The sequence below is a fragment of the Nicotiana sylvestris genome, chromosome 10, assembly GCF_000393655.2.
Source record: "Nicotiana sylvestris chromosome 10, ASM39365v2, whole genome shotgun sequence".
Classification (NCBI taxonomy): Eukaryota; Viridiplantae; Streptophyta; class Magnoliopsida; order Solanales; family Solanaceae; genus Nicotiana; species Nicotiana sylvestris.
In genome coordinates this window covers 110,274,522-110,346,610 of record NC_091066.1, presented here as the reverse complement: position 1 = coordinate 110,346,610, position 72,089 = coordinate 110,274,522, and the positions used below count along the sequence as shown (strand labels likewise).

General features: G+C 37.6%; 2 protein-coding genes across 6 annotated transcripts; both read left to right on the top strand.

The window, feature by feature from the left end:
• Positions 1–30,942: 30,942 nt before the first annotated feature.
• LOC138879800 (uncharacterized) lies at positions 30,943–31,692 on the top strand. Its single transcript, XM_070159434.1, has 3 exons — positions 30,943–31,089; positions 31,194–31,415; positions 31,513–31,692. Exons 1-3 carry the CDS (start codon positions 30,943–30,945, stop codon positions 31,690–31,692), a joined length of 549 nt encoding a protein of 182 aa, XP_070015535.1.
• An 11,335-nt stretch (positions 31,693–43,027) lies between these two features.
• On the top strand, positions 43,028–54,176 carry LOC104248500 (calmodulin-binding transcription activator 4-like). 5 transcript variants are annotated; one of them, XM_070160125.1, is made up of 14 exons: positions 43,028–43,220; positions 45,771–45,896; positions 46,067–46,182; positions 46,433–46,521; positions 46,766–46,811; positions 47,184–47,604; positions 48,484–48,614; positions 48,910–49,000; positions 49,101–49,321; positions 50,016–50,148; positions 50,254–50,701; positions 51,834–52,419; positions 52,660–52,950; positions 53,805–54,176. In XM_070160125.1, exons 1-14 carry the CDS (start codon positions 43,037–43,039, stop codon positions 53,871–53,873), a joined length of 2,952 nt encoding a protein of 983 aa, XP_070016226.1. In that variant the 5' UTR covers positions 43,028–43,036; the 3' UTR covers positions 53,874–54,176. The 5 variants fall into 5 exon arrangements, with proteins under 5 accessions (XP_070016226.1, XP_009803068.1, XP_070016225.1 ...); XM_009804766.2 differs by having other exon boundaries at positions 47,193–47,604; positions 50,016–50,701; XM_070160124.1 differs by having other exon boundaries at positions 50,016–50,701.
• Positions 54,177–72,089: the final 17,913 nt, after the last annotated feature.

Below are 72,089 nucleotides of genomic sequence, written 5' to 3'. Positions count from 1 at the left end.
GTGTACTGACTTTAGAAGAGGTCGTCAGTTATTTAGGAAAGACGAGTTTTGACAAAAGATTCTGCGGATATTAGACAATGACATTACTGATTTTAAACTTATAAGTGAACGAAAAAACGTTTCATACTGGGTTGTTAATTCCTATAGGCATGCTTTCTAGTTTTTGCTAATTTTAAACACTTTTACAGACATGGCAAGATTGCAGGAATCCTACAGGCCTAGTATCTAAATGATGCACTTCGTTTAAGCTCATAAACATGATATCTAAATGCAGTTAATTATTTAAGACCTATAAACACGTTTGCCTAGTGATAGATGCATATGCAAAATTCAGAAAGATCTATAGGCATATTATCTATATGATGTGCAGAATTTCAGAAGTGACCTATAGGCAAGTTATCTATATGATATACAGAATTTTAGAAGCAACCTATAGGCAAGTTATCTACATATGAAAGTGCAGAATTCCTATAGGCAGGATATCGATGTGGTATGCAGAAATCAGAAATTCCCTATGAGCAGGATATCTACCCTTTGCATGCGTGATTCCCTCCCTCTTTTCACTATCCATCCCAAATAGTTTATTACAAAGTTATTACAGCCCGGAACGAAATATAAAAATACATTAGGAATTGAAAAATTACAACGAAGGAGAGCCAGATTCAGACTTCCTGTCTGAAGTATGAAGTAAACCAACTCCAAAAAGATCATGATTCAAAGCCTTTCTCTCATTTGGATGTGTCAGAGTTCCCTAAGAGCCTCAAATGGACTCCGGGCAGTGCTCACACCCAAATGCATTGCAGGATTAAGTCATAGTGCAGTGTGGAAGGGCCAGCCCTTAGGTGTCCAAGTTCAGAGGGAACTCAAGGTCCCAAGGCAAGGCTCACAAGAGGGGGCAGAACATAGAAGCTAAGAGTGAGTGTAAGTGCAGAAGGGGAATTCTAAAATGGGAAAGGAGAAGGAAGTAACTTAAAACCCGTGCATATAGGATAATAGGGGAGTAGGGAATTTGCAGGAAGAGCAGGGAAAGGGGCATACCAGTAATGAGACATACTGGCACACCCTCCAACCTACTTAGAGGTTCAGACCTCAAGGGTTCAAAACTCAGTTCATGGACAACAATTCTTGTTGCCATGCCCTAAGTCTCGACTTACAAACACATAGGGGTAATGGGACATGGAGCAAGTGATCACAAAAAGAAGCAAGCAATAGCACATAGGCATATTAAGTTAGATGCTAAATTTTACAGAAAACAATAAAGTAGACATGGATACAAAGACTGTAAGTAAACACATTAGGGTGATGGTAAAAATTAAGTTAGGACATACCAGTTTCAAAAGGACAAGTAAAGAAGAAAGCAGTAGTTTTGTAAAAGCCAAAGTGCAGACAAGAATCAAGAACACTCTAAGTATGAATTCAGAAGAGGTTGTGTGTTTGTGAAGTCTGAAGTGTGAAAGTGTGTTTATGAAAAAGGGTTCGTGCCTTTTAAGTGTAGAAAGCAAACAGAAATAAGGTAAGAAAATAGTTACTGACTGTCAATCAATTACACAAGGTTTCCATTTAATTAAGGGATTCAGTTTCAAACGGGTAAAAATAATTAAGGAAAGAGATTAATCAAACATTTTTCAGAGTGGTATAATAGGGGTAAATACATAAAGGTCTATTTAAGGACAAAGTCTTGACAGTACACGGTTTGTGCAAATAAGGCAAGGAAATCAGTTAACAGCCAAGAAATCAGAAGTCCAAAGATTTTGTATGAATGAACCCAGTCAAAAAAGGTGAAGAAAGGTTTCACTTAAGGAAAATCAGTAACAATCAATCAGACCTATTAAAAAGGGATTCTGAATCAATCATAAGTTGGAAAACCATTTTGAAGAAAGATTCACCACACATATAAAAGCATACAGATACACTTAAACATGAAAGAGAGATTGTCATGCCAATCAGTAGAAGAATCTAGTGTAGAAGAATTTAAAAAAGCTTAGAATTGTGTGCAAACAAAGAAATTCAAACTTAGTTCATAGACTCAGAGATTAGTCTGAGAGAGTTAAGGGTTCTAAAATAGAACCCTAGTTTAATCACATGATCAAACCTAGGTAGAACCCCCAATTCTAGGGTTTCCACCTCGAGTCGAGTATAGAGGTGAGGAAGCAAGTAGTCAAAACAGGCACAGAGATTTCTTTCAGAAACTCATGAGAAAACAAGCAAATACCGTAGAAAGTTCCAAGCAAAAAGAGTGAAGAACTAATTTGAAGCATAATGAGAGTACAAGAAACAGTAGAGGAGAACATGCTAAAACAGATCTTTTAGAAGGAACTTAGAACAACAAACACTTAAGAACATGGTAGAAGGGTACAGTAGGCGAAGCATATCATAAAAATAGCAGAACATGGCGAGAAAGCATGTGAGAACATGGCATAGAAACATAGTAGAAGAAAGAACGGAACAGAGTAGAAGAACATGCATGATAAAGGGAAAACATAAGAACACAGTAGAAGAATATGCGTGGTAGAAAGGAAAACATAAGAACATAGTATAGACAAATACACATAAAGAAAAGGAAAAGAAAAGTCAGAGAAATATTTCGAACATTTTCAGAAAACCCTAAATCGGAAAGAAGTAACTTTAAAAGTCATTTTTTGAAAGAAAAGTTGGGGGAATCGTTCAAGAACTCAAATAGAGCGTAGATATATAACAGATCTAAGAAAATCGGAGAAAACCTCGAATAGTTAGGGTTTTAGAGGAACCCTAAAACGAGAAAGTCTTTGAAGAGGTCCGATCTGAGTCGGAGAAGTCAGAGACAGGCTCATAAGACCAGGATACGCCGGAGCAAAGCTGGAGATGGTTGTAGGACCTCCAGCCGGCAAAGATTTGAACGAAAACCTTCGAGGTTAGACCTCTACCCTCTAAGTGTTGAGTGTATAAGAGCAAGGAGGGGTGGGTATAGGGCTTCCAAGGCCTGAGAAGCTATGGATTCCGGCGATTTTGAGGTTGAAGACGGTAGGAGGCGATTAGGGTTTGAGAACATTCGAGAGAGTTTGGGAGAGGAGAGGGATTTCAGAGGCGGCAGTTGGTGAGAAATGGGATAGGGTTGGTGGGGGTTGTTGAATTAAAAAAAAAGGAAAGGGGGAATTATGGCCGTTGATCAAAGTGATCAACGGCCCGGATCAAAAGGGGAAGTCGGGCGAGTAAAATAAACGGGTTAGGTGCAGGTAATTGGGCTGGTCCGTTTGAATTGGAATTGGGGTTTAATTGGGGGGTTGATTTGGGCTATAATTGAAATGAAATAAGGCTAGGTTTTAAATAGCCAGTTTTTGCCTTTTTTATTTTTATAAAAAAAGTAACATGATTTCTGAAAATAAATTAAAGGTACTAACTTAATTAATAATATATAAATATTACATTAAAAATACTGGAACTAATTTCATAAGTATAAAATGCAATTGAATCTTAAAATAGGCTAAAATTGCAATTATATGCAATTTAGCCTTAAAAATACTAAATGAATTTGTAAAAATGTGCAAATATTACCTTAGCTATATTTTGATATAAATGTGAGAATAAAATAAGTTATTCACCAAAATGATGATTTTGGGAATAACTATTAGTTTTAGTACTGCTAGAATGGGCAATAAATTGATTTAAAAATCTTTTAAAAATTAGAAAAAATACTAAAACACTTGGGCATACTTATATATGCATATATATGCTATTTTGAAAGTATTTTGCATATATAAAATCCATAGAAAAAAATTGGGTATCAACAATAAGTTAATTGATCTAAGCTCAGAAATGATATCCTTTTTGAAAGTACATAAAGTAAGTTAATAATATTACCTTAGAGATTACAAATCTCTAATATCATGAATAAAAAGTACCAAGAGGGTTGGAAATCTTAGAAGCTAAACGAAAAATAAGTTTCGTCAAAAGTCGACAAGTTGGGAATGTTATGACATGTACTTTGGGGGTGACACTAGGGTTCTTAACATGACAAGGAGGGTATGTTATGAGTTATTTTAGTCATATGATAGTCTTGTGTTACATTTTGAAGTCAAGCGAGTTGTGGAATAAAAATTGGCAAAGGTCATCAAAAGTTACCTTCATAAATATGTCGAAAATTAGGTCAAATGTAGCAGAATGTTTCTCCAAATATACTTGGAATTACGAGATGCTCCATATATCAAATTGAATATCTAAGAGTCTAGTTTCTAACGCATTAAACAGTTTGTCGATACGTCATCAAAGTAGAGAGATATTTGTAGTTTTGCAAGACTGCATAGGTGACAAGTATGTGTGTCACTAAAGATTTTTGAGAAAAACATTTCGTGTGCTATATGAGGTCTTTTTGGGACATATTATATACCAACTTAAAGGTATTGAAATGTAGTTTCTATCTCTCTTAACCGTTCATTCATACGATATCCGGATAAAATGATATAAGCGTCGGAAGAAGGGTCAATGCTAGGGTGCCAAGCTAGCACCTCTTTGATTTTTCAAAAGTTGATATATATAGGTTTTATATCATCTTTCTCTTTATTTTTCATAAAAATGACCAGATGATCCCTATAAACTTACCCTTAACCTCTCTACAAGGATTTCAAAGAAGATTAACATCCTGGATACAAAATCAAGAAGCGATAACATTAGAACGATCCCTACGATATAAGTATCGCCTATACCACCTCTCTTTTCCTTTGTAGTTTGAGTTTTGGAAGGTACTTCATAGTTACGAAAATTCCTACTTTCCATATTTAAGCTTTTTACTATCAAGGAATGTGGATAAATACGATTCCTAATAGTTAGAACTCATAGGACGGTGATCGAAAGCCGTGAGTTTGATTTATTTCACTTTTAGTGGACTGTTTTGTAGTACACTCGTGTTGGCCTATAGTGCTGCTTATTTATAAAGTTTTGAAGGATAAAGGCCATGTATAAACGGCACATGTGGTAGGGTGGTGGGCTGGTCACTCGTCGTTGCAATTTCAGGCTAATTGATAACTTGCTGATTGGGTGTGTTATGGTATATTTGGGGTTTTTGTTGTATTAAAGGTCCCAAATTGTAGTTAGGTTGTTTTTGAATTTCTAATTGTATTGCTCTGGTTGTTTTTGTTGGTATATGGTATTGGAGGAGGCCCTTGTTACAGGAGAGATGTTGTCCAAATTTACATAAACGAACTACTAGTTTAAGTTGCAGACTTAGCCTTTACTCAGCACTGATTTTGAATCTCCTTATGTTATGCCATGGCATATTGAGTTGAGTTGTTTGAAAAATTTCTTAGAAGGTATTACAGATTCAACGGCATTAAGGTATGTTAAGGTTATCCCTTCTTTCCTTTTGGCATGATCCATATGATACAACGAAATGAGCAAGCACGCAACTTTCACAAATGATTCTATTCTTATAAGTACTAGGGTTGCCTATGTTCTTGATTCTCCATATGTCCAACTATCATATCGTATGTTTATGGGTCTCCGGACATTCTGGAGAGATCTTATTGACTTGTTTCATTATGACTTGCATTCATTTATACATGTATATTGACCCATGACAAAATGGCATTATATACGCGTATAGTATATGTATATAGGGTAGGGGAAAGTTTATGGAGTTATATATGCACCACCACCTGATCAGTTGGTACACGTTGATGATTTCGCCCACAGAGGCCGAGATGATATGATTGGATGCCCACAAAGGCTTGATGATGTTATGTACCCATATACCTATGCATGATATGACGCTTATATGCATATGCATGACATTATAAATGTTTCATGATTCACAGAACTATTCAGACTTACATGTTGAGTTCTTTACTCCATGTTTCTTTCTTATCTTTTATATACTTCTTTCATGCCTTACATACTCGGTAATTTATTTGTACTGACGTCTCTTTTGCCTGGAGATACTGTGTTTCATGCCCGCAGGTCCTGATAGATAGGTTGATAGTCCTACTAGTAGACTATCAGTATAATAGGAGGTATTGGTGCACTTCACTTGCTTCGGAGTTGCCTATTTGGTCAGTATGATTTGGACATGTATTGATTGGTATGGCGGGGCCCTGTCCCAACCTTTATGACATTTATGTACTCTTATATGCTTGTAGACAGATGTCATGTATATGGATACTTGTATATTCTTGTCGTCCTATGTTTTGAGTGTGCAAATGATCATGTCGGCCTTCTAGGCCTGTATGTCACATGTATAAGTTTCTATATCATGTTGGGTCATCCTACATCTAGTATTCCCTTATGTTTTATTTCGGTTATCTCATGACGGTCCTTCTGGCCCATTTACCTATGATTGTGTGATAAGAAATATACATTATGTTGGTACTCGATTAAGTAAGGCACCTAGTGCCTGTCGCGGCCCTCCGATTTGGGTCATAAAAAGTGGTATCACAGCAGTTCTATCCTAGAGAGTCTACAATTCATGTCTAGTAGAGTCTTGTTTATGGGTGTGTTTTGCACCACACTTATAAGCAGTAGGGTGGTAGAGCTCAGTTGTAAGAATTCAAACTCCTAAATTCTATTTTATTCGTGATACAAGGATACCCATATCAAAAAATATAGTTGGTAAGAGATTGAATGTGGCTATGGAAGAGTTGAGCCAGAGGAACTCGATTTTGCATCATGTTTATGATGAGTAAATGTGAGGTCTTTGGCAGATCATATGTGTACTAAGACATGTAAGCTTATTAATAAGGAGCCCTAAGGCATGAATATCTATACACCCATATGGTAAAAAGCAATAAGAGAATCAGAAGGTAGATTCAAGTTTCAACAAGTAAAAGAAGCAAGGTAAAGAAGGGTACGAGGTAACCAGTTAGTGAATATTATCAGTATTTATAATTCAGGCAGAGAAATATAAGCATTCTAAGTTATTTTCAATAGTAATAGAGATATATACAATTGGCAACACTCGTCTCAGTTATTCCATATGGGAGCTAATAGATATAGTTTAAGAGAAGGATGGGATATCAGGATCCAGTTAGGGTTAGAGTAACCCAAAATTGTGGATAGATTGCAATCATTAGCTCACACTTTCGAAGGATATTGCAAACGTGGTAATAGTTCTCCTTGTGAGACACCCAGATGGTGCACGCTAGAATAGTACAGTCAAATATGAATACTAGAATGTTTAGAAATTTCAGAAGATAGGCAGTGGAATCCTAGAAGGGATAAATATTTACCTTAGTATGACTCCCCTCCCTAGAAAAAAAGGAGAGAGAATGTTAGGAGTCTCGATGAGCTAGTGAGATAAAGCAAGGGGAGCTAAAAGTGAAAGAATATTTTGTTGAAGTTTTCAGAATAAAGTGATAGACATAAATATTAGCTGGAGAATAAAAAGAGAGTAAATGAAGTATTATGAGTAAGATGTGATAAATGGGTGATAACAGTATATCAAAATATGAAAGAATGACAGAGTCTATAGTCAAGTGAAGGAAAGGACAAGAGTAGATAGGCCTTGAGACAATACAAGAGTATAAACCCTAAAGTCATATCCTCATTTCGAGAAATGAGTTGGTGAATCCAACATGATTACCAGAAGGAAAAGTTAGACCCCCAGAGTAATGAAATCTGTATGGGCTAAACAAGATAAACTGAACATGAATTAGGGATCGGAAGTATTTGATACTAGTCGACATCGTGAAAATTTTAGAGATCGCGTTCCAGCAATAATAGAATGGACAAAAAAAAGAATAACCTTTAAAGGTCATTTAGGAAGACTCTTCCCCAAAGCAAGCACTATGAGCAGAGTTAAGCTTAAGGGACTAAGTATTCCAGTTACACTAGGTGTCACCTTCATGCATAAGGAATTTTGTTATCCTTGGTACAAAAGGGTTATCGCAAGGTGAGTAAGATATCAATGAAGATGTGAAAAAAAATGCCAAAGATGAAGAGGTAACTATGGAATAGTAAAGGCGCGACTCTAGAACGTTATCCAAGCACGATGCCGAGGAGAGACGATAAGAGTTCCATGCCAGGATGTTATCGATAAAGAAGTATGAATAAACACTTGACACATAAGAAGCCAGTGCGAGGGGTAAGTTAAGACAAAGGACATAACCCAAGAGAGATAACACATAATATAGATATGATAATGGACCAACGAGTAGTTAGTAGTTAATTCAGGAAGAGTACAGTTATGGATAGACAAGAGGATATAGAAAAATCAATAGATTGTGCAAGATAAATGTAGTAAACCCCAACATAGTGAATTCAATCTTGCAGATATGACGTCATAATCCTTGAGAAATATTCAGATAGGAGTTGGGGTAATTAAAGGTACGTATAAGTGTTACGAAAATAAAAGAGAGTGCTACTACAAAGACAGTCAAAATTTCCGTTAAGAAGAAACCTTACGAGCACAAGAGCGCGGAGGTAAATAATTAGGGATAATTATAGGCGAGCAAGAACATCAAAAATTTCCTTCGGGTGTACGATGTAATAAGCTTGTAGCTTTACATGAGTCAAAGGGTCTCCCCTAAGTACTACAACGAAAGACTAGCTGAGAAAATAAGGAAGAAGGCTTCAACCTAAGCATAGTGACCTAAAGAGGAAATGATTTTGTAACAATAGTCTCACTACAACATTGTATGCACTCCATAAAAAATTGGCACCTATCATAACTAATGAACGGGAAGTAAAAATAAAAAGTGATATTTGAGATCATATGAGTTACAGGAAATTCTAGAATTCCTGGGCACTAAGATAAGCCAAGCATTCATGCAGCAAGTGACAGAACGACCAGGAAAAGCAATTGCTTATGTTTAAGGTAACTGAGAAGGCACGAAAGGACTAGCAAGTTAAAGGAAGGTTACGAGAAGTACAAATAGATATGTATAGGTCGCAAGCTAAAGTATCGTAGACCTACAAGGTTTTAGGTAGATAGGAGTAAGTATAAGAAAAGATGAGTGAGAAGGTGACAAAAATAGGTAAGGCCTCGGGATTAAGCCCACCAAAACAAGAGAGCTGATAGTTTCCGTAAGTTATAGAAAGCTCAGTATAGCTTGAATTAACTAATAGGAGTCTAAGACTAGGTGTATTTAGAAGAGAAGGAATGTTTCTCTGGTAGTAGAATAAGGGTGTAATTGTGATAGATAAGGGGATGATGCTTAGTTCTTTGATTGAGTCATGATTTAAAGAAAATGTATTTCATGAATTGCACGAGATTAGAATACCCCTATAAGATGAATCAAATTGGGATGCTATGAAATACGGTTATTGAAGAATAGTATTGTCCCTACGTGGATCAGGCAAATAACTTCAGATGGTCCACCATGAGGCGTGAGCCCTAGTGACAATGTATTATGTAAGAGGTTTCAAGTTATCACTGGTAGATTATTGATCAATATTAAGGTAAATTAACAATAGATGGATAAAATTTACAAAGTATGAGATGAGACTAGGCCATCATTATTAAGATGAATAGTAATGAGGTAGTATTAAAGGAGTTAGATTTATACATATAGGATAAGCAACAAGAGAGTAACCTGGAGTTGGGTAACAAACCTCGGTAATAATAAACTGAAGTAAGAGTTATGGTATAGTATGACCAACTTAGTTGTAGTAAAGCCATAAGAATAGATATCTAAGGCTATAAAACAAGATATAGCAATAGTCGTAAGTTCAACAAAGTACCGAGCGAAGAACTTCAGTACGCCTATAGATGCACAAAGGGATAGCTTGTCAAGGTTCTGTATATGTTCCCAAAGTGAGGCCTAGAGATTGGCTAAAAGCTTGAGAAAAAAGGATAGAAGAGTCGTATAGGTGCATAAAAGGATAGAGTCATACAGGCTGCATCACAGAATGTAGCAACAATTATGAGATTGGAAGGATTCCGACCACAAGTTGTGTTGTGAGAAAGAGCCTAAAGGGGGGAATGCCATGGCCTTTGGATTTATTCACAAAACAGTTATCTAGATGGAAAGGACAATATTAAAGTATTCATAAAAGCTATAGATTATGAGACTAATAGGTGCATCAGTCAACATTCAAGGACGAATGTTCCAAAGGGGGAATGATATTACACCTTATATTTTCGTACGTGAGAGCATTCGTAAGTCAATTGATGTAAGATTAGAAATGATATCATATTTGAAAATACATAAAGTAAGTTAATTATGTTATCTTGGAGGTTACAATTCTTTAATATCATGAATAACAAGTACCAAGAGGGTTGGAAAGCTTAGAAGCTAAACAAAAAATAAGGTTCGTCAAAAGTCGACAAGTTGGAAATGTTATGACATGTTCTTTGGGGTGAAACTATGGATCTTAACATGATAAGAAGGTTATATTATGAGTTATTTTAGTTGTATGATAGTCGTGTTTTACATTTTTAAGTCAAACGAGTTGTGGAACAAAAGTTGGCAAAGGTCATCACAAGTTACCTTCATAAATGTGCTGAAAATTAGGTCAAATGTAGCAGAGATTTTTTCCCAATATACTTGGAATGACGAGATAATACACATATCAAATTGAAGATCTAAGAGCCTAGATTCTAATGCATTCAACAGTTTATTGATATAGTATTGGAGTAGAGAGATATTTGCAGTTTTGCGAGATTACGCAGACTACATAGGTGACAAGTAGGTGTGTCATTAAAGCTTTTTGAGCAATATATTTCGTGTGTTATATGAGGTATTTTGGGACATATTATATACCAATTTGAAGGTCTTAAAATTTAGTTTTTAACTCTCTTAACCGTTTATTCATACGACATCCGAATAAAAAGATATAAGCGTCGAAAAAAGGCCCAATGCTGAGGTGCCAAGCTAGCACCTCTTTGACTTTTCAAAAGTTGATATATATAGGTTTTAAACCTTCGAAGAAGTTGTGGAATGGGTCTACCACCTTGGTACCCCTCATTTGTGCATTGTTTTAGCCTCTGAGCATCGTGGATCATGGATCCAATAAACTAGGGTGACTTAGAGAGATTATCACTCCGAGTGCATCCTTCGGGGCATTAGCCTCTGCCCCTGGAGCATCAGCCACAGTTTCTTTGTTGGCCTCCTCCACTTGGGGAAAATCGGCCTCACCCCTTTTCTGGTTCAGAGGCCTCGATCACTGCCTACTCATCATCCCCCTTAGTTTGAGGCAGTTTGGTGTCGCCTCGTACGCGGGCCACCAGTTGGGAAGCTTCTTCTTCTTCTTCTTCAGACTCATCTCTCAGTCGATGGATTGTATCCGATGGGAGCTCTCAGGCGGTGGTTCTCTTCTTGGATTTGCACACCAACCTTCTTTTCGGTTTTTTCTTCTCTGGGTTCGGAGAACTTGGAGCCTTTCTCTTCTTCTTCCCCAGCCTCAGATCAGGGGACTCGATGGGGCTATCCTTATCACCGGATGGAAGCCTTATAACAACATCCTTGAAAAGACCTACAAAAGGAGATGGAACGAGTAAGAACTCAATGGCATCAGGAGAAGGTCAAGTATTATTCACTCAAGAAAGGAAACTTACCATGAGAATGAGCCTCCCACCGGCCCTTTGAAATTTCGCGCCATGCATGCTCGGAATACATTTTTTGGGACACAAGGCCCTTGTCCCACTGCATGAGTCGCGGAATTGCATCCGGAACCCAATCCATAGTTGCATCGACACCAAACATCAATTAGAAATGAGAAAAAGAAAGTAAAGGTAAAATTTCGGGAGCTTGACTTACGTTTTATGTTCCGCTCCGGGGGAATGGCATGTCCTTGTCCGGGATCAAATCTAAGGTCCTCACCCGGACAAATTGGCCTAGCCAACCTCGGTCTCGGTCTTCATCGATGCTCGAGAAGGAGGCTTTAAAGGCTTGCCATGCAAGTTTAATCAGCCCCCCCCCCGGAAGAATCGGGGACTGTATAAGTGCATCAGATGGTCAACGGTGAATGGGCATCCATCAATCTTACTCACAAAAAATCGGAGAAGAATAACTATCCTCTAGAACAAGGGTGGATCTGACCAAGGCACACCTCATATCTTTTACAAAATTGGATGATCATTGGGTCCAACAGACCCAACGTAAAGGATAAGTGCAAACACTTAGATATTCCTTAACGTGAGTAATGATATCTTCTTGGGGGCTAGGGAACACCACGTCTTTCCCACCCCAGTTGCAATCCTTTATGATTGTAGGGAGGGTCTCTTCGGTGATCGGGAAAATATATCTCGATACCTTTTCACCCCGACCCGAAAAAGGTGAAGGTTTTTAAAATTTAAAGTCGGTGGTCCCAGGAATAAATGCTTCGAGAGGAGGTTCCGCTACTGGTTCCTCGCCGTCCGGCCGTGATGATGAAGCAGATTCTTTTTTAGGAGCTGTCTTAGAAGTCTTCGCCATTTTCTCTAAAAGATGGTGGAAAAAAGAAGAAGAAGAGGTTAAAGCGACAAGCTTAGACGACTTGGGGTGAAGACAAACATAATCCTTACACAAAAGACCTCAAGAAATCAGAGTATAAATATTTGAAAATGGAGAAATTGCAAAGGAGCAAGGATGGAAAGTTTAAAAGGAAGTTTGAAAGTAAAGTTTGAATGGATAAAGGACGGGGGTATTTATAGTTTTCAAACGGTGGTTCAAATCCAGAAGTGGTCGACCTGCGACTAATGAGCATTTAATGTTATTAAGATGTGACTGACGAGATGTTTCATTCATTTTGAATCTTCAATGAACTTCCATCAACACTTCATATTGATCTTGAGGAAGAACGTCTCGTGGATCTCTCTTTGCTTTCGTTTCTCACATGGAGTATCGAGGCAAGAATTGGGAGCTCATATCGTTTCTCATCATTTACTCTCCAAAAAATAAGAGGACTATCTGTATACGATCGAGATCGGGCTCGTCTATTGCATGACAGATCGGGATTGATATATGATGGGCTGAAGATCGACCCCGGGTTCTACCGAACTAAGGTACAAGGTCAGAATGCCCATTCTCGAGAACATCGAGTCCATGACCCCGGAATCGACCTCGACTCCGAATGAGTTCGAGGAAACATTTTTGGACCAAATAACGGAAGGCCAAAATATTCCTAACCGATCGGATATCACGGTGAGAATCTCGGCATGTATCAATGAGAAAATGATTAATTAGCAAATCATGAGATTTTTTACCTTTTATAGAATTGTACCTAAAATAGGATTCCCCTACTATATAAAGGGGGTCTGATTATTTGTAAAGTACATTGCAACACACATCCCAAAGCATTATAATATTATTTTCTTCCTGTTAGCTACTATTCTTCTGTATTTGACACCATTTGAATCACATCCAAATCGAGTGAGGCTTACCATTCAAGTCTACAACTATTCAAGTCATAAGGTTTGAATTTACTTATTATTGTTTGCTTTATTTATAATTTAATTTATCGTTTTGTGTCAAATTAACCCACGTATCCTTAAAACTACTTACAAATTCAATTGTTATCCGATTTTGAGGGTAAACAATGTGGGTATGTACAGGAAATTTTGTCTCTTTTATTTCGTTGGAAATTTTCACTAGTGATCTTTTCACCACCATGTGCTGTTATTACCATCTTTCATTGTGAAATATCAACTCCGTGTATGGGAATAATAACACTTTAGCATTAGTTGCTGGTTTTCTTTATCGACGGGACACTATTAATTTTGAACAAATATCATACCTCGGCCGATGAAAATAACCGAGTTATTGAGGCCACGACCCTCTGATTGACCCTCAGTATTGGGCCTAAAAATAAACGAGTCAATGGCGATAAACTCATCGAAAAAGAAAAGACGAGAAATGTGTCACCGACACTTTGGACGGTGATACAGTTGACCACCGTAGTCACAACCAAGGCGGTTGCCATTCTCATGTTTAGATAGAATAAAAAAATATATCTGAGCCTCAAAAAACATTTTCAAACATTTTCAAAAACTATTTTCTAAAAACATTTTAAAACAAAAATTATTTCAAAACATGTCATATGTAATATATTTTAACTTTATATTATTTCACTAACAATTTTGTTTCTCTTATCTTGCGAGGTATTATTATATCGAGCCGCTTTCAAAAGACTACACTCGAAGGAAATACAAAGGCAAACCCCTTTTAAACCCCCGCTTCGTACTTCCTGTTCTCAGATGTACTCAAAACGCAAGTATTGTGAAACAATAAATGGATGTTATATTTGCTAGTTTACATATTACCTATTTTTCAAACACTTAGGGTGAATCATATCTAGTTAATAATCTGGTTAACTCGCAATGTTGTGCCTTAGATAACTAATGAAGTTTGTATGTATATAATTATGATGTTGAATAATTTTACGACTTGGTTGATTGATATGAATCAATATTGTAGTGATCCGACCAGTCGTTTTGAGCTATAGAGTTCTATTTGATGGTTTGAGGTCTTTAGTAGCTTCATATGATGTAACACAAGTTGTGTGTATGGTTGGTTTTGATATTCAAGAGGTTGGGGATGGATTTGGAAGAGAAATTTTCGTATTTGGAAGCTTTAAGTGGAAGAGTTTACTAAGGTTTGACTTTTATGTAAAAATTATTGGATTTGTGTTTTGAGGGTTCCAATTGGTTCGTAAGGTGATTTTGGACGTAGGCGTATGTTTGGATTTTGATTTGGAGGTTCCTAGGTTGAGTATGATTGGACGGGGTCCCGAGGGGCTCGAGTGAGTTTGGGATGAATTCGGATGGTTTTGGCCTAGCTAGAAATTCTGGTTCTACAGTTTTTGCATTTGCGATGGATATATTGCAAATGCGACTATCGTATTTTGAGGGGAATATCGCTTTTGTGAATATTGGCATGTGAGGCAGTTCTCGCATTTGTGAGTGTTTGTCCGCAATTGCGAGCACGGGGTTGTTCACTCATGCGATGATTGTTGTCGCTTTTGCAACAGCAAGCTCCAGTGGTTGGGTTCGCATTTGCAATTCTGGTGGTCGTAATTGCGAGTTGTCGCTTCTGGATGGACTTTGCTTCGAAGAAGTATTTTGTCGGAAATGCGACTTCGGCTTGGATCAGGTGGTTTAGCAAATGCAGGCCTTTGGTCCCAATTGCAGTGACCACAATTGCGAACTTTTGGCCATAAATGTGAGATCTGCAACCGATACATAGAGGCCATTTCGAGGTTTGAGCTTATTTTATCATATTTTCAAATTGGGAGCTTGGTTTGATGGTTTTCGAGGGAGATTTTCACACAATATATTGGGTAAGTGAATTTCACTTCATTTTGATATTATATCTTGATTCCTTAGGATTTATTTGACCAAAATCATAGAAGTTGAAAGAAAATTTTAGGATTTTTTGACTAAAATTGAAAATTTAGAATTTGAGAGTCGAATTGGACTTGCTTTTGAAAACAAATCAAATATTTAGGCTTATGGGGAATATGTGGGAATTGGTTAAAAATTGAAACTTTATTAATTGGAATTGATTCCTATAGCGTTATTTGACGCTATTGAGTTATTTTGGCTAGATTTGGGCAGGACGGAGGTGATTTTTAGAGAGAGGCTATTTTTTAGGTTTGATTTGGACTCATTGTGGTAAGTGTCTTGCCTAACTTTGGCTAAGGGAATTATTTATTCTAATTGATATTGTTGGCTATATGATGGGGTGATGTATATATGAGGTGATGAGTGTATATACATGTCACGATACAAAACCACCAACTGGTCGTGATGGCATCCAACTCACTTGCTAGGCAAGCCAAACATAACAAAAACAAAATTTAAATACTAAATTAAAAGAAATAGTACAAGTCTAAGGCAAATTAACATAAACAACAACGTCGATTCATAAAAAACCTCCCAGAACTGGTAAATACAGAGTCATGAGCTCTAATATGAAAATCCAATTCTGAAATACCAAATAACAATAATGTCTGAATGAAAGACAACCTTACAAAATGAAAAGAAACGCCAAGACTACGGTCGGGATGCAACTCTGCCTCGTCTCTCCAAGATAACTTAGAAAACAAGTCTCAGCTACTAGTGGCTTGATCCAACACCTAGATCTACACAATTAAGTGCAAAGTGTAGTATGAGTACAACTGATCCCATGTACTCAACAAATATCATAACTAATATCAGTGAGGTAATAGAAGCAAGAATTGTAAATGATACTCACTAATCACATGTACAGTTCATAAATTCTAACAAGTACAGAACAATAATATGATCAAGTCATGAATCACAAATTAAACCACCTTGGTGCACTCAATAACTTAACACATTCTGCTCAGACAACAATCCAATATATAAAGAAGATATGCAACTAATCATGTAAATGACCAAGGATATTAGTAAAGATGAAATGCAACCAAATCAAACATTTGCCCGCTTTTAGTTAAAATTTTCAAGATCATACCAAACCACTGATCAGTTTCCTCAAATCACGTGTATACCATCAAGAAGAAACATGAGAGGGTGACCCTAGGGGGATGGATCCATATCCACACGCAGCATGGCATAGTCACGTGCAAATAATCATAATTCACTCATGGTCACATGGTCAATATCATAATCCGACCGGCGTGGTCACAGACTCAATATCACAATCTGCTCGGTGTGGTCACAGGCTCAATTTCACAATCTGCTCGGCGTGTTAGAGGCTACTAGTCCAATCCACATCACACAGAAAGCAAATACACAAGAATACGTGTACAAGGTCAATGAACATCAAATTTCATACTTCTAGACCGGTATAAGTGACATGCTAAGGTGTATGCATGTGCAAAGTGTGCTATCACAGCTCAATCAGGCAAACATATAGCGAAAGTATCAATTTATCAAGTTCAATCAGAAGATTAACCTTTATGTAACCTCAAACATGGTACAAATAGCTCAAAAAAGAAATAAAGATAGGAAAAATATCACAACATGAAGCTTAGCAATCAACTCAAGACATATCATAGCCTAAGCACTACCCCAAGTATGAATAAATACCTCGGTGCACGCACATGGGCTCAACCCTATACATATGCGCCACCTATAGCATGTAGCTATCAACCAAGTTTTGGTAAGATACTTACCTCAAACAAGTTAAATCAATACTCTAAGAAGTCCTTCCCACGTGAATCAAACTTCAGACTGGTTAAATCTAGCCAACATTACTTAATATCATCAATAAAAGCCATAGGAAACGATTCCAAATTATAAAGCTAAGCTCTTTAACTAAAATAAAAAATTCAACTCCAGGCTTGTACCCCAAAACCCGATCAAACTTACAAATTCCGAATACCTATTCCGATACGAGTCTAAATATACGTGTTTTGTCCAAATTCGACCTCAAATTGAGCCTCAGGTCATCAATTTATACTTTAAAAATGTTTTTACTAGAATCCCAAATTTCTCCACTAAGATTCACCAATTAAATGCTAAAATCAAGGTTGGGATCATGGAAAATAAACAAATCCGAGTAAAAAATACATACCCTAATCCAAATCGTGAAAATCCCCTCCAAGATCGCCCAAATCTGAGCTCTATAACTCAAAATCTGATAAAATAACCAAAACCTTCGAAATAGTGTACTTAAATAATTTGCCCATGCATATGCATTGTGATCACAGAACAACCATCATGATCACAAAATAAAATCACACCAGCTCCAAACTACATTTCGTGAATGTTATACCACAGTCGCGATAGTAACCTCTAATGACCTAACCCTTCGTGAATGCGTCCCCTGTTTCATGAATGCGAAGGCATGGCTCCGACCATTCCCTAGCCTGGCTCAATGCTACACGAACACGAGGCCCTCTCGAAAATGCAAAGGCCAACCATCACAACACACTGCAAATGCATCTACCACCTATGCGATCGCAAGAACAACACTTCAGCTGCCCAAAGGTTCCTCTACGCGATCGTGGTTCGAGCTCTGTGATTGCGAAGCACTGCAGACACTCCAGCAACTAGCGACTCACAAACACATATAAATGACCTAAAACCATCGCGAAACTCATCAGAGCCCCTGGGACCCTATACAATCATGCCAAAAAGTCCCAAAATATTACAGTGACCTATTGGGGGCCTTGAATCACGCAAAACAATATCAAAACTACGAATCACACCTCAATTAAAGCCTAAGGAACAGGGGCGAAGCTACATAGCACTAAGCGTGGTTCGTTGAAAAATTACACTATATATATAGATAAAATATTAGATTTTAGTGGTATATAACATATATTGAACACCCTTTATAGGAATTTTTTTTTACTTCATTCAAGTTTGAACACCCATTATAAATTTTCTGGCTTCGCCACTGCTAAGGAACCAATAAACTTTCAACTTCCAAAACTCATGTCGAACCATATCAAATCAACTCAGAATGACCTCAAAGTTTGCACACAAATTCCAAATGACACAACAGACATATACCAACTCTCGGAATTGCAATCCGAACCCGATACCATTAAAATCAACCCTCGGTCACACTTATTAACCTTCCAAACCTTCAACTTTCCAATTTTTGCCAAAAAGCACCAAACCAATCTACGGACCTCAGAATCCAAATTCGTAGATATGCCCAAGTCCAAAATCACCATACGAAGCTATTGGAATCATCAAACACCATTCTAGAGTTGTCTATACAAAATTCAATCTCCGGTCAACTCTTACATCTTAAGCTTCCATCCTTAGGACTAAGTGCCAACTTCACCCTAAAACCTCCCCGAAACCAAACCAACCACCCTGGTAAGTCACATAATAACTAATGCACGTATGTAAAGCATCAAATAGGGGAACGAGGCTAAAATAATCAAAACGGCCGGTCAGGTTATTACATTACATGTGCCATGGGTATTCATACTCGGGATAGATTATAGCTTACTCTATGACATATTTGGTTGTGTGCTTTACTTGATTCGATGTAGTATTTAATTAATCAACCACGTGAGTACAATAAACCATGTTGGAGGAATGTTGAGTCTATTAGTACTTTATGTTGAACATGATGAGCAAAATCTCAAGACATATACTATATTTGCCTCGGAGATAGGTACACATAGGTTATGAACACACATCCGAACTTGTTCCTGTAATGTGACTTGATTGGGATGCGTGCACTCTATGTTTAATATATGTAATCCTTTGTATGACTACTTGAACTTGGTTTCTATAGTTTATTTAGCCATAGTCATGCTTTATCTGCATTTATTGTTATCATATCCTTGTGCGCTTTATTTCGAGTTATGAGAATATGCCTCTTGATAATAAATCATTATCTTGCATTATTGTGATAATTGTGTCACATATGGGGATGTTGTTATTGATGTGTGAAGTATAAGGGTGGCATTTCACTGTTGATGTTGTGTGGAGTATAAAGGTGACATTTCAATGGCGAAATAAGGGTGGTGATATGTTCATGCAACGACATAATGGAGGCATTTTATTGTTATGTGCATGCAATGACATAAGGGAGGCATTTTCGTTGTTATGGGCATGTGGTGATATAAGAGAGGCATTTCATTATGATGTGCATGCGTCAAAATAAGGGTGGAATTGTAGGGATGTTATGTAATGGCCTGGGGGAAATTTTCATTGTTTATGTTTATGTGATGGTATGACAGTGACATCCTTGAATATGCATGTGACTTCCTTATATGTGTCATGCATTTTTACATGTTTTGTTGTGTTGCATTTAACATGCTAAGCTATGCTCTATTATTACTTGATGATTCGACTGCCAACCAGCTATCATAAAATAATTCCACAACACAACTGACAATAACACCCAAAATCTAGTGAGACCTAGTCATAATCTCTACACGAGTATACTGAAACATCCCTAATACATCAGTATCTATAACAAGAGTATGCAATAGAAACTAAGATAGAGGGTGACTCCGAGGTTTGCGAACGCTGGCAGGTATACCTTGAAGTCATCGATCCAAAACTCAATTCACGGATGCCTAACCTGGTATGAAGTACTTAGATCTGCACAAAAAATATGCAGAAGCATAGTATGAGTACACCACAATGGTACCCAATAAGATCAAGCGCAACCTCGGTATAGTAGTGGCAAGGTCAGGTCAAGACACCTATCTGAATAAATAAAGAAGCTGAATAGGTGTGGTACAGTACAATAATGGAAATAAGGAAATGATACACCAAAAAATACAACAAGATAAGCTACACTAAAATTAAGGCAATGAAGGTATAAAGGGAGGAACACATAATAAGAATATCAAGGAAACAATGCAGACAAAACACATGTGATGTAAATGAAATGTAACAAAAAGAATCACGTTTAAGGTACCGCCTCGTATCTTATTTCACAGTAAACCATCACAATATTTCCTTATAACACTGGGGGAACATTACATTTAGTTTTGAAAAATATTTTCCCGAAATAGATACCCGTATTTTAGCCCACTTTATCACACCACGTGGCTTCAAATAGTTCCTCTGCTAGAAAAACGTGTATTAAGCCCACCTTATCTCACCGCATGTGTATCAACCCCTATACTTATACCACTGCATGTGTATCAATATCATAACATATCACAAATCGCACCTCAAGTGCCCAATACCACAACTTGCCAAAGAAGTCAACAGTAATAATGTTTCCATAATAAATAGCCCATGGCTCAACCACAATGCGTATAAGAGTCTCAATAATAACAACTAAAAGTGAATAACTCAATAAGAATAGTATTTCAACAATTTACAATTTTGCCTCAATGTGATCACGGCTATTACAACTTCAACACCAAAACTCAACAGTAAGATAATCCAAGAAATAACAACTTCAAGTTAGGTAACTCAACAGTTAAATATTTAACAAGGCAATAAGGAAAATTGCGGAAACAGTAAGAATCCTGAGAGAGAAACAAAAAGCCATCATGGGCCACCTCTAAAGGTAGGATCGGGTGTTGAAGGAATTGAAGCAAGCATTGTCAGGTGCTTCCAAAAACGCAAATGGAAGGGCCCGGTTCTTCCCGGCATTCCTTCAAATCAAATGGCTCAAAGAGTTGATAACAACACCTCAAGGGGTGAGGTTGGCTTTGACGGTGTCGGGGGGACTGGTAGCAGATTTGGTAATGATAACGGGAATGAACCATTCAAAATCGAGCTTATGAAATTTGTAAGGGAAATGAACTAACGGATGGACCAAAATGCAAAGGAGTTTCACACTCGAATGGATTAGATTCTGCGTGCACCACCAGTTTAGAAAGTCCTAGATTCAAAAAAGTACACTCAACTACCGTTTAAACCGAGCGCAACACCAGAGTTGATTTCTAAGAGGTTTAAAATGTCAGACATACCAAATATGATGGGACTTCGGATCCGTAGGAGCACATCACAACATATACCACGGATGTAAAAGAGAACGATTTGGCTCAACATGATATCGAATTAGTCTTACTAAAGAAGTTTGGTGAAACCCTTACAAAGGAGGCCCTAACGTGGTATTCACTCTTACCCGAGCATTCAATTGTCTCTTTTGAAATGCTTGAAGATTCATTCATAAAGGCTCACGGGGCAAGGAATGTCCAAGCCAAAATGGCGAGCATATTTAGGATCGTGCAAGGTAAGTCTGCATTATAGGGGGAGTTCGTGATTAGGTTCCAGAAAGAGAGGATGTTGTTATCGATTGTACTAGACAAGTGGGCAGCATAGGCATTCACAAAGGGTTTGAATCCAAGGAGTTTTGGCACCTCCCGAAAGGCGAAGGAAAACCTGCTCGAATTCTAAGGGCCACATGGGCGGATGTCCATAATCGTTATGAGTCAAAAATAAGGATAGAAGACAATCAACTCGGGTTCCCGACATCTACCAGGGGACGGGATCGAGACAAGAGCCAGGATGAATTCAAAAGCGATTTGATGTTGATCGGCGATCTTCTAAAGGTAGTTTCCTTCCATATAAGAGAACCAAAAGACGCAATAGCAAAAGGTTCTGGTACTCAGATAGGTTCGCTCTGGATAGAAGAACTAATAGTGACCGAAACAGTAGGTCATTACAAGAAAAGGAGGTACCGAGGGTTCGAGATTCCACATATTCCAGGTTGTCGGATTAAATTCAACGTCAGTATAGTGGAGTTGGTATCAACAATGATGAATCAAAGAAGCATGATTATCGAAGCCAATCAGATCAGATCCCAACCAGAGGGATCCTAACTCATGGTGTGAATATCATAGGACTCATGGCCACAAAATTAGGGACTACTGACTTCTGCGTAAAGAGGTGGCAATGTTGTTGAAAAACGGCCTTCTCAGGGAGTTTTTAAGTAATCGAGCCAAGAAAAATTATGGCCATAGCCGGGACATTGCGGAGCCTTCAAAGATAGCATAAGACTCCCCTCAGTTGACTATCAACATGGTTTTTGGAGGGAATGAAATTAATGGTGTAACCCTCTCAGAGGCCAAGAAAACAAGATATCAGTGACCCACAACAAGAGACTCTGGGAAGTCACAGCAGATGACATCACCTTCACGGAGGAAGACACCGACGGACTTCTTCTACCACATAGTAATTCCCTGGTAATTTCTCTCAATGTCTTAGATTTCAAGATTAAGCATGTTTTGGTTGACCTAGGAAGCTCAGCCAACATCATTTAATGGAGAGTGCTGGAACAAGCAAAGTTAACCGGAAGCATTATTCCGACACCAAAGCTCTTTGATGGGTTCAACTTGGCAGGCCTGACAACTCGAGGAGAGATCTTGCTGCCCACGAATGTTGAAGGGGTAACCAAAACCACCTTATTCAAAGTGGTAGACGGTGACATGGGTTACAACATAATCCTCAAAAGGTTATGGATATATGAGATGAATACTGTCAATTGTTGAAATTCCCGACTACAGAATCAAGCAGCTAAGGGAGATCAACCGGCAGCAAGAGAAATAAACATAGTGTCTATTTCCAGCAACAAAAGGAAGGAACCCAACAAGTAGCCATTACATGAACCAACACCTTCTCCCTTGCCAAATGAAGACGATAAAGGCAAGGAGTCTTCGAAATACCACCAAGTGCCGAGATACTTTCAGGTACCAAAGGAGACAGATGCAACCAAGTCAACCGCAAATGAACTCGAGAAAGTGGCTCTATTCGAAGAATTCTTGGAAATAAAGTTTCACTTGGGAAATAGACTCAATCTCGAACTCATGTCAGGATTTATTAATTTCCTTAAAGCTAACGTCGATTGTTTTGCATGGTCACACTTGGATATGACATGTATTCCCTTAGAGGTGGTCATGCACAAGCTAAGCCTGGATTTGAACTTCCTACCAGTGAAACAAAAGAAACACCCAATAGCCAAGGTCAGAAACAGGTTTGTTAAAGAAAAGGTAACTCGACTACTCGACATCGGTTCAATTTGGGAGGTAAAGTATCTAGAATATTTAGCTAATGTAGTTGTAGTTCCAAAGAAGAATAAAAAGTTTAGAATGCGCGTAGATTACAAGGACTTAATAAGGTGTGCCCTAAAGACTCGTTCCCATTACCAAACATTGATCAAATGATTGACGCAATGGCCGAGCATGAGTTAATGAGTTTTCTTGATGCCTACTTCGGGTACAATCAAATCAAGATGAACTCGGAGGATCAGGAAAAACTTCATTCATAACAAACTTTGGCACATATTGTTATAATGTGATGTCATTTGGGCTTAAAAATGCTGGATCCACTTATCAAAGGCTCGTAAACAAGATGTTCGAGAAGCAAATAGGCAAAAGAAGGGAAGTGTATATCGATGACATGTTAATCAAGTCTTTGGATGCAGGGGACCACTTAAAACACCTCCAAGAAACCTTTGATATCTTGAGGAAGCATAACATGAAACTAAACCTAAAAAAGTGTGTGTTCGGGTTTGTTCTGGAAAACTCTTGGAGATCCTGGTCTCGCAAAGAGGGATCGAGGTAAATCCCAACAAAATCAAAGTTATCGAGGACATTCCAAATCAATTAACAAATGTAAAAGAGGTACAAAGATTAACCAGAAGGTTAGCAGCCTTAAGTCGATTCATCTCACGATCCTAAGAAAAATGTTGTCACTTCTTCTCACTTCTGAAAAAGAAGAACAATTTCGAATGGACTTTGAAATGCCAGCATGATTTGAAAGACTTGAAAAAGTACCTATCAAGCCCCCAGTTACTATTAAAACAAAGGGAAGGCAAACAATTACTAATATATCTTGCAGCCTCGGAAGTAGCGGTAAGAGCCGTTTTAGTCCTGGAGCAAGAAAGGTACACAATTTAATGTCTATTATATTAGTAAAATACTGCCAGGAGTAGAGACTCATTATCCGCACCTTGAAAAATTGGCCTTAGCTCTCGTAGTCACCTCTCGAAAGCTTAGGCCTTATTTTCAATGTCACTCAATAGCCGTTGTGACAACCTTTTGTTTAAGGAATATTCTTCACAAGCCTGAGTTGTTCGTCTGGCTAAATAGGAGTCGAAATTAGTTAGTTTGATATTGAATACAAGCCTAGGAATCCGATCAAATCACAAGCTTTGGCTGACTTTGTGGCTGATTTCAGTTGTCGGGTTAATGCCCCTAGCTGCTAAAGAGGCAATGTTGGTATCGAAACAATATCAGGAGTTTAGACCTTGTTTATGGATGCAGCTTCCAATATAAAAGGTTCCGGTCTCGGGGTGGGTCTAATCACACCCTCGGGGGAGACCCTTAGGCAGACCATTAAAAGTGTTATGTTAACTAACAATGAAGTTGAGTATGAGGCTTTGGTAGCAGGACTTGAACTAGCCCGGGGACTCAGCTTTGAGGCTATCAAGATCAAACGTGATTTCCAATTGGTAGTAAACCAAGTGTACATGATTTTTGATACAAAGGAGTAACGCATGCAACAATAGGTGAACAAGGTTCAGTCATTGCTTGCACGATTTAGGGAATGGTCGATCATACATATTCCGAGAGAAGAGAACGTGGAAGCGATGCATTGGCTAATCTGGGGTCATCCACGGAGATGAAAAGATCTGACTCTGCTACTATCGTTCAACTTCTACATTTGGTAGTAGGTGTGGATGGTTATTATGAAGTCTATACAACCAACTTAGTTTGGGACTAGAGGAACATGTTTGTTGAATATCTTCGGCATGGAAAATTGCTTGAAGACCCGAAGGCATCACGGTCACTACGAACCAAAGCGGCTCGTTACTGCCTCATGGGTGGACAATTATACAGAATATCGTACCATGGTCCATTGTCCTGATGTCTGGGAGCCTCGGAGGTGGACTACGTGATGAGAGAAGTCTTTGAAGGAATTTACGGGAACTATTCCGGTACTGATTTGTTGGTACTCTAGCTGGTGAGGGCAGGATACTATTGTCCTCGGATGGAGCAAGATGCAAAGACGTTCCTTAGAAAAGTGAGAAATGTAAGTGTTATGAATAGTTGGTGCACCAACCGACGAAATTCTTTCGTTCGGTATTGTCCTCGTGGCCATTAATGAAATAGGGGATGGATATAGTTGGTTCATTTCCATCGGGTCCGGGAAAGGAAAAATTTCTTTTAATTTTAACTGATTACTTCACTAAATGGGTTGAAGCAGCTCCATACCAAAAGATCGATGAACGCGAAATGATCGATTTTCTATGGGACTATATCATAGTTCATAGGCTCAAAAGTTATAAAGTTTTTGGAAGATATGAAAATTAAGAGAATTACATCCTCACCACATTATCCCAATGCTAATGGACAGGCGGAGTCAACCAATAAGACGATTATCCAAAACCTCAAAAAGAGGTTAGAAGTTTCTAAAAAAAAATGGCCTGAAGAGTTACCAGGTGTGCTATGGGAGTTCCGGATGACGGCAAAATCGATCATGGGAGAAACACCTTTATCTCTCGTATATGGCACAGAATCTATGATACCAGTAAAAGTAAGGGAGCCAAGTTTACGGTTTTCCTGAGCAAACGAAGAAACAAACAATGTGGCATTACTGGTGAAGTTGGATTTGCTCGATAAATATAGGGACTTGGCATACGTGAGGATGGTGTCCCAAAAGAAAATGATGGAAATGTATTATAATCGGAGGGCTAATCTTTGCTACGTCAAAGTAGGAAACTTGATTTTGAGAAAGGTAACTCAAACAATCGGGAAATCAATGCTGGGAAGCTGGATCTAACATGGGAGGGTCCCTATTGGGTTTCAGCTATTACCGATAAAGGATTGTACGAATTGGAAAATCAAGTTGGAGTCAAATTGCCCAAAAATTGGAACGTGACTCACCTCAAAAGGTATTATTGCTGATAGATCCTATCTAGGTATATGCTGTAGTCTTTTTCCGTTCGACCAGTTTTTATCCCAATCGGATTTTTCTGGCAAGGTTTCTAATGAGGCAGCAACAAAAAGCATACTATGAGAGGAGTGTCATCGGCTAGGTTAAGACCTATAAATGACAAGGCATTGAAATCATAAACAACTATGGGATGGTTAAATAATCTTTAGCTCGATGGCAAGTTCCTAATGGGAAACAAAACTCGCCATCTAACCAAAGACTATTTAACCGTTCACGAGTTGCTTCCACCGATGAAGCAAGACTTCTAGTGTTCCAATTTGCATACTTCGCATTCGAACACTGGGGGGATAGTATCAGATACAGCAACATGAATGCTATGAAAACCGGGAACAACAATGTCTCATCAGGACCGGGGACTGCATGGCCAGCCCTGTAGAAATAAGTTGTACAAGTTAGCCACATGTATTGGTAGTTTCTTTTTATTTTCTTTAGAAAACGAATGCGTATGTACTTTTAAAGATAGAAGGAATAAAATAAATTTCTTCTATTTTTATCTTGTTTCTTGTCCAAAAGATGAGTTGATTTTATCATTTGAAAGTTAACAAAAAAATTCAATTGCTTGTGCCGGAATGAACATGAGACATCCTCTTCAAGAGAACCGTAAACATAAGAGATCCCTCTCTTATGAAACCCTCATAGTAAAGGATTGATTTCTGAAGAATTCATGCCCTGAACCGGAAGCTATCGGATGAAAGTATGCCCTAATCTTTAAATAATTCAACACAAAGAAAATATACCTTATATGACAATTGAAAGAAAGTTCTTCTATATTTATCAAAAGAGCCAAATTCGACGAAAAGTTTTGCATAATTACAAAGTTCAAAAACAAATAAGGGGAAAAACAACAAAAGGAAATAAGCTAAGCATTATCGCCACCGAAGCCTCGGAGAAGAGAGGCATCTGCATCCCCCCGATAGAAGAGGACAGATCAACTGCAGGTTCAAAGTTCTCTTCAATTATGTCCTCGGTTCTCGAATACTCAGAACTATTGCTCGAAGAGTCAGTTACAGTGGGCTGATCAGGGAGATGTTCTCGAGCAGCTAGCTCCAATTCTCAGGCCTTAGTGATGTAATTATCAATATCAATGGCGACCGCTCTAGCCTCTTCCAAGGTTTTTCTCCTCATATTACACATAGCATTCATCTTCTCAAATACAAGGGAATCCCCTTGGTGCTAGAGCTTTAATTTAAGTCTGTCAACCTCGGCCTAAAGGCCATCCCTCTCGGATCTCATGGCACCGAGGCTAGAATCAAGATCACAGGTTGTATATAGATGAATCTCATTTTGCTCCATGACCTTCTTGAATCTCTCCTCCATTCTATCCCTCTTATCCTCGACAATATTTGCCTCCTCGGTTTTGGAGCTCATGGCTGCCTTTAAGTTATTCACCTATTACTCGAAGGCAGACTCACGCTCGATAGTAGTAAGCACAACATCTTGGAGCTCAGCCCACTTAGCCTTAGCCTCTTGGAATTGTGCATGTAATTGAGTGGCTTCTTGGCTGTGGGCCATCACTTCTTATTTGCTTTGCTGAAACCGGTCCTCAACCTCGCCCACCTTAGTAGCTTTTGCCTCCAACACGAGAGGCGCACAACAAGTTGATCCCTTTCGGCCAATAATTGATCCCACTCGGAGGAGAGTCCTTACTTATCAAGGATCAATTTCTGCAGGCCCTCGGAAGCAAGAAAGTTGGCCTGTAAAAAAGAATATTAAGGTTAGAAATCCCGTTACAACAAAACAGAAAACAAGTGATAAGAAAAAAAGTACGGTACCATTGCCGCATTATGCATAAATTGCTCAACAAACACTCCCCCAAAAGGGGGCGTAATTTCTTCATATATTTCTCTAAAGCAAACTGCTTCAGGTAGTTTGCAAGCTCTACTAGCCTAGGCAGTAGATGGTACTCCTTCGAAACTGAAAGAGTAGCACTCATCCTCCCTCGGGGATCTGGGGAAGGGGGTGAATAATTATGCCCTAGACTCTCGTAGTCGGGAGACCAAGTAGGAGGAGCTGCCGCCTCTCAAACATCTGTTTCTAGTGGAGAAGACACAGTGGGTGCTGGTGGAGAAGTTACAGCTGGTGTAGAGGGACATGAAGTTGTTGGCGTTAAAGGTTGTAAAGCAATTGCAACGGGAGTAATGCTGATTATTGGTTTCTCAGTGTTCGAAGTTAGAAGAGGCCCGATGTCCAAGCTCCTTGGACTGGAGATAGCAACTGGAGTTGGAAAGTGAGAATCAGCATCCTCCACTATTTCCATCTCGCCCCAAAGTGCTTGGATGTCATTTGTGTTCGGGTTTTGAAGCTTTCCCTGCTGAGCATCCAGTTGAGCTGATGAAGTTATCTTTCTTCTTTGGAGGGGAGCCACTTCCACAACAACCAATGTGGCTGGATCCTTCGTTGTGGTCTTTATTTTCTTATTTTTATCCCCTACTGAGAAAGAACGTCACCTTTTTAGTTGTTTGTTCTCTAGCTGGGAAATCCGAGAGGAAGCACCCTCACTAGAAGCAAATCTGAGGGCACTGCTTTGAGCAAGGGCACTTTGTAGCACCCTCGCGGCCTCCGCAGGGTCAACCAAAATATCAACCTCGGGGTAGGTGACAGAGCCCTGTGGGAGTCCTGAATCAAGCAAAACATGGAGTTTGCAAAATTACCTATGTTCATACAAAGACAAAAGGCAAAATGATTCGGTTTACCATGGTTCTTGGCCCTCCACCCATATTTGGGGACCATTTCTTTTCCACCGTCGAGATTCTGGTGTTGTAACATCCAAAATCTTCTAAACCCACTGGTCCAGGCCTTGAACCCATGGTGGTTCTCACCGGGTAGCTGAAGCAAAAGAAACAAAGAGGTCAAGATAACAGAAAGCAAGCTTTTCGCGAAGAAATAAAATGAATCAAAAACTTACGAAAATGGTTCCACGACTCAGGAAAAGGTAGAGTGTGATGGCCACTAAATTTTATTAGTCCGCATGTAAAATTTCGGGGGAGTAGAGATTCATCATCTGTGCCATGGTTAGGATTTTCCCGGTCTATATGCACAACTGGCTAGGCAAACCACCGTTCACCATATAGATGGGCACACTTCTGCGAAGCAGATCTGGTACCGGTGGTAGAACTCCAAAATTTATGGGGTCAAGCACTTCACTCGTCCCCAAGGAAAACGGACCCAAGGTGAAGGGATACGTATAGACACGTGCTACCTTTGTTGGTGAAGGTAACTCGCTTTATCATATCCGGAGCAAGGATGTCAAGGTTTGGGCAGTTACAGTCCTCCTTCACAGCAGGAATACTAGAAGGTCAAATAGAGGAGGGGTGCCTACTAACAGCCCAAGTCTGTGGAGAGGCGTATGGAAGCTTCTCTTAGAAGTCATTGGCGGTACTTAGGAGTTTGGATATGATGGTGTTTACAGTGGGAGTCTCGGAATCAACATCATCTTCTTTTTCTTTGTTTCTCTTTGAGACTCTACCGAAGAGAAGACCAGAGTTTCTAAAAGATTCAGTAGAAGAGGCCATGGTAGTAAAAAGGCAGTGAAGTTTTTAGAGAAAGTTAGGAAAGATGAAAGTTTTCTAAGAAGGAGGACGTTGAGTGTAGAGAAAATGATGAACTTATGAAAATTTTGGAAGAGAAAGAGGTAAAATGATGAATATAAGTAAGGTTATAGATGAAAAAAATCATGGTCATGATTACCTCAAGAACCGTCAAAAATACTGTTGAATCATGGTGCAACACGTATTCGGGGTTTTAAATGTGAGAAGACGTGTGTCCTTTCGAGCGTCAGAGACTGTTCAGGAGATTTCGTACCAAGAAAAGGATCTTCACCAACTTCCCGATGACACAAAGATATGTCACTAAAAAGCAGGGGACTATCTGTATAGGGTAAAATTGATTTATAATAAATGATCAAATGATAGGATGACATGTGGAACCAAAGACAATGAAAAGCGAATCAAGTAACAACCAATACCGAGAACAACGATGCAATTTATGGGTAAACCCAGAGGGAGTCTGGTCAACGAGAGCAAATCGAATATTTGCCATCGGGTAGCATTTAATGAAGAATATTTTCTAACATTAAATGAGCAATCATTGCAGAGAATATTTGCATTCATGTCCTACTGTTACATTTTCATCATTGGCTCCTTTATTATCATTTAAGTAGGGTTTGATCCTAGGAACTTGTTTCTTTAGGTATAACTATAAATAGCAGGTTCAGTAGCCATTGCAAGACACAAAAATTCTTGGCAAAACATCTGTTATATTACATTTTCGTTGTCAATTAAACTACTTTATTTGCTTTTTTATATTGTTCTTATTTCTATCCTCAGAGACGTTGTTCTCGCAGCCGGGCTTGTTGTCTTCTTCAATTTTAATTGCTAAGTCTTACTTTTAATGTTGTTTATTTACCATTTTTGAATCAAGTCAGTTGGTTTGTCTATAAATCACGTAACAAATTTAACTGCACCATTTTACGGCATTTTACGGGTAAACATGAATAAAAATTTGTTTGGTTGTTATTTAAAAGGATCTAAACTATAAGTGAAGAAGAGAGGCTCATACACGCTTCATTGTATATGAAGCATTGTAACATTAATGAAGGTTTTGATTATGAAGCATTGGCTTTGGCCTTAGATTATTTAGGACTGTTAGGGTATTTAAGTTATTTGAAAGGGTATTTTTGTAGTTTAACTTTTTAGTTTTAGGGTTCCTACTTCTAGTCCCTTCATAGGCTCCTGGTCATGGACCTTGAGATCACGAGGAAGAGGAAGAGGAGGGCGATGTATAGCCAACATATGATCAAGTGGGGAGCCTTGACGGTAGATAAAGCGCAGGAGTTGGGGGTCAAGCTGTTGACTATGGGGGCTTGGAGGAGTAGTGGGACGCAAGTGCTATGTGGATCACAACTGCGCAGTGTATTCGGGAAGCTGCGAGAGAGGTATTAGGGGTCTCAAAGGTTTTCTCTGATGGTCACAAGGGAGACTGGTGGTAGAATGGAGAGGTGCAAAGAAAAGTGGAAACCAAGAAAGCAGCGTATCTGAAGCTAGTGGAAAGTGTAGACGAGCAGGAGAAGAGGGCGAATAGGGAGCATTATATGTTGGCTAAGAAAGAAGCAAATCTAGCAGTTACGGTGGCCAAGACAACAGCTTTTAGTGATTTGTATGAGGAACTCGAGGCCCGAGGTGGGGATAAGAGATTGTTCAGGCTAGCCAAGGTAAAGGAAGGTGCGTGACTTGGACCAAAAGAAGTGCATCTAGGACGAAGAAGGTAGATTTTTGTTGGATGAGGGGCTTAACTGTTTGAGATGGCAGACCTACTTCCATAGTCTCTTGAACAAGGAGGGGAATGTGAGCATTGTACTGGGTGATTTGGAACTCTCAGGGAGTGGTTGTGACTTTGGGTATTGTAGGCGGATTAGAGTTGATGAAGTTGAGGAGGCTATATGTAAGATGAGTAGGGGCAAAGCAACCAGCCGGATGAAATTCCGGTGAAGTTTTGGAAGAGTGCGGGAAAGGCAGGCTTGGAGTGGCTCACTGGGTTATTTAATGTCATTTTTAGAACGAAGAAGATGCTTGAAGAGTATAAGAGAAGCACGATGGTTCCTGTATACAAGAACAAAGGTGATATCCAAAATTGCAATAACTATCGGGGTATCAAGCTGCTTAGACATACTATGAAAGTCTGGGAAAGAGTGGTAGAGTTAAGGGTGAGGAGGAGTGTAGCTATTTTTTAGAATCAGTTCAGGTTTATGCCGGGACGTTTGAATACAGAAGTCATCCACCTTGTTAGGAGATTGATAGAGGAGTACAGGGAGAGAAAGAATGACTTGTACATAGTGTTCATCGACTTAGAAAATGCGAACGATAAAGTTCCAAGGGAGGTTTAGTGGAGATGCTTGGACGGTAGAGGTTACTTGTTGCCTATGTTAGGTTGATTAAGGACATGCATGATGGAGCAAAGACCCGAGTGAGGACGGTGAGTGGGGACTCAGACTATTTTTCGATTATGATGGGGTTGCATCAGGGGTCGGCACTCAGCCTTTTTTCGTTTGCTCTGTCGATGGATGTACTGACGCACCATATCCAAGAAGAGGTGTCGTGGTGCATGCTATTTGTAGATAATATTGTATTGATTGACGAGATGCGAGACGGTGTGAAAGCGCAATAAGAGGTATGAAAGCAGACCCTGGAGTCTAAAGGTTTCAAGTGAGCAGGACCAAGACAGAATACTTGGAGTGTAAGTTCAGTGGCGAGACTCAAGGAGGGGAAGGGGAGGTGAGGCTGGACTCATAGATCATCCCTAGGAGAAGAAGTTTTAAGTACCTTGGATCTATTTCAGGGGGATGGGAAGATTGATGAAGATGTCACACATCGTATTAGGGCGGGATGGATGAAATAGAGACTCGCTTCTGGTGTTTTGTGTGACAAGAAGGTGCCACCAAAAATTAAAGGTAAGTTCTACTGAGTGGTGGTCAGGCCAACGATAATGTATGGGGCTAAGTATGGCCAGTCAAGATCACTCATGTCCAGAAGATGAAGGTAGCAGAGATGAGGATGTTGAGATGGATGTGCGGGCACACCAGGTTAGATAGGATCAGAAATGAGGTTATTCGTGACAAGGTAGGTGTGGACCCTATTGAGGACAAGATGCGGGAAGCACGGCTTAGGTGGTTTGGTCATGTGAGGAGGAGGAGCACAAACGTCCCGGTGAGGAGGTGTGAGAGGTTGACATTGGAGGGCCTACATAGAGGTAGAGGTAGGCCAAAGAAGAGGTGGGGAGAGGTAATTAGGCAAGACATGACGCAGCTTCAGCTGCTTGAGGACATGACCCTTGATAGGAAGGTATGGAGGTCGAGGATTATGGTAGTAAAGTAGGTAATCTAGAGTGTTCATAATTGTAGTATTGGCACGCAGTCTCGCTTTCTTTTGGTAATAGGTTTTTATGACTAACCGTTGTTTTCTTTCATTGTTGATCACCTTACTATCTTATTATTTTTATTCTGCTTTTATATGGCTTTTTGGTACTATCCGTTCTTGTCTATATTTTTCATTAATGTGGTGCTCATGCTTTCCTGAACCAAGGGTCTATTGGAAACAACCTCTCTATTCTCACAAGGTAGATGTAAGGTTTGCGTACACACTATCCTCCCCAGACATCACAGTGTGGGATAATATTGGGTAAGTTGTTGTTGTTGTTGTTGTCGGTTCCTACTTCTAATAATATAGAGATTATCATATCAAAAGTCATTCTATCGGATATTCAATATTATTGTTTTGGTTTAATTATATGTTATATTGATTAAAAACTTTAGTGTGTATTTCTTATTTTAGTTTTTTATGTTTTAATAAAAGAGAAATAATAAATATTTAAAAAAAATCTATGTTTAAATAAGGCAAAACGACCTCGTAGCCACTTAAACTTGCATCGATTTTTCATTCTGGTAAACAAACTTTGAACGTTTTCATTTGAACACTTCAACTTATCAAAACACATGTTTTAAACCCCTCCATTAGAGTGTGATACTCAATTGCGCTGACAAAAATAACACGTTATATAATAAAACTTTTTATGGTTTGACACGTGTAATTTGTGGGTCCCATATTTAAATATCAATTTATGAATTTTTTCTAAAAAAAATTCTTTCTCTCCTTCTCAATCCCACCAAAACTATTCCATCGGAGACATACCACCAACACAAGCTTCATTCATGACCAATTCTTGGCCGGACAAAAAACCTCTTAAATTATATACCTTATTTTCCTTCTATTTTTTTTACCCAAACCTTATTCTTTTAGTCTTATGTTCAATAAAATCGTCATTTTGTCCATAAAATATTTGGTCTCATTTCCAGAAAATTATATGCCAGTGGCACTGTCGTCGTCATGCCTTGTTAGAGCACCAACAACCCTGCATCTCTTGAGAGATCGAAGGCATCAACGAGCAACAAAAATGAGAAAGCTACAGTCGGCCACCAATCCAACATCACCTTTGTACTTCCAGTGAGTTACCTACTTCCACCGAATCTCCTCCACCAATTCCAAGTCTTAAACTCCAACCTCCAAATCATTTTGTTGCAACTAAGAAAACACCAATCGAACTTCATTAAAAAAAAAAAAAAAAACATATGTGACAACACCTCGCAAGAACCTCAGAAGAATGTTGTTACCACGTAGGCATAGTCAACTGTCAAAGTGGCTTATTGAGGTGTAAATAATCAAGTTGGGTGTTCAAATGGAAAAGTTATAAGTTTATTTACTGGAATAGAAAATTGAAGCAAGTTTAAATGGCTATGTGATCGTTTGCCTTTAAATAATCTCAATGTAAAATGAACTTTGACACAAGTCTTTTTCGCATATTGGCCAAATATGTTTTTGGCAATGGACTCTAACATTGCTAAAACGCGAATAAGGTAGACTGTTAGGTAAGATATTTAATACAATAATTTATTAAGTTTCAAGTAAAATAAATTTATTACTATTTTTCGAATAAAAATAAATTGTAAAATAATTAACCCCTACCAAAGTCTGAGGAAGTAATTTATTAAAGAAATTTTCTTATTTTAAACTTCCTTTTTACTTTCAAGTAAACTCATAGCGCAAATGTTTAACTTTTTTTATTTTAATAGTACTTAATTAGAATATGAAGTTATAAGTTCTTAAAATTCAATTAAGTTTACCATATGCCCGACTAATATCACTGATTTTGAAGTATATCAAATGTTGGCTAGCTTTCTTGAATAACCTATTGGTTATCTCCTAGTTTGCAGCCAAAAAAAAAATGCTTCAACAACGGTCAAAACTATAATACAGTATTATTGTAAATGAAATTACTAATTTAATTCATACAAATAAAGATGGCAATTTGAATTAAAAAGTATTTAACAGGTCAATATTACAGATTAATGTTTGCAGAAATTAAATTTTCATAAGTACATTAGTGATATTCTTTTTTTTTTCTGAGTTGGATGCTCAATTTGGTTTAAACATGACATTCTTTTTATAAACTTATGAGAACTTTTTTAAACTCATGTCTAGCTATTCTAAATGATATCAAGAGAAAAACAGGACATGAATTGGTGTAAATATATTTAATGTCTTATTTACTGGTGGCTCAAATTTTTAAGCATATTCCGAGTTAATTTAATTAATTGATAGTATTTCCGCGTGTCCTTTGAAATTATTGCAATCATCAAACCAATAATCATGTATACCATTTAGAATTTTTATTTCTTAATTTAAAAAATTATTTTTTAAGCCTTCGGAAATATACTAACCTAGTATGTAGAATTTAGTACACCATAATTTTAAAGACAATTCCACTATTATATACATGTAGACACGCACAACAAAAATAATTTTTAGATCTTGATTTCTGAGAACTCGTGTATGTGTGGATGCAAAAGCTGATATGTTAAAGGTAGATCTATGATTTAAAATCTATTAGTTCGACCTTAATATATTCTTAGCATTGAACCCTTTATATTTTTAAAGTTATGGATTCATATCTACTATTTTTTATTATTTGATAGATTTTTATACATAAATTTATGCTTAACGTTACAAGTATTGAGTTCAGTTGAACCCGACACTCCTTTGTTGCATCCGCCTTTGTTCATGGGATGCAAATACTTGAAGAGCATAATTGATATAATAATCTCTTCGTTCATATATTTTAATTGTTTAACTGAAAATATCTCTCCTTTTAAATTTAAATTATCATCTTAGCGATATTTGAAAAAATAGCGGTAAAAGTTATAAGTTTTGTTTAGCATGTCAATTTGGTGTATGCACCACTTTACTTGTTTAGACCGTTGACATTTAGAAGAACTGTTCAATCATATAATCAAATGGAAATCTCACAAGAGGTTTTGTTTTTTTCCTTAAAATAGTTGAGCTCCATAACCACAAATATGTGCACATGGAACATAATTAAACAATTAATTGCTTAAATAAGTAGGATGAATTTATCAATGTTAGTGGTATCATGGTGTTCATGTCAATGTTAGTTTGGGAACTAAACTAATCTATCATACTATATTATAATTGGGAAACCTCAAAGTAAAAGTTGAATTACTATATTACCCATTAAAAGCTGAGTGACTATTTTGCCCTTAAATTACACATTTACTCCTATAATTTTTGTTACTTAAAAGTAAATTTACCTTTCAAAAATTAATGATATTGTATTAAAATGAAATTAGATAAACGTACCAATACTTGTCCATGTGCAACTCTCACTACAGCCTATTATATGTGTTGCAATTGTTTTCATATTTCAATACTTATTGCAACTATTAGAATACCTATTTAATATTTCAACTCTTTTCAACTTCCAATATTAACTATAAATGGGAAGGTGAACCTTTACCAGAACCTTTTATATCCTACTCATAACATAAAAAAATGGACAACTAACTTGTTAAGCAATTATTCTCTCTGTCAAGCCATTATCCATTAAAAACATCATTCTTCAAATTATGCATACTGCTCAGCAGCACCAGCAACACAAAAATCAAACTACAAGTGCCAAATCAGGTTAATTGATTTCTTTTTATAGTCACTTTCCATAGTGTTTTACTTATTCTATAGCTAACTAGTGGTATTTTACCTTGTTATGTTCTGCGTAAAAGTTTTCGCATAAATTAAATGATAAAAGGAATTTTGAGAAATTTATGGAACATGCACTGTCTAAAATTTAAAACTTTTTGTGGTTCACTCTATTTCTATTCTTCTATTTTTTCTTCGGTTCTTTAAGCTTTACAATAATTTAATAACTGTAATATCATTCATTTCTATTTCTCTTTTCCTTTCCTTTTTGTCTGTGTATTATTCATTGTATGGTTCGATAACTATATTTCCATTTTGTTACTCTGTGAAATGTACTAACACATCATCTTATATTATGGTTTTCATGTTCTTTTAGCATATTTCATAAAAACATTCTTCTAGCATAATTTTAGATGGCCTTATGATAAACTAAGTAATCTGACATAAGGTAGCTTTTCTGGTGCATTAACATACTTATATATGCGCTTGTATTTCATTAATTTTAGTATTGTTATACATATAGTATTGCATCTATAAACTTTTGGTCCTCTAAAACCTATCCTAAAAAGAAAAGAATTTGTCATCTAAATATATATGTAGTAATAAGAGTCATTATTGCTCTCTGGGAAAGTTTGATGATTGGCTTGATATAAAGAATAAATCAAAAATGTTTTGGACCTTTATTGATCATATGATTATTAACTTATTTCATTTTATAATTGTATTCATATATTTACCTTAGACAAAAGGAAGAAAAAATCGTACTGATTGGTATGAGATACACGTGCAACGCATGTGTCCAGAAATTAGTAATAATAAAACGACGATGAATAAGGACTTCTATAGTTCTATATGTTATAACTCCAAACTTTGAAACGTATATTTTTCCTATTTATAAGCTATTTTAGAGAACACTATGATGAATTTTATATGTACTACTCTTTTTTCTTTTTGGAATTATAAGGGTATAATTGAGCCACTAAAATAATGGTAGAGACATATTTGGCTCAATAAATTGATGGAGGTTATTTTTGTATCAAATCAAATAGTTTAGGGACTCTTTTTTCTGTTTCTCCAAAGTGAAACGTCAATAGTAGATACCTCATTCTTGTGGGGCCACAATAATTATTGATATAACTTCGCAAGTGAAGTGACACGTGTGGATGCATGAAATATCAAAGATGGGCAAATTGGTCCGCAAAACCAAATATAAATAAAAGGGCTACACTACTACTACAAAGTGGCCCAATCAAAATAACAAAGAGAAGGTAAAATCTCAGTTTGATCCCTGGACAGCAAGCGCGCATATATATATATATATATATATACTAGTCTTAGGGTACGCGCTTTGCGCGTGTACCCTGTATCAATGAATATGTAATCTTAAAAAATTTCGTCTATATAACTTCTCATATTTTGTTTCTTTCTTAATTATTTTGCTTTATTTTTTTATTACACTTAACTATGTTATTATTCTAATTTTTCCACAAAATTATACCTCGTAAGTTTTGAAAGAATAAGTCATCCACAAACTTGACTTATAATGAGTGATATCATTAAAGTTGAACTTTATTATTGGATCAGGTTATATGCAAACTTAACTACGTTAAAATGATAGATTACTTTTTTAATATTTAAATAATATTCTCATTTTCCAACCTTTATTTTTGTAATTCCATGTAGTCGCTCATATTTTTTATTTTATTTTATTCATTTAGCATAATTGTGCTATTATTCTAGTTTTGAAACTACTCCTTCTAATATTAAAAATAATGAATCATTAATAAACTTAGCATATAATGAGTGATGTCATTAAAGTAGAATCATTATTGAATGAGGTTATAGACTTATGTTTTCATTTTCTTTCGAATTATATTTACTTATATTATGTTGAAACTTATTTTATGTTATGTTTTAATTTTACATAAGAGTATTATGTTTTTTTTTTTTGATTTTGAATTTATGTTATATTTTCACTTACATTTTATTTGCTCTGGTATTTACTTATTAATTCAGATTGCATGCCATTCTTTTCAGTTAGAATTGATAAATTATTTTTTTCGTAAAATATTTGAGCAATGTTACGATATTATATTTATAAATATTAATTTTTTTTATCAATCATGTAGTCCATGACGTTCTTACAAAATATATACTTTTAAATTTTATAATTGATTAAAATAAAATATTATTAATTTAATATATATATATATATATAATTAGTTTTAAAATATTAATTATAAATATATGATTATCATTAATATATTTTCAAGAAATAATATTTATCTTAAATGTCAAATTTAATATTATTTATAAATGCATATATTTGTTAAATATAGCTTTAAATTTTTGATAATTAACTTTATATTTAAAATTTAATCTAACTATGTAACTACGCTTGTACAACCAAACAATACACTTGTAATTATAAAGTAATTACACTATGACAAACAAACAGGTCTCATAATTACAATATTGTATAATTACTACCCTAGTAATTACACCAATTTTAATTATCTGGTGGCTTTCCAAACAGATTCTAAATATTTCCTAGTTGATCTTAATCCTAAAAGGTATAGTGTTGGACAAGTTATTCCACTCCTAACAAGATTAATAAAATGATTCTATTTTAATTCTACCTTATAGATTGACAAACTATAATTACTTTGCGCATTGTATATAACGAAATAATTTTTACAAACAAATTCTTATTCAGTTTTAAAATTTTGAATATTAGAAGTTCTTACATAGTTTAGATAAAAAGATTTATTAATAAGTTTTTAAATTTTAAAGTCTTAACATTAAAAAATAATTAAATGACAAATATTTTATTAATTTTAAAGTTCTAAAGTTTCCTTGTTGAACTTTGCATGTAAATAATAACTGCATACAAATTATGAGAAATGCACGTGCAGATTGTTGTCCAAGTTAAGCCAAAAGATAGCGAACAATATTAGGAAAAATCTTAGTTGATGTTTTAAATATTAAGCCTTCCTATACGGTTTAATAAGATTTTTTCTTATTATTATTATTTTGCCTTTACAAATATGTTATATGATATAATTTAAATAAGGAAGGATTCAATATATAAATTTAGTTGATTTTGAAATCTTAAATATTAAGAAAATAATTAAATGACTATTCCTAAATTTAAGGAAAATAACTAAATGACGACTTTGTCTAGTGTGAAAGCTATTTTTAAAAGGGTAAAAAATACGAACGACATTTCGCTAAAGGCCTTCGTAGCTTTTATATATATATATATATATATATATATATATATATATATATATCTCACCTAATATATATCTATATATATATATATATTAAAGCAAGAAAGTTACCATATATAATTGACATTATGGTTAAGCCAAGTGGCAAGCTAATAAATGTCAATAGTATATGGTGACTTTATTCTATATTTGACTATTTTAGTTAAATACAAATATATATATTTGAATTATATATATATATATATATATATATATATATTTGAATTAAAAGATAATTTTGAATTTATATATAAAGTTCTAAAATTCGAATTTAAATTAAAAATAAAATTTATCTTTTTTTTATATCATGTTATCATATGCAATCATGTTAGGAATTTTGTTATTTTTTCTAATTATTTAAATACTACTTCGCCTCTAGCAAAAAAAAAATTACTCCATATAACTATAAAACTCTTTCACATTTAAAATCCTATAAGTATAGTTCTTTGAAACACTGTAGCTAGATTTAAATAAAATAAAATTCTTTTAAAATAAATTTAATATATAGGGTACACGTCTATGTTTATCTAAATAACAAAAAAGAGTTTACAAAACCAAAATAAAAGTTTACTTACATATATAATAAAGTAAACATACATGTTGGAGAAAGAAACATCACAAAATCACTCAATATTTAAAAAAAGGTTATTTCTTTTTTCTTCTTGAAGAATATTTGTTTGAAGAGTCAATTTGCATAAATGGGCATCAAACAAATAACAAAACTTTTGCTATACAATTGCTATCATTAATTTCAATTTAGCACATTCAAGGAATTGAATGGTAGAAGATGTAACTCCTTCATTTCGCTGTAGTCGGGCCAATATTGTAAGGATATAATATTTTTTTCGTTGAAGAATATTAGTTTTGAATCATTAGATTATGTGAAATAATTTTTTTTTCAAACTCAACAAGAGAGAAATTGGTTTCTAATTGATAGTTTCTATAGAGACTTTAAGTGTAACAAAGAGTATATATAAAGAAAAAATTGGTATGACGTAATTTTTTTTTAATGTAAACAAATTATTTTGAAAAAACTCTTTACTTTTTTTAATTCAATGATAATAAAAAGACAAGATATTTTTGAACATTAGTAGAGAATTTTATAATTATTTATAATAGAAGTTATATCATGGATAAACTCATAAAACCAAAATCTTATGGAATATTTACATAATATCCGGCCATATTTATTGTTTACTTTTTATAACTAATATAAATAGATATATACCGAAAACACACGATTATACACATATTATATATGGATTATATATAAATTACACATCATTCAATTTTTTAATTTAAGTGGTCGGGTGAGCACCTATTTAGGCTGATTAGATAAAGCCAAAAGAAAAATATGAAACAATTTCAACCAAAGAGTAAAAAAAAAAATAAAGTTCATATGTAGACAATATTTTATTAAAACTCATCATTTTATAGTTAAATAAATTAATTTTTTGTAGCAAAAAAATATAATGACATAAAAAATAAGATAAAAAAAATAAATATAACAAATGTTAGAAAGATCTAAAAACGAGAAATAAAAGATGAAAACAAATTTCTTCTTATGTTTCATCTTTGTTGAATATAAAAAATTTGTAAGTTAATTTCATCAATTTCAAATATTTTTTTTTCCAACTCAAAAACATAGATTATAAGAGAAAGATATCTTAGAATATTTTTTTAATTTACATTATATATCGTTTTTAAAAATCACTATTACTAACAAACTGATATGATATTCAAATTTGAATTGGAATGCAATTTGAGTAGTTTGCATTGAGGTTAAGCCAAGTATGGTATCGAAAAATAAACTACTTGACAATTTTAAGACAATATATGCAATATTTTATAATAATAATTAACTAATTTAACATTTAATGATTCAAAGAACAAAATTTTTGTATATATAGGGTATTAAAAATTCAAATTCTGGGGCTAGAGATATCGATAAACTTAAAGTGGAGTCATACTGAAATAAATCCGGCCAAAGAATCATTTAAATTTTAAATAGCTGATTAAAGTAAATTTTAAACTAATAATAATATCTTCACTTGCATCATTATAAAGATAATCATTATTATAATATATATGAAGTTTTAGAAATTGAAAATTCAAAATAGATATATGTTTTGAAAGATAAAATCATATCAAATAAGAGTTCAAATCGTAGTATAAGAGTCACGTCGGAATCAAAGAATCGTTTATATCGTGCAACCTTTGTGATTTGCCATAAATATGAGTTATTATTTCACTTTATGGTTATTTTTAGGTTCCAATGACACATACGGGAATAGTACAAAAATAAAATTATCACTACGAGAATTGGAAAAATGTTAGTCTTTTTTCATGTAGTGTTTCTTAATTAATATCTGATGATTATCTATAATTATTTAGAAGGTTTAAATGTCAAGGTTATTTACATTTAATTCAAATAACTCAAATATTTAACATGGTTAATGTCAACTATCAAAATGGAGTAAAAAAAATTCACTAGCTAAAGAATTTTTTATATTTTTAGATAACCAACTAAAATGAGTTTTGAATTAAGAATAATATTTTCAATTACATTATTATAAAAATAATTATTATTGAAAAATAATATTTTAGTAACTTAAATTTTAAGAAAGAAATATTTTTTAAGAGATATCAACATACCAAATAAGAGTTCATGTAGTAGTAAAACAGTTAAGTCTTATCAAAGAGTCATTCATTGTCTCAACATTTGATTGTTTTGCCATAAATATGAGTTATTATTTTGCTCCCTGACTATTTTTAGGATCCAATGACACCGACAAGAATGATATAAAAAAAATGAAGAAATGGTTAATTTTTTTATGTAGTTAATATTCAATGATTATCTATATTTACTGAGAAAGTGTAAATTTTAAGATTACTAAAATACAATCCAAATAGCGCATAACTTAAATAACTTAAATATTTGACAGGATTAGTGTCGGATAGTAATACTAGTATATAAGAATAGAATATAATTGGTTGAACGTAGCACTGTAACGGTGATGACAGAGCTGTACAACAAGCAGCCTACCATCGCCCCGGTCTCTTCACCTAATACCAAGACAGTGAAATATTCCCGATTTCAGGTGGGAAGTGGAAACCGAATTTTGAATGAGAGAGGCCGGGAGAGAGCAATTCTTCATCACCGTGAAATCTTATTGTTGCGTATAAGTATGGCAGAATCAGGTAAGAATTAATTTTACTAAATCACTGATGCGCAAAGTCCGTTTATATTACTAAGAATACTAGTTTTTTATTAAGAATTTATTGCTTATGGTTTAGATAATTTTGACATGTGTGGACTTGGTTACACTTATAGTTGCTTCGTCTTAATGGTCAATCAAGACGGAACTTCTTTTGGGTTTTCTTTGTTCCATTTATTATACGGAAATTACATGTTTCATTCTAGGGCTACTGTTTTCTGGTGTGATATCTGCACCTCCTGGCCGAAAGCAGTTGAATATACTACCAAGGGCTAGATCCGCCTCTGCTAAAGGGATTGTAAGATACCAATTACCATGTGTCAAATGAGTGGATCATGTGGACACTGTTTCTTGCATATTTTCACTTTGTCACTTGTATATCCTAGCATTGTTCCATTTGCTGGTTGAAAAGATCAGTCAACCTCAAAAATAGCTTGTACATGCCTGAGTTTCTCAACTATTTTGGAACTGAGAAGTAGTTTTTTGATAATATATAGACAAGGAAAAAGCTCACCTGATTTAGTTGATAGACCTAGGCCCATAGCAGGGGTAGAAAAATAAAGACTGCCTTGCCCAGGCTTTCGTAATCCCATTTTGAGCGCTGTGGTACTCATTTCCCCTTGCTAACTTGGTCATGGGAAGAATATCAATAAATGACAAATTATTGCCTTGGCTCTGTCCTCTGGCAGGGGGTACCGGATGGGATACTAGGCCCTCTGAGGCACTCAGTATAGTTAGATGGTATATCTTAACTAATCGGTCAAAATGTTGAGAATATGAGATCACCCTCTTCTAACGAGCGTCCATATGATAATTTCATGGTTGTGACAATCGCTATTTGTATTTTGTGCTTTCAAATCCAGTTGGATTTTTTGGACCCATAACCCTCGGGTGCTTGTAAATAAAAGGATGGCCCATAATGCAAATTAAGCATGCCGAACTGCGGTGTCTAGCAGAAATGTTTGTTCGAATCCATCTTCTCGATTGAACCGACTTAGTTTTTCCATCACCGTCTACCTTCACTAAGTGAGCTCTTTCTATTGATCCTTTTCCCTGTAACTCTCTTTCTTCTATTAATCCATCATCCCAAAAATGTGACCAGTTAACCGGCCAACAAAGTGACAAAGTTTGATAGAAATCATGAAGAATCATTTCACTTGACCATTTGTCAGTTGCGCAAGAATTAAACCATAATTTAGTAGTATGTATGCTAATGACAGAATATGGATTTTTAAGCTGCCTTGAGAGGAAATACCTCTTGACAAAGGAAAAAGTAAATCATCAACTGAAGACTTACATGCAGGCTTCTTGATCGTGTGCTTGTTTTCCTAGTAGGGTTAGGTTGGTCTAAGACTATCTATTAGCAGCATTAGTAGTTCTTATTGTTGTTTCGCCTAAAAATACTTGCGATGTGTGAGAAATATGACACGGAAAAATTATATTATTAATACATTAACTATAATACAAGTACCCCTATTTGTAACAATACACAATATCTACACTACTCCTATTTCATGTAGGACTATGCTATGTTGCTCCGACACGGCAGTTTAGGTGTCGCACCCGTGTCGACACGACACTAGTATGGGTGTGGGTATGGGATCCGTACCGGATCTGGTCAAACAATTTTCAGTACTTTGACCACGACGGATGGAAAAATTAGAGATGAGATACAATTTGATTCCCGAAATCAGAACCAAAACTAGGGAAGAAAATTACATACCTTATCTAGGAAGTCGGTCCTTTACTTGCCTACAACTTGAGAATAAAAAAGAAAACCACACTTTACAAGCTATACGTAAGTATTGCTTAAAATTTCTCATAATTTAGAGATATTTTTATATTTTTATTTTTTTGAATTATTTTTAGCCGGATCCCCGCACCCGTATCCGTATTAGGATCTGTATCCCCGAATCTTAGAATTTACATTTAGAAGAATCCGACCTCTAGATCCGCACCAGTGTCTGAGCAACTTAGGGACTATGCTTATTTACATAACAAATAACTAACTAACACTCCCCCTCAAGCCGGTGCATATAAATCATATGTACCGAGCTTGTTACATATATAACTAATACAAGGACCAGTGAGAGACTTGGTGAAAATATCTGCAAGCTGATCATTCGACTCCACAAACTTTGTAGCAATATCTTCTTAGAGTATCTTTTCTCTGACGATGTTATAGGAAATAGGAGTATGTTATGGTGTTATGTATACATAATTATATATAAATAGGGCTCATCGTAACATACAATAATAATCAATAATATTTTCTCCCGTGCTTTCTCACAGGTTTTACTTCCGCAACACGCAGAAAACCCCCTGTCCTGTTGCCATTATTGTTATCCACACCCAATCTGTGAAAGCTTGTCATAACATAAGCACTTGAAACGGTGTCTTCCCGAAACAATTGTTTTCCCCGGGAAAATATTGATGTGTGCTTTTATGTTTGTAACCTCCTGTAAATTGGTTGTAAGGAACTGTATTTGCTGCAATAGAAGATTTTAGCAACTGTTGCTATTTCACGTTTCAGGATACAATATAAATAATTTGGTTCGAGAAGGCCGTTTTAGGTGGTTGAGACCTGCAGAAGTTCTCTTTATACTACAGAATCATGAGGACCAGCAACTTGCTAATCAACCGCCCCAAAAGCCAGCTAGTAGTCTCCTTGCTCTTTAACTTTTTGTTTCGCTTTCAGTAAGATGTAAAATATCTATTCACAAGATTGATCAATTAAAAAAACATATCTAGTGATAATCCTCTTACAGAACCATGTCATATTATCCTCTCTTCCCTTTGCTCTCTTACAAAATTGGTTGCTATCAACAGGTGGATCTATGTTTCTCTTTAACAAGAGGGTCCTTAGGTACTTCCGTAAAGATGGTCATAGTTGGCGCAAGAAGAAGGATGGAAGAACTGTAGGAGAGGCACATGAGCGGCTTAAGGTAACAATTGGTAGAAAGCGTCATGTTTATTCATTATTGAACAACACAAATGACATTTTTGTCTAAACATTTGTTATTTATTTCACGTGGAGGGAGGTGTTAGTCATCCCGGCTGGGGACATTTTTGTTGGTTGACTCTCGAAATGGCATCTTGAAAAAAAAAGGGGGAAAAAAAGCCTATGATGTTCATGTTTCAGTTTTCCCGATATTTTTCATTGGATGAGAAGTTCTCTGTCTCTGCTGTGGCTAGGTTGGGAATGCTGAAACCCTAAATTGTTATTATGCACATGGAGAGAAGAATCCTAACTTCCAGCGGCGAAGCTATTGGATGTTGGATCCGTGAGTTTACTTGCTAAATCTGTAATCTAGTCTTTTGCTTCAAGATTTAGAGCAGTTTAAGAAAGAAGTTCTAAACTCCTTAGGAGTTTAGGGCACTGAATGGATAAGGAGCACACATGAGAAATTTAACTAAAATTCTAGGGCTCCCTTTTCTTTCATCTCTGTCGCTCTCTCAGACCAAAGTTAGGACCAGGAACTGATTATATTTTCCCCTTGTTTGTTCTCAATTTTGCATGCTTGACAGTGCATACGAGCACATTGTCCTGGTTCACTACAGAGATATAACTGAGGTCAGTCTTCTGGTACCCAATCGTACAAATATCCCATATCCTGACATGAAATCTTGCTACTAATTTAACTCTATTTTCGTCAAGTCATCCATGAAAAGATTCCTGCTTTTTAAGTTTTTCTATCTTAGTCCAATCATCGTCTCTTTTTGATTGTTTCTGTAATTTTTCATGTAAAAGCAGCTAAAAAATTGATACTGGACTAGAGAAGTTTCTATAATTGGTTTCAGCATTTAATGCTATATCAGGGAACTTAATATTTGCTTGGTGCATCTTTATCAAGCAGTTTATTAGCTACAGTTTGAATACGTTGGGATCTAGTATGTCAAGCTATTTAAGCAATCTTAACAGCACTAGTTTCACTTATGACCCTAGGGGATGCAGATTGCAGCATTCATGTCACAGTCATCTCCAATTTCCTCTATTTTCTCTCTGAGTCCCAGCTTATATTCTACTCAACATCCAGGCTTTACTGTTGTTGGTAGTGAATCTTATCAACAGTACCAGAACGAATCTAGCCCTGGATCTGGGGAAATTTGTTCTGGTGCAGGCATCAATAGTAATGGGATGAACATCTCAGACATCACCGGGAGAACGGAGGGGGTGAGCAGCTCACCACAGGTTGAGATAAGTCAAGCATTGCGTAAACTTGAGGAGCAGTTAAGTTTAAATGAAACTGATCCACTATATAGTGAAATTGAGAACTCAGATGATGTTGAAAATTTTGGACATGATAATAGTTCACTAGTTCAGATCCAGCACAAGTCAAACAATCTTCTGTTGCAGCCTTATTCAGGTTTCTTTCATTTTTTCGTGCCACAAGATTATTATTAAATGCAGATATACATGCTTAGCATTTGTCACTGCATTAAACTCCTGTTTTAATCATGCAACCTGAAACTCAGAGATTTTCTTCTTTCCTTGTACTTTGTTGGGAACAAGGTGGTTATTTTGTCAATTTGATTAGTGCACTTGGCTATTTGTGCTTAGACTTGAAAATGTTATTACTCGATACTCGGTTGATATCTTTTGTTTGAATGCTAGTCCTTTTGATAGCTTGTTTGAGAAAGAAGTATCTACAATAGAATTCTTCTACCTTTTGTTTTCACTAATCATCAAGCTCGGTTGAATGTTGATTGATAACTGGGCTTCTGCTAGCTCAGTCATGAGTTAGATAAACTGAGGCCATTTAGGCCTTTCATAGCTTGTTCTTCCCTGAATGGCAAAATTTTATTTTCAACACGTAACTAGTTATAATTTTTTTATAAGGTGCAAATCGAAGAAGAGTGCCTTTTTTTCCCCAAAGTTTTGATTTGCTTTAAGTTCAAATAATTCTTTTAAGTGAACCCTTTTTGGGTTACTAGTTTTAGCTTACGCGTTGCACTCACAATATGTGTCTTTTTTAAATTGTGCTTGAGTTATAAAATAAAAGTGTAAGATATGTAGATGTAGATAAATAAGTTAAGAATTTTTAACTGGTGATTTTTCCACTTTGATAGAATCTAACTGGTGATTTTTTCCACTTGGACATTTACTACCATGCCTGAGATTCTCTATCTGCCTTTTCTTGAGCACCAATGCTTCTGATTTAGAAGCAAGAAATACTAAGAACTCGTGCATTTCTAATTTAGAAGCAACAAATACTGAGGAGTACTGATGATAGTGTTCTTTGTAGGAGAGAGCAGTGAATCACAGGATCAACTCTTGAACCTGGATGGTGACATATGGAAAGAGATGCTGGATCACTGCAGAAGCTTTCCGGCTGCCGAGTCACAAGACAAATGTTTTGAAAAGTTGGATGAGAATGTGAGGAAGTGTCTTTGAAATTAATTTTTGTTTCATATGCCTGTATCTTTTATTGGCATGGTCTTTTGCACCTGCATCTGATTAGGACTATTGAGTCCTTGCTGACTTGTCACTGCGGCTGAAGCTGTGTATGAATAGCAGTTTGTGCACAAAATGGCACTATATAACCATACTTGACCTTATCTCCAGGCGTTTCTAAATAATTCTGCTGCCCCTTATAACCACTTATTCAGTTATTTATTTCAACATTGGCTCTATTCTCCGTCTTCCGCCTAACTTGTCTGCGCTCACTCAGGGAACGCTACAAACCTTGTCAGGAATGGGACCCATAGAAGTTACCGAAAGTGATAGGTGGCTTAAATTTGGTGGAAAAGAAGCTCTGAAATGTGAGCTCCTTTTGAAAATCCAGATGATTAGTTATATCTACTACATATAAAATCTTGTGCAGTTTCTTGATCTCAGAAAAAAACCCCTGTTGCTTTGCAGCTTCTTTGACAAATTTTAAGCAAGTTGAAGATTTCAAGTATCCCGCATGTGCAAGAATAAATACTTATGGATCCTATTCTGACCAATATACAACAATATTTGACCAAGATCTGATTGGAACTTCATTTGAAGATGATATGAGCTTAACCATTGCCCAGAAGCAGAAATTTACTTTTCATGATATATCTCCTGATTGGGGGTATTCATCTGAGGCAACAAAGGTATATCTCATGATTTAGTTGTCTTTGCGCGGTTATTGTTGAACATTTCTACTGCCCATTTTTTGTGGTGGTTGTTGAATATTTCTTTTCAGCTTGCGCAATTAATTTTGACGTTGCAACTGACTGCTTACATATGTTTTTAGCATCAAAATTTAGTTTCAGTTTTTTATGCTCTAACTCTTGAAGTGGAGGAGTTGTTTCCAGCAAGCTAATACCATAATCACTGCCAACAAGCTTCTTATACATATTTCTTACAGAAGTTTGATAAATTCTTGTGAAGAAATCCAGTTCTGTCATAATTTGCATTTGACAGTCATGGCTGATTGGATAATACAAACATATAGTGCTTGCCCCCCCCCCCCCCCCCCAAAAAAAAAAAATAGGTTAATTGGAAAAATGATTTAACCAGATCCACTAACCAACTCACAATGACTAAGGCAAGTATGATTTGCCAACCTTGGAGATGTGCATTCTCATGCTCCGTGATCTTTGACTTCATCTGTGGAGTTAAAACATTGTAAATGAATTTTCACCATCATCAAATAATCTGGCATGTTTGTAGTTTGCTTTTTGATGAAGGCATATTCTGAAAATCTTGGAGTGTCAGATGCTCCATCGTAGGATATCATGATATTTATATGTTCATTGAAATGTTTCAATATCCAGTTATTTGAACTTCATCTATTTAGTGCAGGTAATGATAGTTGGATCGTTTCTCTGCAATCCATCAGAGTACACATGGACTTGTATGTTTGGTGATATTGAAGTTCCTGTTCAGATCATCAAGGAAGGTGCCATCCGTTGCCAGGCGCCTCCTCACTTGCCAGGTAAAGTCACACTCTGTGTTACTACTGGCAATAGGGTATCATGCAGTGAAGTAAGGGAGTTTGAATACCGGGTTAAGTTTGATGATCATGGTCAAAATAATTTAGCTGAAGTAGGAGGAGCTTGTAAGAGTTCAGAGGAACTGTTGCACCTTGTCAGATTTGTACAGATGCTTCTGTCTGACTCATCAGTGCAGAAAGGAGATGGTTCTGGATCAAGCAATGATATCTTGGAAAACTCCAAGGCGAGCGAAGATTCATGGAGCCAAGTCATTGAATCTCTTTTATTTGGAACTTCAACATCAATGGTAACCGTTGATTGGCTTCTTCAAGAGCTTTTGAAGGACAAGTTGCAGCAGTGGCTTTCATCCAAATTGCAAGTACAAAATAACCAAATGGGTTATTCCTTCTCCAGGAAAGAACAAGGGATAATACACATGGTTGCTGTCCTGGGGTTCGAGTGGGCCTTGCAACCAATTCTAGATGCTGGAGTAAGTGTTAACTTCCGTGATATTAATGGCTGGACTGCCCTGCATTGGGCTGCACGCTTTGGAAGGTAACTGAATAATATTTGTTGCTTGACAAACTGCTGGCTTCATAGTCCATGACGCGCTTGGTACTCAATTAACAATATAAACTACATTTAAGGATCTTTAGGAAGTCAAATATGTGAGTTAGATATAAATAGAGTAATAGCGATAAACAAGAACCAATCCCTAGGAAAAGCCAGAATTATTTGGATTTGGAAGTAATACCTCTCCTATACCCCCTAAATAAGGGCTCATCCTAGAAGGACTAGCTGAGAAACATGTATTGTTTTACATAAATCTGTTAACATTGTAAAGTATTAATTTCACAGCTTTGTCGACCGGGTAAAAAGTTTTTTTATTTTCTTATGATACTTCAAAGTGTTTATTGAATGAAATTTGTCTTCTCTGCAACTTTTAGTGCAGACGAATAATAATCATGAAGTTTCTTACGATACCTCTTGAATTGTTATTGAAGAGAATTGGTCTATTCTGCACATTTTAGTTCATAGGAAAAATAAGCATGAACGTTGTTGGAATCGATCACTCAAGTTATAGCATCTTTACGTGAAGAAATGTGCAGTCATGCAGAATTTGCACTTTCCAAATTTATCGTAATATATTGATAACATGAAAAGGATAGGTTTGAAATACTTCATATATAGTGATGTCTGATTGTGATGAGAACCCAAGGTGTGGAAATACAGTTGTTAATGTTTACCATGGTTTGCTTGAGATTTTATGCTTTCTTTCTTTAGTGCTTCCAGAGACAATGGTGAACTCTTCTGAACGGTTTGGGGGCAGAATGAGGGTATTTTTTTAAAAATATTAATAAGGCAGATTGAGGGTCTTTATGCATATAAAGTGCTTACCCTTGTGCTTTCTAGCAATGTTTTTGGAGAAAGGCGGAGAGATGCCTGGACTGAAGGGATTACTTGTTCTTATATTCCTTGTGTTCTTCGCTTCCTTAGCATATGGTGATTATAACATTTTTAGAGTACCTGTTGGTTCATCAGAGTAGTCCCTGTTAGATCTCTGTCTCCCTGTCTCTGTGTGTGTATGTTTGCAAGTGCAGTACTGTTGCTATGATTATTCCTTACAGTGCCTGATGCTTTAGTACATAAGTAAGCTGATTTTGTTCAAACTGCCTGCTTTTGACAGGGAAAAAATGGTCGCATCCCTCGTAGCATCTGGTGCATTTGCTGGAGCTGTTACTGATCCCTCTTCACAAGATCCATTTGGTAAAACTGCTGCGTCAATTGCTTCTAGCTGCGGTCACAAGGGAGTTGCAGGTTATCTTTCAGAGGTTGCTCTCACCAGTCATCTTTCATCCCTCACATTAGAGGAAAGTGAGCTTTCAAAGGGGGCTGCTGATGTGGAAGCAGAAAGAACTATCAGTAGTATATCAACCACAAATGCTGCCACACATGAGGATCAGCTTTCTCTGAAGGACACTTTAGCTGCAGTCCGTAATGCTGCTCAGGCTGCTGCTCGTATACAATCTGCATTCCGAGCACATTCATTCCGGAAGAGACGACAGAGAGAAGCTGCTCGTGCTGCTACAACTAGCGGAGATGAATATTGTGTCCTCTCAAATGATGTTCTTGGACTTTCAGCTGCCTCAAAGTTGGCATTCCGCAACATGCGGGATTATAACTCAGCAGCTTTAGCTATTCAGAAGAAATATCGTGGATGGAAATGCCGGAAAGGCTTCCTTGCATTCCGCCAGAAAGTTGTGAAGATACAGGTGCTTTATTTGTTTGAAAGCAGAATAGACATTTCAACCTCATTTGTAACAACGTATAAAATTAAAGATGACAGATCTAAAAAGAAAAGGTGTCACCAATTTAGATGTTATATTTTTTAGCTGCTCTTGTTTCTATTTTGAGAGGGGTTGGGGGTGGAGGTGGTGGGGGGGGGATGTTGCAGAGTAGAAAATAATGTGTTAAGCAGAAAGAGGTTGTGACCTTTGTGATTGCCATGGCAGGCTCATGTACGAGGATATCAGGTTAGAAAGGAATACAAGGTATGTTGGGCTGTGGGAATATTAGAGAAGGTGGTGCTGAGGTGGCGTCGACGGGGTGTTGGTCTTCGGGGATTCCGACTAGAAGAAGAACCCATCGAGGAAAGTGAGGACGAAGACATTCTCAAGTTGTTCCGCAAACAGAAAGTGGATGCTGCTATAAATGAGGCTGTCTCTAGAGTGCTATCAATGGTTGACTCTCCAGAAGCACGCCAACAATATCATCGAATTCTTGAGAAGTACCGACAAGCTAAGGTTAGTGAAGCATCCATCTACTATCATAGTATTGAAACAGTTAAATCTGCTTGATCTGCTGACTTCAACAACTCAAATGTAAACGATGTTCAGCATCTTTTGGTAGATGCAAGTTCACTTGGTAGTTTACATGTGGAAATGCTTACCCACACATTTGGAAATCCTCACTCTATCCCCATGTAAAATTCTGTGAGAGGGAGCATATAGTGAAGTTTATCCACCAGTATGTTCTTATTTTTCCGTGGAACTTTTTGAAGTTCCCCATTTTCTTGTCCAAAAAGTTTTTAGGGTGAAAATAATATATTTTCTAGTATAAAATAAATACGGGAATCGTTGATAACGTGACACTGCATATGTTTTCTGTTCTGGATATGAAGTGTGGCATATGATGGAAAAAATACAGCTTCAAATCTTAATGTGGGTCAATACATGGGATATGGGTAGTTGCCTAGTGGTATCCATTTAACCAAATTCATTCTTTCTTTTTAAACTGAATCCACGGACATTCTTGTGTATCTGTCTCCATTTCCCCTTTTAACTTGTGACACATGGAAGCTTATGCTTCATCGATCTATGTGTTTCGTCCATATCATATCTATTCTGTACTTTTACGGTAATAGTGATAACTGCACCGACTCCTATTCGACTGCCTAGTTTTATCCAATCCCTAGCAGCACAGAAGTTTATTTTCAATTACAACCGACTGTGGCTTGAACCACAAGTGTAGTAAAGCAGTGTAGTTGTTCCTGTAACACCTTTTTTATTCAGAGCAGGGCAAGGGGGATGTGCTTGGCTCCTTGATTGTAGTTTGAAATCAAAAAATCATGCAATTAATCTTCTTCACCATGTCGCAGGCTGAACTTGGAGTGAACAGTGATACAGTATCCACTGCACATGGTGACATCTCCAACAGTGATATATAGGTGCCTAATCAAACAGCGTCTATAGCTTGTGGATGAATTTCTCATTGTCTTCCCTACTTCATTTAATTGGTTATTATGTGTAAAGTATTTTGTAGGTGCTGCTCATAATTTGTATAGGTGGAAACAACTATTTTCTTCATTTTAGTGCCTCCAGGCAAATCAGTTTGAAATTTCTTTTGCTATTGTACATATTCTTATGTTTTTGGGTGCATTGTCCACTAAAGAGGGCGTTGGACGGAGTGAATGCTATTGCTTCTTCTGTTAATAATTTTTTTTATGGAAGCTTAGAAATATTATAAGCGATGGATCTAATGTTTTAGCTGATCTACAAGAGATAAGAGACAATTAATTCCGAGATTAAATTAAAATGAATTTATCTCACATTTGGTTGGGATAAGTTTTAACTAATTTCAGGATAACTAATTCCGTGATTATAATATTTTTTTAATCCCTATGAAAAGATGGAATAATACTTCAGTATAACTAATCCCGAAATAATTAATTCTATAACTTGTTTCCCAACCAAACAACAAAGAAATTTAGCAAGACTCACCAAAACATTGATTATACTTTTGCGGACTCTGATTTCACGAAAATGGTGTAGTAAAAACTTCTACTTTATCAGATAATTTAATTTAGTTTCGGAAACTGGTTTTGATATATCCGTCTACTATTAGGAATTGTTTAAAATTATTCTCCGTTATTCTATTGGATCAAAAGAACCCCTACAGTCTTACCATTCAAATACAGTACGCCTAACTCAACGGACTAGACACTTGGCACACATCCAAAGCTGTTGTCCATTTGGTCTTATATTAGACCTGATCCCCCTATTATCCGGTACCCGATCCATTAAATTTGACCGGCAAAATACATATTACCCTTTTCATTAAATGTTGAAAAAATAATTAAATTTGACGCTCCATTGTTGAAAAATAATAAAATTGCTCTTTAGACTAAATGCTACAGCAACTCTCACAAACAGTAAGTCAAATAAACACAACAATTACCACCAAAATCCAACATTACAATTTCAAAAACAAAGACTCAATTTTTATACTTATTTTCAAATCATAGATTGAGTTCAAATGTTAAACCATTTAAATACAAACAAATGGACAGAAACCCTCTAATTCTTTCAACAATTTTATAGAAACTAAGGGAAAATTATACAAACCGAACAATCTACAACTTTTAGGTAACTTTCTTCTTCTTAGGAGGAAGCACAATCTCTCCTTTGAAGGTAAGAATTGTTATAATCTGGGACAACCTAGTTGTAGGTATTAAAGTTGCTTTATCTGATTCAAGCCCCTTCAAAAACCCGTGCAAAAGAAATTACTAGTACTGAAGAGAAAATCTTTAATTTCTTCTTGACTGCAGAAAAGGGTTGAAAAAATTTCTTTCTTCGCATTCCAGTGAATATAGCCCAACTCGAGAATTGGGCCGCGAAGGACGGAAGGATTTGAAAGAAGAAGAATGTTAGTTGAATGTGAAAAAAATTGGATCAACAAATCAGAGAAACCCATTTTATCTTCTTAAAATTTCTCAAAAAATCCTTATAATGGTGTTTTCTAGTTTCTTCAGCAAATCAATATTTCATTCTTGTACTCGCAATTATAGACCCAAATCAGTAATAATAAATGAATTTTACCAATATTTTTTGACTTTTTTTTAGATCTAGATTCAAACCTAAAGCTTCAATGTCATAAATGGTGAGTTTCGACGTTTACCATCGGCTTCTTCCAACTAATAGCAGTATAATTTAGATCTAAACACAACAAACAATACAAAATTAGATTTCAATAATGTAAACCCCAAATCAATCATTGAACCAAAGGACTTATTCGAACCCAGACTTGGAAATGAGCTTCGAAACCCGTCAATGGAGGTGCAGCTTTCCAGATCTTCAAATCAAGAGAATGAAGAACCATTTCAAAAGGGTTTAATCTCTATTCCATTAGCTTCAATCGATTTCAATACAAAATGCATTAGATTTCTTTTCTGATGAATGAGAAACAGAGAAAGAGCAAGAACTCAATTTCTTTTGGGTACCAGGTAATAGGGCGGAGCGGGATTAATTTTAGACCAAATGGACCAAATGCATGTCAAGTGTCAGTCAGGGCTATATGTATTTGAATAGTAAGACCGCAGGAGTTCTTTCAATCCAATAATATAAGGAAGGATAATTTTAAACAATTTCTAATAGTAGAGGAGTATGTAAGGACCTTTTCCGATTTAGTTTTCCAAGAAGTAGCACCGGAGATTCTAACTAAACGTTACATGTTGACTGACAATATTTTCACGTATTTCAAAATCTTTCATTTATTGTCATGATAGTGTATTTAATTACGGGGAAGTACCTGTGTATTTTACCAATCAATTATAGCTTATGTTCTTTTTTCTTACCTATTTAGGCTATTTTGTATATAATTTGAAACTTATTTTCCTCTATTAACAGGGTATTAAGAAGATGTCCGAATAAAGACTTCGGACATGAAATGTAAGTATACTTCACTTTGAATGTTTAATTTGTCATTTTACTTCCTATTTCCTTTGCTCATATATGTTTTGGTGTTGCAGCTGTGACCCAGATGCTGGAACCAATTCCGGAACTTAAGCAGTGGGTCGAAAGCCTAGTGTCACAGAGACCCTACTCCAAATGTGCCTGGATCGAAGGGCCAACAGGAGGCCCGTAGTCATGGTAGGTTAATTTCCTGGAATGGCTATTGCCTACGCTTCTTCACAAAATTACTCATCATTTTTCTTTTGTAGGTCTCGGGAAGGACGTTACAATGAGACCTTTATCTGGTGATGAAGAAGTCCTTCCCCAACCACCTGCTTCGAAGCAGGCCCAAGAGAAGAAGAGGAAAGAGGCTCCGAGTCCTTCGGGCCCGAAGAAGAAAAGACCGGCGAAGAGATCTTGCAAGCCCGAGGGGTGCCGTTACTATGTCTTCGGAATTAGTCCGCCGATTAAGGGATGATTCCGAAGAAGAGTAGGAAGAAGATAACTCCCAGGTATGGCCCGTGCTCGGGTTGGTGCTTCGACATAAAATCCCCCCGAACCGGAGGAAGTTGACGAGGGAGCTTCAACAGAAATTCCGGAGCCAGAAAAAATCGAGGCCGCTCCATCTCAAACTGAGATGACCGAGGAAGAAACCAGAAGCGAGGCTTCTCGAATAGCTGAAGATGTCCCGAGGGACGATCTCAGAGTGATTGATATTTCTGAGTCCCCTCAATTTTCGGACACCATGATCCGTGAGGCTGCTAACTTGATAGGTCGCTCTTGTGAGGGTTTTCATGGGGCAGTTGACATCCATAGCTTCCTGTATGGGGTGGAGTTCGAAGCTTTGGGAGTTATCACCAATTTTGGTGACTTATCAGTGCCGAAGAAAATACCGTCACCGGATGTCGCTGGGTCTTCATCGATTCTGAAACTGGTGGATCGGTTCCTGGCCCCTAGTGCTAAACCTTATCGTATGTGTACCATAGTGCTTACTGTCCTGGAGGATGCTCGGGTCTTCTCTCCCCCCGTGGGGATCGCTAGCTACCTGAGATGCTTGGTGACCAAAGAGGACCAAGCCGTGATGGATGCAGTGGGTGCCGCTTGTCTGTTCAACGAGGCTTAGCACGCTCTAAATCGGGTAACTTCGATAGCCATTCCATTATTTTTTTTAAACTTTGAATTGTAGATAATTCTAACATTTTCTTCCTTACTTGTAGGCTTCAGTGTTTCATCACTAGGCCTTCCTTCGAATCCGGGAGGAGCGCAAGGCTGAGGTTTGGGACCTCACTAAGAAAAGTGATACTACAAGTTTCTTTGTCAGAAGCTTCAGGTAGATTTGGTGATGGCTCGAGATGAGCATATTGACATGGCCGAGCAGGTATTCCAAGTGCTTCACAATAGTGAAGATAAGTTGGAAATAACAACTAACGATCCAATTCTACAGGTTCGATAGAGGCTCGAACAGATCAAGGACCTTCAGAGACAAATAGATGAAATACGAGCCGAAGCCGAAAAGTTCAAGGGGTGCATGGACGTCTTAGCTTCAAAAAGGAGGTCGTCCAAGTAGAGTTGGAGTCGGCTGAATCCCAGCTTCGGGTTGCGAGGGAGAAAAACTCGGCGTAAGCCACGAAAATTGAAGAGCTTTAGTCCCAACTGGATTCGACCGTTTCTGATAAGGCGAACTTAGACAACAAACTTGAGGTGGCCAAATCTGAGGCAGCCATGGCCAATACTAAAGTTGATGCTATTTAAGGTTGACATCGAGGCCATTTAGGCGAAGTCCAGGAGAATGGTGGATCATGCGAAATGGCAAGCTCGAAGGAAAGCCCTCGAGGAGGTTCCGGCTCAAGGTTTTGATGTTGTGGCTGAACTCGAGATTGACAAATCAGAGGAGACCAAAACCTGGATCCTGGCTTATCCTGAGAAAGACTCCAAGAGCCTAAGCGGATTCGAAGATTGGGAAGATCTTGAGAATGGAGATGTTTCCTCCGATGAAGACCAGGCAACTTAGGCCTTTGTATTTTTGCTTTCTTTTGTATCTTTTTCGAGGCTATTTTGGCCGTCGTAAATTTTTATTTGGATGATCTGACCTTTGTAAAATGATTTTTTATAATATATATATATACACACACACACACACACACACACACACACAAAACAACTTAAGTTGTATAAGTTTGAACAAATCCTGCCTTCACATTGTTTAGTTTTGAGGCACTTTGGATTCGGTGTCATCGAGAACTTTTCTCCCGAAATAAGTGATTTCAAAATGTAGTTTTGCCGAGGTTTAGCCTTTAGAACCGGTTATGTATTCGAAGGCCTATTTTTGTTATGATTTTCGGATGTTTCTGAGCCGTGGTGTAGCCCAGTGGGCTTGCTTCCCCCAGTTATCCAGACTTGCCTAAGATAACAGTCCTATAGTGGTATGGTCGTGGCCTTTAATATCTAGATTTATTTAGAAGTTATTTTCCAAACGATAGTCCCAGAGTGAGGGAGTGACCATCCGAACTTTGATTATAATCGACCCTTGAGCCTGTTTTCTTAAGAGATCGAAAGTATGGGATTGTAAAGTGGAAATTTTTTCAAGACATAAGATAATTGCAAAGAAAGTACTTCTCTTAATTCTTGTCAAGAATAGTCACACATGCGTACATATTTTATGTCAGGGCTTGAGCAATCTATGTGGGCACGATTCGTTTTGACCGTTTGGCCCTTACAATAAATCCTACCTATCGAGACCCTTCTATTTCAAAATAATTTCCTTGCTAGAACAATTTGATATCTGATGGTAATCCCCCCCGTATTCAAGGTTGATTGTACAGAAATCTCAGATACTGTAAACACAATCTTTGATACCGATTTGTGATCGGCCTTTAATTCCTTAGCACGATCCACAATTGCCTTGTTAAGAACCTTGCCGAAAAACCCAATTGGGGAAAAAATGGTTCAAGGGAAAAAGAGTGCAACACGTGCTTTCAGACCAAAAGACTTTGTGCTGCTCCTTGTCGATAAACTGCAAGTGTTAGTTAAAAAAAGGAATTGAAATGGGGTCGTACCTCAGTAGTAACATCATTTAAGATGAGTTACATTCCAATTGTTCGATAGTTGTTCTCCGTCCATCATTCCGAGCTTATAGGATCCTTTCCTTGTGATCTCAAGAATCTGGTATGACCCTTCCCAGTTCGGACCCAATTTCCCTTTATTTAGATTTTGGGTACTTAACGTGACCTTCCTCAGTACTAAGTCCCCGACTTTAAATATCGGAGGTTTGCCCTTCGATTGTAATACCTTTCGATTCGTTGCTTCTGGGCAGCCAATCGAACAAAGGCAGCTTCACAATGTTCATCTAATAGCTCCAAATTTGTATTCATGGCTTCGTCATTCAATTCTTTCGTTGCATATCAGAATCTGATGCTCAGCTCCCCGACTTCGACCAGTATTAAAGCTTCGGCGCCATAAACCAAAGAGAACAGGGTGGCCCCAGTACTGGGCTTTGAAGTTATGCGATACGCCCAAAAGACTTCAGGCAAGATCTCTCTTCATTTTCCCTTGGCGTCGATCAACCTTTTCTTGAGGTTTTGGATTATGGTTTTGTTTGTTGATTCGGCTTGCCCATTCCCACTAGGGTGATAAGGTGTTGATAAAATCCTTTTGATCTTATGGTCTTCGAGAAATTTGGTCACCTTGGTGCCAATAAACTGTTTTCCGTTGTCACATGCAATTTTGGATGATATTCTGAATCGACATATGATGTGGTCTCAAATGAAGTCGATGACTTCTTTCTCCATGATCTTCTGGTAGGCCTGTGCTTCAACTCACTTAGATAAATATTTAGTCATAAATAAAACAAATTGAGCCTTAACTGGTGCCGATAGAAGAGGGACGACGATGTCCATCCCCCACTTCATGAGTGGCAATGGCGATAAAACCGAATGCACCAGCTCCCCGGTTTGATGAATCATCGGAGCATGTCTTTGACATTTATCACATTTTTGCACAAACTCCTTCACATCTTTTTCCGTATCAACCCAGTAATAGCTGGCTCCGATTACCTTTCAAACCAATGATTCGTGCCTGAGTGGTTACCGTATGTGCCTTCGTGGACTTCCCTAAAAACATACTTGGTATCTCCGATCCTAGACATATTGCTAGCGGACCATCGAACGTCCTCCTAAGTAAGTTTCCATCTCCGAACAAGCTAAATCGAGCTGCCTTTGTGCGCATGGCCCTCGATTCCTTTGGATCTTAGAGAAGTTTTCCGGTCTTCAAATATTCTATGTACTTATTTCTCCAATCCTAATTCAAGCTTGTGGAGTTTATTTTGGCGTTACCTTCTTCTACTACCGACCTCATAAGTTGTATGACCGCCCCTCGAGTTGAGCTCATTGTCTTCGACTAATGACCCTAAGTTTGCAAGGGCATCGGTTTCACTATTTTGATCTCGGGGCACGTGTAGCAAAGTCCATTCTTTGAAACGATGCAACATTACCTGTAGCTTGTCCAAGTACCTTTGCATTCATTCATCCCTGACCTTGAATGTTCCATTTACTTGGTTTACCACCAAGAGGGAGTCACATTTAACCTCGATCACCTCCACTCCCAAGTCTTTGGCTAGTTAGATACCTGCAATCATGGCCTCATACTCAGCTTCGTGGTTAGTCAATTTTGTAGTTCTAACAGATTGTCTAACTATATTGCCTGTAGGAGGCTTTAGTACGATGCCAAGTCCAGACCCTTTTACGTTCGAGCCACTATCCGTAAAGAGGGTTCAGATTCCCGAAGATTTTCCTGAGTTTACTAATAGTTCTTTTTCAACCTCGGGTACTAGGGCCGGTGTGAAGTCAGCCACGAAATTTGCCAAGATTTGAGACTTGGTGGCTGTTCGTGGTCAATACTCAATATCATACCGACTGATTTCCATGGCCCATTTTGCCAATCGTCCCGAAAGCTCGGGCTTATGCAAAATATTTCGAAGAGGATAAGTTGTTACAACACATATGGGATGACATTGAAAGTACGGTTTAGGTTTCCTAGAGGCACTTATCAAAGCGAGTGCTAATTTTTCTAGATGGGGATACCTAGTTTCGGCCTCACCTAAGGTTCGACTAACATAAGATAGGTAATTGTGTACCTTGTTCTTCTCGGACTAGGACTCCACTTACCCTTATCTCTGATACTGCCAGATACAAGTAAAGTTGTTCGCCTGTCCTTGGCGTGTGAAGCAGCGGCGGGATCGACAAGTCCCTTTTAAGCTCCTCCAAGGCATGTTGGCATTCCGGAGTCCATGTGAGTTATTCTTCTTCTTCAGCAATGAAAAGAATCGATAGCTCTTATCGGAGGGCCTCAAGATGAACCACCTCAGGGCAGCTATACTCCCTGTTAACCTCTGCACGGCCTTTACGTTGTCTACTATCGTGATGTCTTTTATAGCTTTGATTTTGTCGGGGTTGATCTCGATTCCTTGATTGGATACTATGAAGCCGAGAAATTTGCCAGAGCCAACCCCGAACGCGTATTTTTCTGAGTTGAACTTCATGCTGTATTTCTTCAGTATATTGAAAGTCTCCTGCAAATGCTTAAAATGGTCCTCTGCTCACAAGTACTTAACTAGCATGTCATCAATATAAACTTTCATAGATTTCCCTATTTGTTCTTCGAAAATTCAGTTTACTAGGCGTTGATAGGTTGCACCAGCATTTTTTATTTGAATGGCATTACATTATAGCAGTAGGTACCATGCTTAGTGATGAATGAGGTTTTTTCCTGGTCTTCCGGGTTCATCCGTATTTAGTTGTATCCAGAATAGGCATCGAGAAAACTGAGGGTCTCTTGGCCGGCAGTGGCATTGATCATATGATCGATATTAGGCAAAAGAAAAGAATCCTTGGGGCATGCTTTATTTGGGTCTTTGTAATCTACACACATTCTCAGCTTGTTTTCTTTCTTAGGAACCACGACTATGTTCGCTAACCATTCCGGATATTTGACCTCCCGGATGGACCCTATTTTAAGGAGTTTAGTTACCTTGTCCTTGATGAAGGCATGTTTGATGTTGGACTGGGGTCTCCTTTTTTGTTTCACCGGGCGGAACTTCGGGTCCAAGCTTAGTTTGTGAGTAATGATCTCCGCTGGGGTCCCTGTCATATCGAGATGTGACCAAGAAGAACAATCCATATTAGCTATAAGAAATTGAATAAGTTTTTCCCTGAGCTCGGGAGTTAATCTCATGCCCAGGTATACCTTCCGATCGGGCAGATGTTCGATCAACACGACCTTCTCTAGTTCTTCGACTGTTTACTTGGTAGCGTTGGAATCATTGGGGGCGATAAAAGATCGAGGAACCCCAAAGTCATCATCTTCGTCAATCCCTTGCTCGTCCGATTGGGTCAAAGCTAGCACCGATAATTGCTATTTGGCTCCCTATTTTGCTTTCGAACCTGAGTCCTTTGTCGATGAGAGTGTTGATATTGGAATTACTTCATCGATTGCAAACATATCCTTTGCAACAGGTTGTTTCCCGTAAACCGTCTTTATCCCCTTCGGTGTTTGAAATTTTAATATCTGGTGGAGGGTCGAAGGTACAACCCTCATGTTATGGATCCATGGTCTCCCGAACAGGGCATTGTATCGCATGTGCCCCTCGATTACATAGAACTTGGTTTCTTGGATGGTACCGACAATGTTTACTGGCAATGTTATTTCTCCCTTAGTAGTTTCGCAAGCCATGTTGAACCCACTCAGTACTCGGGTTGCTGGTACGATCTGGTCTAGCAGGCGAGTTATTCTACGACCCTCGATCGTATGATGTTGGTCGAGCTACCTGGATCAATTAGCACACGTTTAACTCTAGTTTTATTCTTAAGTACAGAGATTACCAGTGCGTCATTATGAGGTTGCATGATTCCTTCCACGTCCTCGTCATTGAAAGATAGAGTCCCTTCTGGTAAGTAATCCCGAGTCCATTTTTCTCTTATGATTAACACCTTGGTACGTTTCATTATCGGACCTTAGGGAATATCGACCCCTCAGATGATCATATGGATGACGTGATAGGGTTTGTCTTACCTGTTTTGTTTGTTGGAATCTCTGTTTTTGAAGTGGTTCTTAGCTCGGTTACTCAAAAATTCTCGAATATGACCGTCGTTGAACAAATGGGCTACTTCCTCCCTTAGTTGTCGATAATCCTCCGTCCTGTGGCCATGTGTGCCATGATATTTGCATATTTGGTTGGGATCCCTTTGTGTTGGATCAGTTTGTAAACATCTAGGCCACTTGGTATCTTTGATGTGTCCAATGGCCGATACGATGGCAACTGCATCCACATTAAAGTTGTACTCCGACAATCGTGGTGCTTCTTTGGGACCGATAGATCTATCGAAGTCGTTTTTACTTATAAGTCCCCATGAACTTTGACCTCCATTATTTCTCCTCTTATTCTACGTAGAATTTTGCCCAGATCCACTACCTCTTTGGTCTCCATTATATGATTGATATCAATCTCTATTCGACCTTGGTTCTTGGTCGATATCCCTCTTGATTCTACCTACGGGTCTGATAGGATAAACGGACCTAGAAGGAGCCCCCAATTGATCATCCTCGACCCTGATCTTGGTCTGCTATTGATTGTGCACATCGGCCCAAGTGACAGTTGGGTATTCGATCAAATTCTGCTTCAACTGCTGTAAAACCACTGAACAACCCAATTGTCGGTAACCGGTGGCAAATCCATTCGTTCCATTTGTAATCGAGATACAAATTCTCTGAGCATCTCATTATCCTTCTGCCTTACCTTGAAAAGATTCGACTTCCTTGTTGCGATCTTAATGGCCCTGGCGTGTGCCTTTACAAAAGAATCCGCAAGCATAGCAAACGAGTCAATAGAATTAGGCAGTAAATTATGATACCATATCATAGCACCCTTCAATAGAGTCTCCCCTAATTTCTTCAACAAGACGGATTCGATCTCCTCATCTTCCAAGTCATTTCCTTTGATAGCACATATGTAGGAGGTGATGTGTTCGTTTGGATCAGTCATCCCACTATATTTAGGAATCTCAGGCATACAGAACTTCTTGGGGATTGGCTTTGGAGCTGCACTCGGGAGGAAAGGTTTTTGTACAAACTTTTTGGAATCTAGTCCTTTCAATATTGGTGGTGCCCCAGGGATATGGTTAATCCTAGAATTATAAGTTTCCACCTTCTTGTTGTTTTCCTCGATCTTCTTTTCCCCTATCTCGATTCACTTTGTCAATTCTTCGAGCATCTTTATGATAGCAGGGTTGGTCTTTGATTCCTTCTCGTTCGATCTCTTCGAAGTCGATTCGACCATGTGTATGATTTCTTGGGATGGCTCGGGTTCTACTATGTTGTAATGATCCGACCAGTCATTTTGAGCTTTTGCACTTAGCTTGCCAGTTCTCGGGCATGACTAGCTTTGTATGATGTATTATGACTTATATAAATCGTCGGTTTTGGTTTTTCAGGGTAATCAGAATGAATTTTGAAGAACAGTTCTAAAATTGAAGCTTAAAATTTGAAAGTTTTGACTTGTTAGTATATGATCTCAGATTAGAATTTTTATGAGTTAGTTAGCTCTGTTAGGTGATTTGGGATGTATGAGTGTGATCGAAATGTATTTTGGAGGTCTGTGGAAGGTTTAGGCTTGAATTGACGAAATTGAAATTTTGGCATTTTCTGGTTGATAGGTAAGATTTTGGTATAGGGGTCGTAATGGAATTTCGGAGTTGGAGTAGGTCCATTGTGTCATTTGTGACGTGTGTACAAAATTTCAGGTCATTCGGACGAGGGTTGATAGACTTTTTGATCGAAAGTGATATTTGGAAGTTTTTGGAATTTTTAGGCTTGAATTCTATGATGATTTGGTGTTTTGATGTTGCTTTGAGCTTTCCGAAGGTTGGAACAAGTTTGAATGATGTTATGGGATATGTTGGCATATTTGGTTGAGGTCCCGAGGGCCTCGGGTGAGTTTCAGGTGGTTAAATTGATTAAGTTCATGTTTGAAAAGTTGCAGATTTTCTGATTTCAGTTGCAGGCATTTTTGTTCTTCGTGATCGCGTATGAGTGTTCGCGATCATGTAGGATCAGTTGGGCAGGGGTGAAGAATTTTTCTATGCGATCGCAGAGGTCAGGTCACAATCGCGGTTGGTTGAGAGATTGTGCTTCGCGAACACGTGGGCAAGGCCGCGTTCGCGTAGAAGAAAGTGAGCAGGTGAGAAGTGGAAAGTATTGTTCTATGCGATCACGTGGGGATGGTCGGGGTCGCGTGAGTTGGCTAGGAAATGCTTTGCGATTGCGTGTGTTGTTCCGCGATCACGTAATGTTGATATGAGGGACAGTCCTTTTTGTGCTTCGCGTTTGCGAGACAATTTTCGTGATCACGATGAAGGAAATAACTAGGCAGAATGTTTAAGTTCAAAATCGAGGGTTTAAGTCCAATATCACAAAAACCATTAGAGAGCTCAGGAGAATTTGAGGAGATTTTCAGTGGAGCAATTGGGGTAAGTATTCTTCACTCATATTTATGATTTAGTCTTGAATTTCATCATTTAATTTGAGAAATTAGAGTAAAAATGGAGAAAAGTTTGAGAATTTCTTTTGGGGATTTGAGGGGACATTTGAGGTCCGATTTTGATGTTCTTGGTATGTACAAACTTGTGAGAGTGTAAGGATTCTATTGATGTAATTTTTATCACATTTTGAGATATGGGCCCGGGGGTCGGGTTTGGCCAATTTCGGGAATTTTGATGTAAATTGGTTATTTTCGAGTGGGCTTTGTTCCCTTAGCATATTTTGATAGTATGAATCTGTTTTTGGTTAGATTTGGAGCATCCAGAGGCCGAGTCAAGAGTCAAAGGCATCGGGGGCTAGAAATTAGACCGGATTGAGGTAAGTAATGATTGTAAATATTTGTCCTAAGGGTATCAAAACCCGAATTTCACATCGTTGTGCTACTTTGAGGTGACGCACATGCTAGATGACGAGTGTAGGGTCATGCACCATTGGGGTTTGTGACTTAGTCTATCCCGTATGATTGTTAAATCGCGTATTTGATTGAAAACTGTTTGATATCATTGTGTTTTGGAAAGTATTATCATGTTTTAGGTTAAATGCCATATTTGGGTCTCGTGCCGACTGTTTTGGACCCTTAGGGGATTTTTACTACTATTCCTCAGTATTTTGACTTCATATTTGTACTCAATCATTCTGTATTCTATTGTTTTCATAACTCAGTCATATTTACTCCGTTTTGATATTTTAAATGATATTTTGGGCTGAGCATCATGTTTTACTATCGCTCGAGTGACATGAGAGATTTCTTACTGAGTGGGGCCGAGGGCCTGAGTTGTAAGGATATTATGGGATCAGGATTCGCGCCGCAGTAGTGTGGTACTGATTTATGATTATGAGGTCGAGGGTTTGATTTGTTACGCTTCGAGGTGGCATGATATGAGGTCGAGAGCCTATTTGATTATGCCACGAGATGGCTTATTATTGCACTTGAATCATAAGGGGCCTCTCCCGGAGTCTGTACACCCCTGGTGAGCGCGGGTACCCAGTATGAGTGATACGATGTAGCCCGAGTGGCTGTTGTTGTTTCATGTTATTGCCCGAGGGGATGTTCTTGATCCATGTTTGCCCAAAGGGCGGTTCTTGATTCATATTATGCCTGAGGAGCTGATTACGAGTGATTGTAAGGTAGCCCGAGGGTCTGGTTCTGTTCATATTATGCCCGAGGGGTGGTTTATGGTACATGTTTTGCCCGAGTGGCTGTTTACGTATTTTATCATTTATACTCACTATTTTATCACTCGTTTGAAACCACTGAAAGTTGTTTTAAAAAGATTTTTTTATTGAAACTGAGCTTGATTTACGAGGTAAATTATTTGTGTACTGCTTTGGAAATGATCTACATTTGTTGTAGTGTTATGATGTGGTTTATGTATTTTCTTACTGCTCAGCTTTCATTTACTTTTATTACTTACTGAGTTGGTGTACTCACATTACTCCCTGCACCTTGTGTGTAGATTTAGGCATTTCTAAACCGGTAGCGGGTGTTGATTTCTTAGTGGCAGAGTCATCGGAGTCAGCGGGGTAGCTGCCCGATGTTCGCAACACTGCTTTTCTCCCTCTTGTCTTCCTTAGACTGTATTTAGTACATTTTTTAGAATCTTTGTTGTATTCAGACCTTAGTAGATGCTCGTGACTTGTGACACCCCGATGTCGGGCTTGTGTATTTGTTCCGCACTGTTAATTTTGACTTACATTATGAGATATCTGATCAATTGAAGGCTTAAAAATGATTGTTATTGATTAAATAGTTAATTCAGGAGTTGTGTCGGCTGACCTAGTTTCACGATAGGCGCCATCACGACCGGGTCGATTTTAGGGTCGTCACAAGTTGGTATCAGAGCCTAGGTTACATAGGTCTCACGAGTCATGAGCAGGTTTAGTAGAGTCTTGCGGATCGGTACAGAGGCGTTTGTACTTATCCTTGGGAGGCTGTAGAACCTTTAGGAAAAACTTCATATTCTTGAATTCTTATTGTGCGTCCTTGATTCAGCTTGAAATGTAACTCCTTGAATTCCTTCCATGCATTCGTATGCGTGCATGAGCGCTCAGTATCAAATATGCATCGATGGCTTGTGAATCCCTGATCGAGGGGCAAAGTGTGATCTCTGTGTGTTAATGTTGGGTCATTCTAGAGGACTTGAGGCCAGGTTTTGCCTATAGCTTGAGCACTGAAGCGTTGATTGTGTGAGCATGTGCTTTTGGATTTGTATATCCGATAGTGTCCCTATTAGTGGGAGTGATGACTAGATGGTTATGCGATGAGTATGATGTGACTACGAGATGTGTGCATATGATTTGAACAAGACAAGAAGGTTCTGCTTGGGGGTAGTAAGAACTATCCGGTGCTTGATTCCCATAGTGATTTGATGTATAGCCCGAGTTGTAGGCGTGTTGAAGGACCTTTTCATGTTGCCTAGTTGGGAAGTGAAGTAGATTTCACGTTGTAATATGAGTTCAGGCTCAGGAAGATTATGTGACTGCGTAATGTTTATGATGGTGGAAGGGTATAAAGAGATGTTAGTTTGAGGCGAAACAGGTGGGTTATCTACTGCGAAGTGTTCTGAAGTTTGCATGATCCTTTATGTCATTTTTTGGAAGATCTCTGTTACTAGTGAAATATATGTGTTGCAATTTGAATTTGGGTTGCCTAAGAGAGTGGGCTTGATTGTTACGAGGGTGAATGCTAGATTTGCAGAAGATTTAAAGTACTAGATGGTCTGTGTTTCACGAGCTTATGAAGGATTGAGTTTAATCTCACTATGATATTATGACAATAATAGAGTATATGCAGTATGAGTTATTGCGTGTTTTGATCTATGGCTTTGAGTAAAGTGGGGGAGTCTGCTATTGATTAGTTGATTGCACGGTTATATGCTATGTATGTTCCAGTTTGAGGCATACGGGTGAATCAGTTATGGCTTACGGAGGTTGAGACCGAGGATGGCTCGAGTAAAGGAAATTTCAATAAAGGTTATGCTATGTTTTGTGGATGTACAAGAATCATGGAATGACTTGAGTCTTTATTGGTAAAGGATGTACGGTGCATAGAACAGGAAGTTGTTTGGTTGCATTAAGGTGAGGTTACACTCCGCGATGTTAGAGTGTTATTGGAGCACAGGTCGTCCGGTCCGTTTGATCGGTCTAATTGCGGTTTGAGTAGAGTGGATGACTCTCAAGAATGGTTCTAATGGGTTTAAGATTTTACTTGTAATAATTGAAGATTTTCAAATTGTATATTTGGCTAGAAACTGAGGTTTGCATTGGAGGGTGTCGAGACTCGTGGTATTTTTATATCATTATGGGATTCTATATATCAGCATCCAGAAGGTGAAGGTAATGGCTTTGGGGTTCGTAAGGAGTCACTTCAGGGTAGGTATTTTAAATGTGGTGCATTTGGAAATATTTAAGAGAGTATCCGGCGGCTTATGAGCCTTAGACGGTGTGGTTTGATGCTTGGGTCTCGTATGGTAAGTCTGGGTTGAGGAATTGTGGTGTTATAGCAAGAAGAAGTATCAAGTTGAAGGTAAATCAGAAGGAACTTGGATAGATAGTATAGCTTGGTAGTAGGCCGGATCGACATGATAAGGATATGACTGGTTCTTTGGGTGCTTACATGGTAATGAGTTTCTACAGGTGTTTCGCGGCAATTCTCTTGGGTTTTAGTGGCCTGCGTAGCTTGGTTGAGTTAGAAGGATTCAGTCCTGATGATTTAGTTTTGTGCAAAAGGAATTCGAAGAGTTCTTGATGATTTCTACTACGGTTAGAGATGCACATTTCCTACGAGCGTGATGAGCGTAGGATGTGTAGTGATTTTCTTCTAGATGAGATCAATGGAAAGTTCTTGGCTTGCGAGAACGTAGTTTCTTGTGGCTCGGAAAGGATACGAAGTTCTCATGTTTATCCTAGGATGATATGGTATATGCGGTGTGTTGTGTAGGATTGAGGTTTGCATGTGTAAGGTTACGGTTCAGTTTTGAAAAGAAGGTCACAAATTCTAAGGTAGCATGGACAGTTCAGATGACTAGATAAATGAGATCACTGATTGGTGTGGCTTGATGAGGGTATACATTTTAGCAAGCGCGATGTGTTTGAGTTGAGGATACTTCATTAGTATTACGACACTATCTTGTTGGATCAACTGCTAATATTCGAGTTTGCTTGGTGGCACAAAAAAATTATAGGAGTACCTCTTGTGGGATGATTGTGTATTAGAGGTGTGTTGTATATTCGGACGGTGGAGTGGGATTAGATATGGTGATTCGCGTGTTGTATGGATTTGGAGACTAGGAGTTCTCATAAATAGGTTAGATCGTGGTTGTGGACCGCGTATATCGGTCTTGTGTGGTAACTATTAGAGGTTTGGAGACTCGAGTGGATCCTTATTGCTTAGTATTCTAGATTTTGGTATGATATTGGGTATGGACTGGTTGTCTCCGTGTCATGTTATTCAGGGCTGTTGCGCTAAAGTGGCCACGGATTGAGTGGCGAGGTTCGATGGATTATATACCAGTAGGGTGGTTTTATTTTTTTTGAAGACCCAGCGGATGGATAGGAAGGGTTGTCTTTCTATTTGGCCTTTGTGATGCATGTTAGTACAGAGACTTTTACCATTGATTCAATTCCGGTAGTGAGGGATTATTCGGATGTATTTCCTGCTGCCAGGCATGTCGTCGGACAGGGTTGTTGATTTCAGTATTAATTTGGCGCCAGGCACCGTATTGTATGGCACCAACGGAGTTAAAGGAGTTGAAGGAGCAACTTCAGGAACTCCTTGGCAAGGGGTTCATTGGTAGGCCAATATGGATGTGTGTTCTAACTCGAGTCGGCTTGGTTGACTCCGAGTTGTATTGTTGAGGGATGTGTTGATTTGATTGAGCTTATTAGTGATCTGGGGAGATCTATGAGTTATCTTTCTGTGTTGCAAGGCGTTAGGATTTGTTGGTTATAGGCACATGTGGTGCGGTTTTATTGGGGCCTCTCAGTGGAATTCGAGCGGGAAGAGTATTGGGCATTGCTCTGCCGATGGCGTATCGGTTATGTCCTTTCGGGTTTGTGTAATGTTATGTCAATTGATTCGCCGTGGTTATGATGATTTTCTTTGGTTCTAGACATCAAATTACGTGCGGTTGTCGATTTTAAGCATAGTGACTTGAGGTGTTTCATGTGGACCAGTATTTGGATAGGGTTGCGTATTGCAGCGAAGTTATGTGGAGGTATGACCCTTCGGGTTATACTCGTGTGTTCTGTTTCTATGATGTTTGACGGGTTCCCAACATTGTGTTGTGGTGGTACTGGTGAGCGTGTGGTACAGCTCTCTCATTTGAGTCATTTTCATGATTTGAGTATGTTCGGATTGTTGCTTATTGGTGCGCAGATTGCACGAGTTGTGGCTTTAGTTTGTATTGATGTGTCATGTCACCAGAGTAGTTATGTTGGATTAGATGAGATTGTTGGGATCTATAATGAATACAAACAGATTCGATTTTAGCATGTTGGAAGGATAATATCGATGTTCGACTTAGAAATTGCCATGGTCCTGGCCAAAAGAGAAGTGGCTTCACAAATGGTTGATCTGAGGAGTGGTTATGACTTTCTACGTGTTTCTTTTATCATTGGCAGTATACGGAAGAGTTGGAATGAGGCTTTATTTGATAAAAGGCTTATTATCGAAATTCGGATGTTTTGAGCAACTACTGTGATTAGAAGTTATCGCTACAAGTGTTTGAGTTATGTGGTATATCATGTAATTTCACCTGAGATTGCAGGTATGGGTTATTACAGCTTGTTCGGGCTTATTCAGAGTATAAATGTGAGATTCTAATCTTGTAGATCATTTTAGAAGTGGAAATGTGATTCTAAGGTTTATGGACTAGGTTAGATTGCGAAATATCAGTTACATTGTGTATCAGACCTATATGAGGTAGGGTGACATGGGATCACCCCTGGGTATGTGCATGGTAAGGTTTCACAGCGATTTGACGGTTTTCGGAACAACTCTGGGCATGTTCGAGGAAGAAAGTATGTTTAAGTGGGGGAGGATGTAACGACTCGACCAATCGTTTTGAGCTTTTGCACTTAGCTCGCCAGTTCTCGGGCATGACTAGCTCCGTGTGATGTATTAT

What these genes read in the sequence shown, in the direction of transcription:
- LOC138879800 (XM_070159434.1), top strand. Translation starts at nt 30,943, where the DNA reads ATGGACCTTGAGATCACGAGGAAGAGGAAGAGGAGGGCGATGTATAGC. An exon ending in GGAGGAGTAGTGGGACGCAA is followed by an intron (nt 31,090 to 31,193) that starts GTGCTATGTGGA and finishes GACTGGTGGTAG; the next exon opens with AATGGAGAGGTGCAAAGAAA. An exon ending in GATTGTTCAGGCTAGCCAAG is followed by an intron (nt 31,416 to 31,512) that starts GTAAAGGAAGGT and finishes TTGAGATGGCAG; the next exon opens with ACCTACTTCCATAGTCTCTT.
- LOC104248500 (XM_070160124.1), top strand. Translation starts at nt 43,037, where the DNA reads ATGACAGAGCTGTACAACAAGCAGCCTACCATCGCCCCGGTCTCTTCA. An exon ending in AGCTATTGGATGTTGGATCC is followed by an intron (nt 46,522 to 46,765) that starts GTGAGTTTACTT and finishes CATGCTTGACAG; the next exon opens with TGCATACGAGCACATTGTCC. An exon ending in AGAAAGTTGTGAAGATACAG is followed by an intron (nt 52,420 to 52,659) that starts GTGCTTTATTTG and finishes TTGCCATGGCAG; the next exon opens with GCTCATGTACGAGGATATCA.